We start from the raw sequence: 72089 nt of genomic DNA on the forward strand, positions 1-72089 counted from the left end.
GGATTAATAGTAGTAGATGCAGAATCGTTTCGGTATACTTGACACGGACGTGATGCCTATATTCATAATCATTGCCTTGGATATCTTCATAATTATTCGCTTTTCTATCAATTGCTCGACAGTAATTTGTTCCCCCACCGTATTATTTTCCTTTATGAGTGAAGCCTCTAGTCAAACCTATGGCGCCCGGGTCTATTTTCCATATTATACTTTCAAATCTATAAACCAAAAATACCAAAAATACTTTGCTGCAATTTATTTACTTTTGTTTCCACAATATTTTATATCTATCTCTATCAGATCTCTTCCTTGCAAATAACTCTGAAGGGATTGAGAACCCCTTTATATCATTTGGTGGAAGTGTTTGATTGTTTGTGTAGGTACTACAATTGGGGCCTTGCTTGTTCCTCCTACTGGATTGATACCTTGGTTCTCAACAAACTGAGGGAAATACTTATCTACTTTGATGCATCACCCTTTTCTCTTCAAGAGAAAACCAACGCAAGCTCAAGAGGTAGCACCTTTCTAGCCCAAAGACGACATGGTGAGTAACCCTAGCCTTAGACTCCGTCAACTCCCTTTCCCTAACACCTTGAATTGTACACGTTCAAACTTCCTAGGAAAATAGTCAAACCTAGACTATCATTATTAAAAGTAAGACATCACATGGAGAACTTTCTACACAAGGGAGTAGACCCAATCCAGTGATCCTCCCAAAATATAGTTCTTCGACCATTACCTACCTTTTGTCTTTAGAACTTACACAGAACATATTCTGAAACTTATAGAGAACATACCAACACCCACAATAATAAATTCGACCCATTGCATTCTTTGCGATATACCACCTCCGTAAAATAATATAAAACATTTTAGATTGCTACTTTAGTGGTCTAAAACATCTTATATTAGTTTACACATGAGCAAATCTTAACACATTTTTGACTTGGTCAAATGTAAAGAAGCATCGCTTAGGACAAACATATAAGTTTTGATAAATTTTGATGTAGAGTTAATGTTGTGTTTGACTTGGGACAAACATAGACATTCGACGTAACACATTTATAGACTTAAATGTTGTGTTTGAGAGAAAATGTTGTTTCTAGCATATTTGATGTAAAGCTAAATAAACCAGAAAGTCATATATTTTGTCATAACATTAATTTAAAATTGAAAACATTTTAAATACCGACCTACTATTGGCTAATCGAACCCATGCCTAGTTTTGTAGCATAGTTTTCTAAAACCACAATAATCTAAGCCACCGTTTCCCCAATGCTTGGGCAATGAATACTCCGGTTTCTAAAAACCATTGATTTAGGAAAAAATATCTACATATCACTTTTAAATATACTAAAAAACACAGTATTAGAGATCCTAAGGTTTATAAAACCAATGTATTTGCTTGTCTAGAAGAATCATTCGGATCTATTGACCAAACTATTATTGAAAAGAAAAAATGTTAACAAAGTCCCTAGGGTCGACCGCCTTCATTCTCCCGAACGGATCAATGGAGCACCGCCCCGTGTTGCTCCATCATCGAAGCCATCTTGTCATTGTTGATTGTGAATGGGAAGTCATCAAAGCTATTGCCCCACGAATGAATGTCATAGAAAGCGTTTCTACTAGACGAGTCAAGGATCCAGGAGCTAAACCTCCATTATTTCTCCTCAGACGAGCACATAAGTCCGCACCAACACAACAAAGATGAGGCTAGATGACCAAACAGTAAAGGGGAGCCACTATTATCGTCGTGCCAACAAATCACGTAGACCATAACCTCAACATCTAGAACAATATATAGGAAAATACGCATCGAGCCATCACTTCGTCGTAGATGGCACGTTCAGATGAGGAAGCGAGAGGGAACCTTATTCGCTGGACCACCATCACCAACACTCGTCGGTTGAAGGGTTGAAGCGATGAACAAAACTTACCTGAAACAAAATCAAGGAAATATAAAACTTCACTTAGTAGACCGAAAACTTTAGACACTTTTTACACCAATAGAATCAACGGAGGTGAAGGAAAACAACGACCTATCGATGAAGAAGAGGTCGCCTCTCCTAGACGGAGATGAACTATTATACCAAAAACATTTGTAATTGTTAATGTTAACCCGTTTTATTTATTAATGCAAGCACATCAAAGTATTTGAAACCATGATTTTTCTAGAAATCATAGTATTCATAGAAAACTCTAAAATTATCTTGCATCTAAACTATTTTGTTTTACATACGCATACGTGGATGCTCGTACATAAATTTTTTACTAGTACAAACACAGATGTTCATATATACGCACATACATTATGTTCAGTTTTGGTTTGTAACTTTTCCGTTGTCGAATCCAAATAGAGTTTAGTTTTGGTTCGTATTATTAGTGTTAAGAAAAGAAAATAAATTTGGTTTATATTATGCCCGTCCAAGGCCATGTTTGGAACCATAATAGATTATGATAATTTGAATTATGTAGATAGATTATATAATCTGGTTTATAAAAATAATCTAGGTGGGCATGCTTGGATGCGAGATTATATAAACTGTAATACAGGTTTTACATTGCATATTGAATTGTCTGCCCTCTGTTTTTTTTAAAAGAGGAGGGTGACGGTGGTAGAAATGTACTCCCTCTGTCCGAAAATAACTATCTCAAACTTAGTATAACTTTGTACTAGTACAAAGTTAAGACACGTACTCCCTCCATCCCAAAATTCTTGTCTTAGATTTGTCTAGAAAAGGATGTATCTAAATACTAAAACGTGACTAGATACATTTATATCTAGACAAATTTAAGACAATAATTTTGGGACGGAGGGAGTATTTTGGATGGAGAAAGTAATTATCTCCAACTTTACAAGGGTAATGCAAACCAACCCGTGGTTGGATGGTTAGGAGGACCGTGGTATCCCCTGTCCACCAGAGTTCAAGTCCCAGACTAGACATTGGTGCTTGCATTTTCCTGGATTTATTTCAGGTCTTTCGACGATGTGCTTTCAGTGGGAGGAGACATTCCCGTCGACAACGAAGGCGTCAGTGGCGACTTCGTCAATCTCAAGATGATGTGACGGTTTAGTCTATCGAAGATGCTCATAGGGATAGGGTGTGTGTGTGTGCGCGTTCATACGGGTGAGTATGCGCTCGTGTATGTGAGCGACTTCGATTGTACTCTGCTCACAAAAAAACTTTACAAGGGTAATGGGTCATTAGCAATCCATAATTTGATTTTAGCTGGGGTAAAGTAGATTGTGAGTTTTTAATAATTTGTCCATCTAGTTTTTTTATAATCTACACCATAATCTATTTTATTTGGAAATAAAAGAAATTATAAAAACTGAATTATATAATTTGAATAGTTCCAAACAGGGTAGAAACCAGATTTTTTTCAAAAATACGACGTTTTTTTTACCAAATTTGAAAACCATATGCCGCAATGAAAACAAAAATAAAAAATAATACCTCGTCAGCCTCTGGTTGGCCGAAGGGGGGCCTGTCGGCCGACGGGAGGCCGAAGAGGGCCGGTCGGCCCACGGGTGGCCTAAGAGCTGCTGTCGACTCACGTGGCTGGCCGAAGAGGGCCCGTCGGCCTCCACGAGGCCGACCGAGCCCTTCTTCCTCCTCACTTGTTGGCTCCTCTTCTCTCTTTTGTTTTTCTTCACTAATTTTGCTCCCCCTCCGATCTCCTCCATCCTCCACCCATTTTCCTATTGAATTTGCTAAAACAATAGATCATACCCATCTCCACCGGCCTACCTACTCATTTTGTGCGATGGTGGTGGGGTGGTGGAGGTGTGGATGGTGAGGAGGTGGTGTGGTGGAGAGGAAGAAGAAGGTGGAGAGGAGTGAAAAAGGGGACACTCGTGGTGGAGGTGGTGGTGGTGGTGGTGGAGGTGTGGGTAAAGGTGGTGGTCGTTCGTCGTTCGTTAGTTCGTTGTTCTTCACACGCTTCAAGGGTAAAGTTCAACAATCGTTCTCGTATGCTCCGGTAGATTTGGATATATTTAGGTGACTCGGTTAAGTAGTTTAAATATTTTTAGGTTTGGTTTTGGATATATTTAGGTTTGTTAATTAAGTAGTATAAATATTTAGGTTTGTCAATTAATCTGCCATGGTCTCTTGGAACGAGGGATCAAGCTCTTCTTGGGATGATGATAGTTTGACCAGCCAGGTACGTTAATTTTGGGATTCCAGCATTTACGGTTAATAGCTTTAGGGTTCTTCATTTCGGGATTTCATAACAGTTCGGTGTCTTCTGTTTTTTAGCTTCCTAGGACTACCCCAAGCTATGAATAGAGTGTCATTGCTCATGAACTATCTTCTCATTGTCCGCATCTAGAGCCTTGCCTCAAGCAAGTTGCATTTCAATCTACTGACACTGACCGGCGTATTCTTGCTTGTGCAAAGGAGAAGGTATGTTGCACTGTAATTAGTTAATCGTAGTTAGTTTCTGCTCCACTCAATTTCATGTATGTTAATCACTGAAATTGTTTTGAATTTTAGGCAAAAGAAAAGTGCAGCTATCTGGAGTGGATAGACCCTGAGTGGTCAGTTGCTATGCAGTTTTGCATACGTCAATTATGGAGCATGCATGACAAAGAAAACGAGGACAAAATCAGAGAAAATCTGAAGCTGGGTGAAGAAAATTTTAAAATAATTGGAGAAAAGAGGAAGATGGAGGAAGAGTTTAGTTTTTTCAAACTTGATTTTGCAAAAATGGTGGCTGACAAGGAGGAGGCTATTAATCAGCTTGGCAGTGATAGGTTGGCTATCAGTGATCTGAAAGAGGAGATTGAGAAGAAAAATTTGGCAGACCATGCTTTCACCAATCTACATCAGGTACTTAGGGCGAAGGTAGAGAAGGAGAGGGACCAGCTTGTGCTAGATGGAGACCAAATGAAGGAAGAGAAGAAAAAGTTGGAGTACATCATTTATGATATGATGAAACAGAACCATGGCTATAAGGATAAGGTCAAGAAGTTGAAGGAGATCTGTGATGAATTTTAAGTATGTAATGGTTGAATTTGTATTAAACTATCTAGTAGTAGAACTATCCAGTATGTAATGGTTGAATTTGTATTGAACTAACCAGTAGTAGAACTATCCAGTATGTAATGGTTGAATTTGTATTGAACTAACCAGTAGTAGAACTATCCAGTATGTAATGATTGAATTTGTATTGAACTATCCAATAATAGAATTTGTATTGAATTATGCAGCAGAATTATCCAGTAGTATTAGTAATTATGTTTTTTTAACTAAGCTCATGTTCGAAAATTGTTCTAAAATTTGCATATTACAAATAAAAACATAGTCCGACATAGTACACATTAAAACATAGTACATACATATTACAAATTAAAACGTATTCCGACATAGTACACATTAAAACATAGTGCAGACATATTACAAATTAAAACATAGGCCGACACATTATGTATCTTCTGAGTTATTTATTCCTTGTCCACCCCTTCGGCCTCGACTGCCACGTCCACCACGACTTCCACGACCACCTCTTGCTACTGTTGTCGTAGTCGTCGATGTGGAAGCACCTTCTTTTTTTGGTCGGGGCAATATTTCATCCTATGTCCATAAGCCGCGCAGAGCAAACATTGTCTAGTTGCTCCACCAGCTTCAGATTGACCCAAATCATCTCAGATGCGCTTTACCTTACGCCTGCCCCTGCTAGTTCGCCGAAGTCCAGGATCCGGGGTGTATACTCTCTCAGCATCGTTTGCCTTGTTGAAATTGCCGATGACTCTAAACACTGTCATCTCACCTGTCCAGACATTGAGTACTGCCTCTATTGAATAGTACGGAGACACGAAGGAGATAGCGTCTAACTCAATCTGGCCATAGGCAGCCAACACATGTGAGAAGGCAGGTGCAACAACTGCGGTTTGTTGCACGTACACTCACAAGTTGGATAAAATTATGTTCCAATTTTAACCCCATGCGTCTTCACCTCATTTGCATAATCAAAACCACTAGTAGGAAGCTGAACCTCATACCTCCTTTCCTTATTACATATGAGTGTGACAGTGTGCTTTTTTGCTTTCTTTATCTTCTCAGTCATGTACTCCATGACACGGCTACAATAAGGTGTGTTCTGATTAACTGCAACATGCTTCTTTTCTAACTCTTGCCTTTCTCTGAAATATCTCAAAGTCTCATGGAATACACCCTCCACAATAGCTGTTAGTGGCAATGCTCTATTCCCTCTGAGTACAAAGTTATACACCTCTGCAAGATTGGTTGTCATGTGTCCATACCTGGCTCCATGAGTGTCATGCAGCAAAGACCAATTCACTGGAGGCTCTTTATCTATCCATTCAGAAAAATTCTTTATTGCCCTACCCTTCTTTCTCTTCGTATTAGGAGGGTCAATTGCTGGCAAGTCACAAAGACCTGCTGTCTCCTCTAGCTTCGCGATGAGTGTTGTTAATTTAACCTAGTATTTTTTCATTTTCTTCCTAGCAAGGACTTGCTTCTTAGTAAACTCATCTAGTTTTGACCAAATAAATTCGTATTTGCGCTGCTGGTTCTGCTTGCATAACTTTTTGAATAAGTTCATCAACCGTTTGTTCTTGAACCGAGAGAAAACTTTTGCACCCAGATGGTGCATGCACCACCGGCTTTGCAAGTCCTTCCAAGGTGTTGGCTCGTCAGCCGTTGGATTACTTAGTGTCTTCACGACCTTTAATATACCAGGATGTCTGTCATGTATGACACCCACGTTTGGTCGGTCCTTCACGATCGCAATTTTAACTTGCCGTAAGAACCATACCCAGCTTAGAAAGTTCTCACCCTCCACAAATAAAATGGCTAGTGGCATGATTTGGTTGTTACGGTCCACACCAATAGCAGTCAGGATTTGCCCTTTGTACTGACCAGTCACGAATGTATCATCCACAAACATCACATGAGGATAATGCCAAAAAGTTTTGATGCACAAAACGAAAGAGAAGAATACTCGTTTCAATACCTTGTAATCTGGTATAATCTCCAACCTCGTGTGTTGTATGTTAACATAAGTGCCGGGATTCCTCTCCTTCAGTATGTCAAGGAGACGGACAACATTATCATATGAGTCGAAGAACGTCCCAAACCTTTCCTCCATAGCATTCTACTTAGCCCTCCAAGCCTTCCCATATGGAATGTCATAATTCCATCTGACCTTCACTGGTTTCTGGATATGTTTTGCTTCCATATCTTTCTTCTCAACTATCTCAGTATACATGAGTTGCGCTATGAGAGTTGAACTCGGGTTTGGATGACGAACCAACAGGTTTTTCCTCACACAATTATGTGGGACCACATTGTTGACAACCGAGTAGATGTTATACTTCGACACGTGCCCGTGCACCTTCGCAGGAAAACCTGCTTCAACACACTTCACAGTATATTTTGTTGAAGTCGATATGTGTCTCCGGAAAATCCTCTGCGTAGACATAGCTCACTTTATTACCGTATACTTCAATTTTTTCTTTGTGTCAAACATAACCCGATCTGGAGTTGGTTCAGGTTATATTGCCATGGAGTCTCATGGCCATCGTTGACAGTAATGCCGGCGGATATGTCGTGATCCCATGCAGAAGGAATCGGTACCTCCACTTCATCCTCGGAATTTTTAAAATCCAGATCCTCCGCAAACCCATCCTCGTCCTCTTCCTCCATCACCCTCTGCATTTCATCGCCTTCCTCATCCCCATCAGCAACACCAGAGCCAACTAATACTATCGACTGAATACTCTGCCCAGTATCATGACCACTAACATTGTGTGGCACATAATCTGACTCTTTATCGGCTTGGCTAGCATCCACATCCGGTGGCTGTGACCCAGATACATAAATCTCGTTACCCACTTGACTACCCTGGCATGGTTCATACCCCACGTTGACTTGTACGAATTTCTCCGCCTTCGCCACTGGTTGCACTAGAGCATATGGGTGGATTCTTCGGTCTTTGGAACGACTTAACAGGGACAACCAATGCTGGCTTCTATCTATCGGCATCAACTCCCACTTGACATTTTTACAAGATTTAGTCCACAATGCATGAATACTGACGGAACAGACTTCAGGATCCAGCCCAAAACTAGTAGTCAACCAATGCTTCAATTGCCTAATGTCCACTCTGTCCGGGTCTGAAAGTGTCATGACCCTTTTTTAAACTCGCTAAGATCAACCCCCAACTCATTATATCGAACATTACGAAGGCCGTAATAAACAGTCAAATTTATGGATTCAGGCATTTTCACTTACCAGACATTGTCATCTTGTCATTATTCGCAACGAACAAATTTATATAAAACAAACCTACAGTTAAAAATCGGTATACCCTCAACGACTTCTTCTTCCTCTTCCCCTTCTTCTTCCTCTCCACCTTCTTCTTCCTCTCCACCACACCACCTCTCACCATCCATACCTTCACCACCCCACCATGGTTCCTCCAACGAACAAAAAACTACCTACCCCATGGCATAAAATGAGACCGTAGGTAGGCCGGTGGAGATGGATATATTCTATTGTTTTACCGGATAAAATAGGAAAATGGGTGGAGGATGGAGGAGATCGGAGGGGGGGGGGGGCAAACGAGGAAAGAAAAACAAGAGAGAGAAGAGGAGACAACAAGTGAGGGGGAAGAAGGGCTCTGCTGGCCTTATCAGGGGCTCTTCGGCCTTCTCGAGGCCGACGGGCCATCTTCGGCCAGCCACCGTGGGCCGACAACAGCTCTTCGGCCACTCGTGGGCCGACCGGCCCACTTCGGCCTCCCGCTGGCCGACAGGCCCCCCTTCGGCCAACCAGAGGCCGACGGAGTATTATTTTTGATTTTTTCTATTTCGACATATGATTTTCGAATCTGGTAAAAAAAATCGTCGTATTTTTGAAAAATAATAATCCAGAAACCAGAAGCTGCACATCACGGTCGCACCGGATCACGGTTAGCGACCATAATAAAAACCAGGACACCGCGGACGGAGAGCGTCAAGTCCCCCCCGCTCCCCTCATCTTGGGAAGAAAGCAAAGCAAAGCAGAGCCGAGCCGCGCCGCCGAGGAGGATATGGCCGAGGCCGACGACGCGGCCGCCGCCCGCCGGCGCACCGTGATCACGGAGTACCGCAACAAGCTCCTCAACGCCCGCGAGCTGGAGACGAGGGTCCGCACAGGTAACGCGGCGCGTCCTCCCCTCCTCCTCCCATCTCATGTGCTGTGGATCCTACTTGTTCGATCTACGGGGTTCAGACTAGCTGGCCCGTCCCGGGGGATCCGTGGGTGCTGACCTCTTCTGGAGGAGAGGATCTGGTTTTCCGTGGCGTTAGGAGGGTTGTGGGCTAGGGTTTTTGGTTTGGCCAATTTGGGATCAGGAGTCGCGTGCCTCAGTCTGTCTCGAGCACGGCTTGGGCTGTTGGTTCTCGACGATGGAGGTTAGTGGGTTGGTTGCTGATGGCCTGAGCGAGTGGTTATTAGGTTCGCAGGGCGCCGCCTTTGATTTAGGTGAGATTTGGTTGATTTTGCAAGATGCGAACAAGAGGAATTTGGGATGAAGTGTTATTCTCGTTGAGCAGTAGATTAGGATGAGACGGGTGTTCGGTTCCTAGACAGGTTTGCTCCACCATTTGCGTTTTCTTTAGGATGTGAATTCGGTAATTTGCCGTGATTGCTAAAGATGAATGTCATACTGTAGTAATATCTAGCTAGTCATTTGACTTAATTTGTGGTTGTGATGTAATTCATTATCTGGCTAAGCAGTTAATCACATTTTTTTTCCGTCGTGGCGAGGCAAAACAACTGTGCATTAGTTATTAGTTCTAGTGATTGAGATGATGGGAATCACTCTTCTTTGCATAAATAAAGCCCTAATTCTGTGCTGTTAAGGTGTCAAGGAGCTCAGATTTGGTGCACATGTTTCGTTTCTTTTGATAATTTGGGACCAGACTATTGACTATTGAGAATGCTATTGACGCTATTAGATTTATGTTTTAAGTATCATCCAGGGACATGTAGCCAAGTTTATTTCCGTGCTCTTTTCCGTGCTCTTTTTTCTAGTCTATCCTTCACATCTTGAATTGTGTTGCTGGTGATATGGTGATGATAAACATAAGCTTCCATGGATTCGTCCTTCCCTGGTTTATAGTCCATCAGTGGACAGCCTTTCACTTTTTCTTGTGGTTATGCTTGGTCTTATATGCGTCTGCCTTATATGATATGGTTTTGATGCAACATTGTTTGAGTGTGAGGCTCAGAGCCCTTACAAATTAAAGGTGTGATAGATTAAATAGCTTTGGTATTGTTATATTTGTACTAATATTTGCAAACTTGTAATTTGAGAAAATGATGGCTAAACACATGTGTTGGAGATGTTGCCAGTTTCCAACCGCAAGTAAAAGAAAAGAAACGAGTAACGTTCTATAGCTCATGCTATGCGTGTGTAATTTACCTCCTAGAACCTGGATTTAATCCCTCTCAATTGGAATGCCTGGGATCGATAAACCTGACCTGACATTTCGATACGCAAATTATGTACTCCATCTGGCACATGTGTAATCTTTTGTTTCACTTGTTCAATGTTTGCTGCAACATTTTTTTAATAAAGATTTTGTTTAACTATGGACAGCAGTACTCATGGTTTTATTAGATAGCTTTTGTTTGATATATCTACTTATTTGCATGCAGGCAGGGAAAACCTAAAAAAGGCAAAGAAAGATTATGATAAAACTGAAGATGATTTGAAGTCCTTGCAGAGTGTGGGCCAAATCATTGGTGAAGTACTTCGGCCATTGGACAGTGAAAGATGTATGTTGAAAAGACTTTTTTGTTGGTTTTAGAACAGATTTATCTCTTTACAAACAATGATAATATGCATTCTGTTTTTGGCCATTAGTTTCATTATTACATTGCTTGTTTTTCTCCATAACTTGTTGTAAATTTGTTTGCTCATGGCAGTAAACCTTTTCTTCTCAATTCAGCAACAATCTACTTACTTTTAGCAAAGCAACTGAAACTTGTTTTTGTTGTAGTTATCGTCAAAGCCAGTAGTGGGCCACGTTATGTGGTCGGCTGCAGAAGCAAAGTTGACAAAGAAAAGCTGACAGCTGCAACACGAGTTGTCCTTGACATGACAACTTTAACAATAATGCGCACTCTACCACGTGAGGTATGTGATTGTTGATTTTTCGTTCATGGTTTAGTTCAGTACAGTTTTGAAATTCTGTTTATAGCGTGAGGGATTTATTTGGTAACCTCAGATGAAAAAAACACTTAAGATTGTACTAATTTCCTTTGCTTAGGTTGACCCCGTGGTCTATAACATGCTACACGAAGACCCCGGCAATGTCAGTTACTCAGCTGTAGGTGGACTGTCAGATCAAATAAGGGAGCTGCGGGAGTCCATCGAGTTGCCTCTTATGAATCCAGAATTGTTTCTTCGCGTTGGGATTAAACCACCAAAGGTACTTTGAAGAAAAGATATGTTGTGAAATACCATATTATGCAGTTAGCTTAGACAAATACTGATACAATTATCACTATCCTGAGATGTACTAACTGCTACTTTACTCATTCAAGGGTGTTCTGCTCTATGGCCCACCTGGAACGGGAAAGACATTGCTTGCTAGAGCCATCGCTAGCAACATCGATGCTAACTTTTTAAAGGCCTGTTTTTCTTTTCTTTAATTCTGTTACTTATTAGCAACCTTTTATCTGGTTATCATTATTGTACTATGTTGAACTAATGTTTCTGCTAATGCAGATTGTTTCAAGTGCTATCATTGACAAATATATTGGTGAAAGTGCCCGTCTTATAAGAGAAATGTTTAACTATGCACGTGAGCATCAAGTAAGTCTCATTATGTTTTGTTTCTTCGTACTTAATATCCCGTCTATTATTTGAAAGCTGTTAAAATAATAATTATGTAAGCTATTACATTTATTCCCTCATTGCCAAATATATTCTGCTCCAGTTGTTAGAATAGGTTTGTGTGTGAATTAGCTGTAGAAAGTCCATTCATTAGGAGAGCAAAAAGTTCTAGCAGTCTGCAATACAGAGGACCCCAACTCTAGGTTTACTCTGCCAGAAAAATCCATGGAAAAGGTCACACATTTTAAGTTGCTACTATGCAATGCATTTAAGTTATATGTTTGTTTCTCTTGAAGATAATAGTATATTCTGTTTTGTACTAATACTGCTCATTAACATCCTTTTTGCTGATCCTTTTGTTTAGCCATGTATTATTTTCATGGATGAAATTGATGCCATTGGTGGCCGAAGATTCAGCGAGGGCACTAGTGCAGATCGTGAAATACAACGGACATTGATGGAGCTCCTAAATCAGTTGGATGGATTCGATGAGCTTGGAAAGGTACCCAGTTTTTCTGTTTTCTGGCAGCTATGGTGAAACATATGTTTATTGAATAAGAGTAGGTATTGTGAAGTGCTACAATTCTCACTTTCTATAGCTGAACGGTTTGCTGATCAATTGAATGCTGAATTCTTAATGTGCACTGCACTCTAGTTACATGGTCAATCTATCTTTAGTTGCCTTATGAGCTACCTGCCTTTCCTACATTGTAAAGTTAATGTTATCGAGTAGTTGATTTGGTCAGTGTTATTCTTGGAGAAGGGATTTTTTTGTGTAGAAATCTGAGAAATATATTTATTAGAAAAAAGAACTCGAAAGTTGAAGATATGCTGGTTGTCCCTGATTGATTGTCTTATTATGATGGTGTGTACGTATGTTACGAGTTGCTGAATGTCTGTCCTGTTTTTGTGAATCATGTGTGCCACTGCTTTTACAGGTGAAGATGATCATGGCGACGAACCGTCCTGATGTCTTGGATCCTGCGCTCCTTCGTCCTGGACGCCTAGACAGAAAGATAGAGATTCCGCTACCGAATGAGCAATCCAGGACGGAGGTCCTGAAAATCCATGCGGCTGGTATCGCTAAGCATGGTGAAATTGATTACGAGGCTGTGGTTAAGCTTGCCGAGGTGAGTTACTCTTATAGTTCACCTATATATCTACCACCTTATGATGCTGGTGTTTCTGAAGAAGCCTTAACTCATGTTCCAGGGCTTCAATGGTGCCGATCTTCGCAATGTCTGCACTGAGGCTGGCATGGCTGCCATTCGAGCAGAGCGTGACTACGTCATCCACGAAGACTTCATGAAGGTGGGGTGTCGTCTGCTCTTCCTTTCTATTACATGTTTTCCTAACGCAATGGAGTCTGGTACTCACTATGTGTGGCAAAATGGTTGCAGGCGGTGCGGAAATTGAATGACGCCAAGAAGCTCGAGTCCAGCGCGCACTACAGTGCCGACTTTGGTAAGGACTAAGACGAGGGTAGGAGACTGTCAGGCGACGCACTGTCTGTTTTCTTGTACCATGGTGGAGTTTGTCATCCCGACCCGGAAGATATCGAACATGATGTGTTTCTACCTTTTATATGTTGTGGGATGACTACTGCCTTTGCCGCGCAAGTTGATGTAAGCGAAAGTCCGAAACTGGCTGGCTTGCGAGCGATCTCTTGTTAGATTTACATTGTTTGTTTCTCCAAGTTACTGTGCCTTTTTTGAGATGAAGTTACTGTGCCTTGATCGGAATGAAAAAATGTGGTAAAACTTGTGATTTCTTGTGTCTCTCCTGGTTACTCTACCGTGGAATCAAGGAATGTGCGATTAGGAACATTTGCTGCGTGTGCTTCTCCCTGTTTCCTCGTGTGGAGGGAATCAAGAAATGTGCAGTGCTACCTGGCTCTGTTACGGACGTATCCCCTTTCCTGCTGAAAACGGAGCTGATTCACGTGGTTTCACGTGTGTTATTTCTGGCAACAAAATTATGGAGCATTTAGGACAAAATTACCCTCGATTAGGGTGCTTGTCCATTTTCCGCTCCTCTATTTTAGGCGAGCCTTCGTTTTCTACCCACGCTAAATTGGTTGGGTAAACGATATTTTTACACGGAGGAAAAGGAAACATTGAAGCCACGTATTGGGCCGAACCGCCGCTCCTTCCTCCCCCGCCGTTCTCTCCGATCCGACGGCCAGCACCAATCTCGAAGCCCACGTGAGCGCCCAAAACCAAAAACCAAAATTAGCGAGCGCCCGGGCGGACGCGGGGAAACCACCCACCCCCCTCCCCACCCCCGTTTCGGCGCACGCAAGGAAGGAAGGAACCAAACGGACATGGCGACCCGAAAACTCTGACCCCTTTCCTCCCTCGATTCCTCGGCGAATTGCCACCGCAAAATATTTGGAAAGACCGACCGATCGATCGATCGATCGTGCATCCCCGCTTGCATTTTGATTTGGTTTGGTTTGATGGTCGCCGCCGCGATCCGCGCATGACGAAGCTCAAGAGCTTGGCGTCGACGGTGGGGAAGGAGGAGCGCGCGGGGAGCGCTCGGCAGATTGCCGCCGCGCCGCCGCCGCCGCCGATGAAGCTGCTGGTGCGCGTCGTCGAGGCGCGCGGCCTGCTGGCGGTGCACCTCAACGGCTCCAGCGACCCCTTCGTCAAGCTGCAGCTCGGCAAGCGCCGCGCCAAGACGGCCGTCATCAAGAAGACCCTCGCCCCCGTCTGGGACGAGGAGTTCAGCTTCCTCGTCGGCGACGCCGCCGAGGACCTCTCCGTCTCCGTGCTCAACGAGGACAAGTACTTCACCAACGACCTCCTCGGCAAGGTCAAGGTGCCCCTCTCCAAGGTCATGGAGACCGAGGACCTCTCCCTCGGCACCGCCTGGTACCAGCTCCAGCCCAAGAGCAAGAAGTCCAAGAAGAAAGAACGCGGTATCGTATTATCGCCCCGCCCCACATTCATCCCCTCCACGTTTTTTCGTTTTCCTCTCCTCTGGTTTTGTTTTGGATTTGTATCTTGGCACCATTTAATTCGAATTCCTTCCATGTGCAGGGGAAATTTGCCTGCGCATATCCTTATCTACACGCGCGCACGTGTCCGAAGAATCGCACAATCTGCCGCATCCCACTTCGGATGGCATAGCATCCAGTTCGGACAGGTCAATTGGGTACAAAGATGCACCTTTGTCAACCAGCAATAGCTACATTGACATGTCAGCCCTTGCCAGCTTGGACCCATCATCGCAGGGCAGTATGGAACGATCGGGGGATGGTGCTGTGGACCAACCGCCCCGGACCAGCATTGACCATGCGGTCACTGAACCTGGAACGACTGTCGGTAATGATGCGATGGCGAACACGTCGTCGGTGGTAGAGGTCTTGTCTCGCTATTTCTTTGGGAAACCTGTTGATACTGCTGCGCCTTCCCTCGTTGCCTCTGACGCCGAGTCGGTGGTGGAGCAGTCCGAAGAGCCAAAAGTTTGCTCTGAAGGCTGTGAAAATCCTGCGAATGTCACGGCATCCGAGTCAAACCTTGATGAGCTACTGAAAATCATGGAGTCCAAAGACCAAGGCTGTGAAATGCCAGCAAAGTTGGCTAACGGTGTTCTAGTTGACGAATCTTATGTTATTGCACCAGCCGGACTGAATTCCCTCTTGTTTTCTCCAAATTCAGATTTCTGGCCAGCAGTAGCAGAGCTTCAAGGAACAAGTGGATTTCAGATTGAACCATGGAAGATCGATAGCAATGATGGTTGTTTGCGAAGAACATTAAGTTACATAAAAGCCGCTAGTAAGCTGGTTAAAGCTTGCAAAGCCACAGAAGAGCAGAAATACTTAAAGGCAGCTGGGAATTCTTTCGCTGTTTTTTCTATTGTTAGCACACCTGATGTTCCTTGTGGCACTTGTTTCAAGATAGAGATATTGTACTGTATAACGCCAGGTCCCCAGTTATCATCTGAAGAGCAAACAGCACATCTTACTGTAAGTTGGCGGATCAACTTTGTTCAGAGCACAATGATAAAAGGAATGATTGAGAATGGTGCGAAACAAGGCATGTCGGAAGGTTATGCGCAATTTTCTGAAGTACTGTCCCAAAGGTTTAAAGTAGCTGAGCTTGATGATGCCAATTCAAACAAAGCAAAGATTTTAGCCTCACTACATACACATAAAGAACCAAGCTGGAGGTTGATTGTCCGCTTCCTTGGGAACTTCACATTCATATTCTCTGTTATCATAGGGCTATATGTTATAGCACACCTTCATTTATCAAGGCCCAAAGCGTTGAATGGGCTTGAATATTTCGGCATTGACCTTCCAGATTCAATTGGAGAGGTTGTGGTTTGTGCTGTGTTGATTCTTCAGGGTCAGACTATCCTTAAAGTAATAAAACGCTTCTTAAATGCATGGAAACAAAGAGGTAGATATCTCAGTCACTATGTTATCATCTACTCCAAAACTGTCGCACATGAATCTTTATATTCTTGATTAGTTTTATGTTCTCTTTCTGTTGTATCTAGTAAGTAATACACGTGCATTGCAAGCGCGAGCTTAGATAATCAAAGTACGATCAAAGATTGACATGCTGAATTGTAATAGGTAAATGAAAATTTGGAGGCACATGCATGAAGTATAAGATGCATATTTAATTCTCTTAGTCCATTCCATAAAAGAATAAATCAAATTATTATAGGTACAAAATACTTGAAAACTGCATGGTATATACTCCCTCCGTTCCTAAATATAAGTCTTTCTAAGAGTTTCACTAATGGACTACATACGGATGTATATAGACATATTTTAGGGTATATAGATTCACTCATTTTGCTCTGTATGTAGACACCTATTGAAATATCTTAAAAGACTTATATTTAGGTACGGAGGGAGTACTACACAAAACTCGGTAAAATATATCAAGCACATTTTGTCTAGGAAATATCTCTTTTAAGTACATCATTAGAATTTGTGTACCTAGTGCTGCATCACAAAGATAAATGTGGTTTATGGATGCACGTAGATAGCCTTGAACACAAAGAAACATAATCACAAAAGTAAAAATCAATGACAATTCCGTTAGAAAAAGAACTTAGGAGGGTGTAAGTATAGAAGAGTCTAGAATAAAGTAGAAGTGCGTTTCATGATTTCTGCATAATATAGATATGCTCTAAGAGTGAAAGCCTTATTCTAAAAGAGATGAGGTGAATTGTCTTCTACCGCAACCAATGGACATTTCACTCTACACATATATTCTGATATTGTAGTGCTACTTGATTTGCTTTTAATTTCAGTAAAAATTGAGCAGTATTAGCCTTTTCTTCTTCCTGTATTAGGTAGTGATCATGGAGTCAAAGCTCATGGAGATGGCTGGTTACTGACTGTTGCACTTATTGAGGGCACTGGTATAATATCTGCTGGTTCATCTCAATTATTTGATCTATATGCTGTTTTTACCTGCAACACGAAGAGGAAAACAAGCTCAATTAAGTTCCACACTTCTGATCCAAAATGGAACGGTTAGTTTCTTTCCTCTTCGTCTTGCTTTGTCCTCAGCTGGGAAGAGCAGCCGATCCTTTGTGCTACAGTATTGCATGAACTGACCTTTGCATATGCATAGTGTAGCTGACCCATTTGATGCTTGAATTTCTAGAGATATTCGAATTTGATGCAATGGATGATCCACCATCAAGGATGGAGGTAGCTATTCATGATTCTAATCAATTGGATGAAGCTCCCATTTGTCATGCTGAATTGAACTTTCTGAAGAGCAATTTGTCAGATTTAACTGACATATGGGTTCCTCTTGATGGGAAGTGTGATCCAGCAAGCAACCCCAAGCTACACTTGAGAATATTTTTGAACAACTCGAGAGGAACTGAAGTTGTTCTGAATTACTTGTCAAAGATGGGGAATGAAGTCGGTAAGAAGGTAAGGACCTAACTTTTTGTATGATTTTTTTTCATCATATTCTATTTCTGAAATTACATATATGACATAATATGTAGATAAATTTGCGGTCAGCACAAACAAATTTAGCATTCCGAAAGCTCTTTAACCTCCCTCCTGAAGAGTTCCTCATCGATGATTTCACCTGTCATCTAAAACGGAAGATGCCACTTCAGGTATTTACTTTTCTGTTTGTTTAATTATTTGTCAAAGATGCTATTATTTAATTGTATCAAAGAAGATCTGTACATGTATGTACCATACTACCAAGAAGAATCACCGCTATAGTTTTGCATCCGTTTGTGACTCACTTGACATTGGCCAATATTTTGTATTTTCTCTATTTTGTTCTGTCAATATTTACAGAGAACTGGCTCTTTTACAGGGACGCATATTTTTTTCACCAAGAATAATTGGATTCTACTCTAATATATTTGGTCACAAGACCAAGTTTTTCTTTCTGTGGGACGACGTTGATGATATTCAGGTTATCCCTCCTACACTGTCAATTGGCAGTCCATCCTTGATGGTCATCCTTAGAAAGGATAGAGGGTCAGAAGCAAAAAATGGTGCCAAGGCAACAGATCATCATGGAAGACTCAAGTTCCATTTTCAGTCCTTTGTTTCGTTCAATGATGCTCACAGGTACCTTTCATTTGCTTCTTTTTGAGGTCCAGTGAGACATCTAGGTCAACTATATCTTTTATTCTTGAGAACTTCAGGTCAAAATTTGAAAATAAAATAAATTAACTTCAGATCTTATTTTGTGAAGTTCAAGGATAACATGTTCACGGGTAAGCTGGCCTGATGTGGCTGTGGTTTGCAGGCTACAAGCCGAAAGCTGATTTGGCCTGCAATGACGAAAACTGTAAATGGATACATTTAAGCATAATTCCCATTATAACATAGGACACCTTTTCACATTTTAGTCTTTTGGGACAATTTGAACCCAATGTTTAAGATTAGAGCGACAAGGTCCGTGACTAGTCTACCGATCGTAACTTGGGTGTCCACTGGGCACCTCAACTCGATTGTTTGGCACAGCCGAGTGACTGGTTAACTAGTCGCTAACTAATCTTGGCTATTCTAGCCCCTTGAATCAAGCAAGTCAAAATTGACCCACTGTCACCTTAAAAGAAAAAGAATCTGCCCAAGGCTACGACAGAACTCTTCTATCCATGTGGTGCAGCCCAAGCTGGAGCTGTTGAGCAGTATGATCCATCCACAGATTCTAAGAGGAAGCCAACTAAGTTCAAAGACCCAATTTTATGACAGTGGTTGTTTGGTAGTACCATATTTGTAGAAGCTAGCGAATGACTTGGTAGTCGACTAGTTATGACTAGGCTAACAGTGGGTATCTTGGCGACTCGACTTGACTCGTCGACATTTTGTCCTTGTTTGAACCTAAGTATGTTGGGCTTATCTCATACCTAGCAGTTAATTAAACTGACCTATACGGGGATTTTGCCTATTATTATAAAATTAAAAGAAGAGTTTGTGTTGCGATCTGTATAGGGGCCTTGACCACCAACAGCCAGGCCTGATAACACAAAGATTTAGATGCTAGGCCCGGCAGCAGCTCACCAACTGCTGGCTTCATCTATGATTTGTGCCACGATGTGCCTTTATTGTTGGAGATTATACCATTCGTCTCTTTCCGAATCCCCAAACCACCAAGATGAGGGCATGAAACTGGTATTTTTTAGGAACCGCACAATACTTTGTATTCAGGTTCTTCTACACACGCACAACCTCATGGTATACAAATGAGAAAAATCAAGTAACAATATTTCTATTTTCTACTGATTATACTTCTGCATTGAATTCTTGCTATCCCATCACTTACTAAGCTATTCTGTTAGTTTACATATGAATATATCACACCATGAAATCTTTATCTGACAGAATAATCATGGGGATTTGGAAAATGCGGTCACCGGGTCAAGAACAGAAGGGAGAGGTAATTGAGGAGTCTGAACCAAAAGAACTCCTGGCAGAAGAGTGCGGATCCTTATTTACCCACGAAGATGTCAAAATGTCCGAAATATTCTCGTCAGTCCTTTCTGTGGACGTGAGTGTCACTTTTATTTTCGCATGAGCTTGTCACAATTCGTTTTCACACTAAAATTTGTGCTGGGATTCCTTACACATATCTAAATTTTCAGGTTGAGTCCTTGATGGAGATGTTTTCAGGTGGTCAGTTGGAACACAAAGTGATGCAAAAGACTGGCTGTCTGGACTACTCGTCAACAGAATGGGAACATGTAAACAGAAATATATACAAGCGGCAAATCAGCTACAAGTTTGATAAAGCATTATCTCGATATGGAGGAGAAGCAAGTACCACTCAGCAGAAGTATGCCCTAGTGAACCAAGAAGGCTGGACCATTGAAGAGTTGATGACCCTCCAAGGTGTTCTACTTGGAGACTACTTTAATGTAAGACCCCCCCCCCCCTTCCCACATTTATTCTTAAACTATCTGGTGCCTATTTTAACCATTATCAAGAGTTTGTGACCATTCCGAATAGTTGATAACGTTCACTCTGAACTAAAACATAAGAATTGAAGTGGTATTACTGTATACTTGTTTTGTCAATCTTTTTTGCTGAACTGGTACATAGAATAATGTTGATCACCATGGTTCTTAACTTGCAGCTCCAGCTAAAGTATCATATGGCGAACATACCGTCAAAACCAAACACCTGCAGCGTGCAGGTTTTGTTGGGGATTGCCTGGTTGAAAAGCACCAAGCAACAAAAGAAGATCACAAAAAATATCATGTCCAACACCTCAAATAGATTGAAGGAGCTCTTTTCTGAAGTCGTAAAGGATCTTACGTCCAGAAACGGTATCCTTTTCAATGCAGCTATTGATCCTTAGTGTTTGTTACTATGATGATTCTAGTATCACGTAAATGTATAGCAGAGCTCACATCAAACCAATGCCCGGAAAGTAAGTTTATATGATGCATTTCATTGCTACTGTTGTCAAATAAATTATTACAACGGAGTGGGAACTAAATGCAATGAATCTGGTATAATTTTTTATGGCACTGTCAGAAAGCAAACTGTTTTTATTACTCTATGAATCACCGCTCTTTGTTTTGCCTCGGGCAAGAATGACACTGATTTTTCTGTGTGCGGCAAATTTGCAGGTGGAAGCTAACCTCTGTACAGTGTAACAGTAGATTACTGATCCCATCAAAATGTGTTTGAAGAGCCCAAGCAGAGAGGGAAATCGGCGTGATTTGTTGCTGTCTGCTTGTGGTAAGATATGCTTTAGCTGTTGCCAACAGTTTGCAGTTCTTACAGAGACGGCAAAGCCTGAAAGTGAACTGTGTGAATTGATTGTTTAAGAAGCAGTTCGTTAAAAAAAACATTTCTGATACGGCCTTACCCATTTACCTTTATAGGAAGACAAGTAGAGTTGTATATGCACAGCTGACCTGTATGTATAATACAAGTGATATAGTGAACGAGCTAATTTTGACTCATAGAGAGGTCTTGTCGGAGTCGTGTGATGTACTGTAAAACAATCAAGAAAATGTGTAATATATCATACATGCATTATTTTATTGTTCAATTTGCCATACTCTTATACATTGTTCCTTTTTTAGGACCTTCCATGCTTGCTATATACTCCCTCCGTCTCAAAATAAGTGTCTTAAGCTTAGTACAAATTTGTACTAGAGCTTATACAAAGTTGAGACAGTTATTTTGGGACGGAGGGAGTAACAAACATAATGTATATAGGCAGGTTCTGAATGCTTTGTTATCCCCCTCGTGCATGCACTCTTTTATGCCGCAACTCAAATTTGTATGCATTAACATTTATCTCTTTTTAAGTTGGAATTGTTGTTGCTTTATTCAAAGGTTCTCAGTCATGTCCAAGATGAGTACTCCCTCTGTTCCTAATATAAGTCTTTTAAGAGATTACATTACAGACTACATGTAGAGGAAAATAAGTGAATCTGCACTCTAAAATATGTCTATATATATTTGTATGTAGTCTGTAGTGAAATCTCTTAAGACTTATATTTAGAAACTGAGGGAGTACATCAGAAATACAACATGAAGGTACAGGCGAGCCGCCACACCACGCCCACTGGATCACCCCCGTGCCCACATGCATGCCCTGCTTGCTGACAGTGACCAGCTAACAGGCACGGCGGTGCTCCCAGCGAAAACTTGCCGAGCTCTTGTGATTTGGTGATGACGTTTGTGGACGTCATCTCACCTCCTTAAAGGAGTCTACCAAACAAAGTCTACGTACGCCGAAACTTTTTGACGATTTTTTATGGACAAAATAAGGACCTGGCCGCTTCGGAAGGATACCGGAGTCCCTACGGGGTGGTGCCAAGCCAACATGGCGCGATCGGGGGGGGGGGGGGGGGGGGTGGGGGTGGGGGTGGCCACACCCTGATGGCTTGGGACCACCTCCCTCGGCCTCTGGCCCTCCTCCCTGTCCTATAAATTCACATATTCTCGAAAACCCCTGGGATCCATCCGAAATTCTTTTTCCGCTGTCGCAAGTCTCTTTTCTGCCGTGTGCCCATCTGGAGCCCTGTTCCGGTGCCCTGTCAGAGGGAAAATTGATCATGGAGGGCTTCTACATCAACCTTGCTGCTCCCCATGGTGATGTGTGAGTAGTTCACCGTAGACCTATGTGTCTTTATTTAGTACCTAGATGGTTATCTCTCTCTATGTTCTTCGTTGCCATGTAATCACTTTGTGCGGTGCGCTTGTTGGGATCCGATGACTTGCGAGTTTGGGTTTAGATTACTCATGAATAATATTTGAGTCTTCTCTATATTCTTATATGCATGATTGTGATAGCTTTGTAATTCTCTCCAATCTATTTATTTGGTTTGGCCAACTAGATTGATCTAGCTTCACTGGGAGAGGTGCATTGTAGTGGGTTCAATCTTGCAGCGCTCAATCGCAGTGACAGAAAGGGACATGACACGTATTGTATTGCTGCCACTAAGGATAAAACGATGGGGTTTATTCATATTAATTGGATTTACTTTGTCTACATCATGTCATCATCCTTCAAGCATTACTCTGTTTTTACTTAATACTCTAGATGCAGGCTGAAAGCGGTCGATGGATGGAGTAATAGTAGTAGAAGTAGGCAGGAGCCGGTCTACTTGTTTACGAATGAGATGCCTATATGTAATGATCATTGACATGAATAAATATTGCATAACTATGCGTTTTTCTATCAATTGCTCAACGGTAATTTGTTTACCCATTGTATGCTTTCTACGAGAGAGAAGCCTCTAGCGAAAACTATGGCCCCCGAGTCTATTCATAAAATATTTACAAAACCAAAAATACCTCACTGCCTTTTATTATTTGTATTTACTTTATATATTTAATATTATTCAACTATCTATCTATGACTACTTATCGCTTGCAAGTAACAAGTTCAAGGGGATTGACAACCCTCTTGCCCGTGTTAGGTGCAAGTGTGTGTTATTTTGTGTGTAGGTGATGAAGACGGGAAATTGTGTGGTCCTTCTATTGGTTCGGTAACCTTGGTTCTCACTGAGGAAAATACTTATCTATATTGTGTTGCATCATCCATCCTCTTCGAGGAAACACCCAATGTAGATCACAAATATCACGAAGGATTTCCGGCGCCGTTCCCACAGGGTATCACCAATTTTCTATCAAGTACCTACTCACAAATTATCATTCACTTGTTCTACTTTTTATTTCCTGTTATATTTTGCTTTCTACAAAAATCAAAAATACATTTTTTTATCTTTCCTAGTTTACTTTTTTGCTTGCTATACTTGCTAGTTTATTTGCTTCGCTTGTTACTTTGGTGGCTTGGTCACCATGTCTCATGACAACACTAAGTTGTGTGACTTCTCGAATACTAATAACAATGATTTTATTAGCACTCCTATACCACCTGCCACTAATGCGAGTTTTATGATATTAATGCTGCATTGCCAAATCTTGTGATGAAAGAACAATTTTCTGGAAGTCCTAATGAGGATTCGGCCGCTCATCTTAATACTTTTGTTGAAATATGTGTTACGCAAAAGAAAAAGGATATGGATAATGATATGGTAAAATTAAAATTATTTCCTTTTTCACTACGAGATAAAGCTAAAGCTTGGTTTTCATCTTTACCACGTAATGGTACTGGAACATGGGATAAATGTAAAGATGCTTTCATTACCAAGTACTTTCCTCCTGCTAAGATAATCTACCTTAGAAATAAAATTATGAATTTTAAACAACATGGGCAATAGCATGTTGCACAAGGTTGGTAGAGGATGAAATTGATGATTAAAAATTACCCTACTCATGGTTTGAACTTAGAAATGATTATACAAAACTTCTATGCGGGACTAAACTTTGTGTCTAGAAATACTCTAGATTCTGCTGGAGGTGGTACCTTCATGGAGGTGACATTAGGAGAGGCTACCAAACTTGTGAAAACATCATGATAAACTATTCTCAATGGTATAACGAAAGAGCTCCAACTGGTAAGAAGGTAATTTCTGTTGAAGAAATCGCTACTTTGAGTGAGAAAATGGATGATCTTATGAATATGGTTGCTTCAAAATAAAGGACTTGGAAAAAAGCTGGTCCGTGAAAATAATTCCTTTCGCAATCTATTTCATATTTGGTCCTATTTGAAAGTTTAAATGAATTCAAAATCCCCTTACCCAAAATTCAAAATCTTGAGAGGAGCAATATGACACTCCAAAATCCAAGGGCCATTTGAAATTATATTTGAACTTATGAAACTCACAAGACTATTTTGAAAATGTTTTATATTATGTTTCAAAAACAATTTTTGAAGTGGTTTTCATATTTATTTTTCTCCAAAAATAAAATACATGGAAAATAGGGTAAAATGATTCCCTTCAGTATAAATATGGAGAGAAATTAATTTGAATCCATTTTATTATTTTCAAAATGTTTTCTTTGCATTTTACTTAAACGAGCAACACTGTTTGAATTTTTTTGATTTTGTGAGATTTTTGTTTGCCCTTGAAAATATGTTCATCTCGTAGGAAATCTTTTTCTGCAAATTTTGATATATAATATGTCTATATAAAAGTATTATAGATTTTTCTTTTATTTAGGATTTCTTTCATGTTCTATTTAAAAGGAAACAAATCGTCTTTTATTAGGAAACTGCGTGGGCCCATTAGCAAGATCCGGCCCGTATCTTCTTCTTCTTCCTCCCACGAGCTCCTCTTTCCTTCCTGCCGTTTGTGGAACCTTCCTTCGCCGAGAAGCGGGATCCGAGCCGATGTGCCGATTCCTTCCATCCCAGCCCCTCCCGAGCCCCTATATAAACTCCCCTCCTCCCCCTCTCTCCGTTCCCCATGAGACCCGCCCGAAGCCATCGCCGCAGCGCTCGCCTCAGCTCGTCGGAGTTTAGGCCGGAGCTGAAGCTTCCCAAGCTCCCGTTGCCTCATCCCGTCGCCCCCACACCCCTCCGACATCACCTCGACGCGCCGGAGCCCCTCCGCCACCGCCACCGCCACCGCCTGAAGCCCTCCGTCGCCTCGGCCAGCCACCGGAGCCACCTCCCTGTCGTCTTCTCCAACTCCGGCGACTATCTCCGGTGAGTTTCAGAAATCCCGTAACAGTTTTTTCTCGAGAAAAAGAGCAAACTTAGAAAATTCATATCTATTAGTATACATTCCAAATCCAGTGATTCTTTTTGCTACCGGTTGAAAAAAATCCCATCTATCCCGTGGATCCAACAATTTTTTTTTTGAATTTTTAAATTTTGAATTTAAACAGATTTGGTTTAAACCTTGTTTTGTGAATATCGGGAGTTTAAAAATAGCTTTTGAGTTGATTCTTTTTTGCTTCTGATCACTAGTGATATTATTTATCAGTAGGCTTAATTTAAGAATTTTTTGGATATTTTAAATTGGGGTTTTAAGCAAAATAGATTATGTTTTAGCTCTTTTTAGCTCTCTTGCTATTACTTTTGTATTAATCGTTCTTAATTTGTTTTCTTTTGTAATTGTGACAAGTTATATTTTGTTTTATGATATTTACGAGTAACTTTTCAACAACACCAAAATTTTATTTTATTTATTCTTATTTGTTTGCATGAAATCAATTCTAGTTCTATAATAACTTGCAAATTGATTTCATTGCTAGTTTGATTTCCTATTTGAAAATTACTTTCAAAATAATATTGTTTTGTAAATTTTACTTCTGTTATTTTAGTTGTTTTATATTTTTATGTTCTGTTATTTTACTATTTTAGTGTTTTATTTTCTGTTAAGTTTAATTAGAACAAAAAGTATTTAGGAATTGTTGTAGTAGAAGGATCCAAAATTTTCTTTGAAGTTTCTTTTGGATTCTCGTTTGATTTGATTTATTGGATAAATTCTATTTGTTGTTGTGGTATTGATTGCTAGGATGATTGCTTATATGAATACTATGTTTGATTATATAGATTTCATCGGAGAGTGACGAATAGTTCTATCCAGTTATTTCCTATGAGCGATATCTATCTTCAACAACCTTACCACGCAAGTTCACTTTGATCATAATTTACCTATGGTTTTATTGCATTAGATCAACCTTCTTCACCCATTGCATGCAAGTAGGTACTTGGAAATTTTGGTTCTTGATGTAGTATCATGTGCTAGGTACTCATAAACTCTTGGTACTTGTCCGAGACGTTAATTTGCTATGCTCCTAGTAGACGGGGTCTGGTTGAGTGTTTACCATGAGTGTTGTGAGAACTTAATAATCAAGACGTGAAGACTTCAAGACTTTCAAGACCTCATGATGCAATATAGATCTGGGTGAAAGACGGTTTTGATGGGCTGCCTGGGGAAACCAGTGGATGACCCGAGATGCATGGGGAAGCACCATGACATCTTACGAAAAGCTTCACCCAGGCACAAAGAGATGGATGGATAATTCAAGACCCGAGGCTTACCTGCACAGCCACAAGTCATTATGGGCTCTAGCTTGGTTGGACATTGTGGTGACTCTGGACGGGCGGTGCTATGAGATGTAGAAGAACGGTAGGATTGGATGGGCACCGACAGTGGCTCAGAGGAACCCTTTGGAAGACCATGTTTTGATCATCCGGTTCTCAGACATCCTGAAGTACGAGAACTCCAACGGAGGCGATCAAATCTTGTGGGGAATGTGTGCAAAACTCTGTAGAGCACTCAAACCTAATCGATTAGCCGTGTCCACGGTCATGGACAACTTGAGCCAAAGGAACTGAAACTATTAGGAATTCTCACCTTATTGATGTGGGTAATATTGATAACTTGGGTATGAGAAATGGTTGGTGGAACCTTCTCATTAACAACCAACAACATAGTAAATTTTGCTTTTACCTCTCTCTTGTTGTAGGAAAAATTTGCTTTACGCAAAACTTTAACTACAACCCCACTTGCCATATATGCATATAGTACAGCTGATATTTTCACCCTCTCTTTTGTGACTTGTCCGCACATTCAATATGCTGACCTACACGGCTACAACGTCTTATGTTGCAGATACTTTCTACGATGAGTAAGAGTACGATTCAGGGTTACGGTTTGCACTGAACCTGCCGTTGGTGTTCATTGGGACTCCACTCCCTTGGTTGTTTCCGCTGAGATTTTGAGGTATATATATATATATATATATATCAAATTTTAAGTTATTTACATGTGATTGCACTTTGATATATACATTGATGTAATGTGTGTGCCAGCATACTGATCCAGGGATGACACAGATACACAGAGGCTTGACTCGTTATGAGTCGGGTCGCTACACAAACATTACGTGCATGATTTGGCTCGCGAGTGGTCTGTGAACCACTCATCCACCAACGTCTCCCAACAATACATATTATCCGCACACCATCTTGGGGGCACCTAAGTTAGTAAAGAGAAATTTGAGCGTTGTCGTGGGTATAAGCCTGACAGTAGATGTGTAGGGTACGAAAAGGATGGGCAGAGCCTTAGCTACGGCGAGGTTGTATGAGTTCAGGCCCCTCTGCGGTGGAGGTAATAGCCCTACGTCTCAGTGCTCTGGGAGCTTGTTGTCGAGTGGAAATATGGAATACCATGAGTTGCTAACCCTCGCACTAGTGGAGGAGGGTGGCTTATATAGAGTGGGCCGCCCTCCACAACGGTTCGGTGCACAGGGGTGGAGTAGTGGCGAATAAATGCCTACGTTACAGGTAACGTACACCTTAAATGCTAATAAAGGCGTGTGGAAACGTATGACCATTTCCCCCCAGGGGGGTTACGATGCACAGAGTGGAATCCAGTCGGTTAGTTTGATACGCTCCGAATGCTCGTCTCCGACTGGATGATTGAAGATCTGTCACCGACTGGATGACGGGAACATCTTAGTTCAGTCGGAACTGACTAAGGGCCTTGTCCCTTATGAAGGGTAGTCCTTGGGTAGGACCTACAGGGCAGGCCTATGACCCTACCCTAGGACCATGACCCCATCATTAGTCCCCGAATGGATTGGGGTTGGAACGATGAAGCGATGCTTGAAGTTTGGATCCGACTGGTACGGATGTGACTTTGGCGTTGCTTGTCTCGATCCATTTTATCTTTTCTGATCAACGATCCGAGTGGAAGTATTTGTGAAACAAACTGTCGGAAACCGAGTGCTTCCGCGGTATCTTCTGACGTGACCGGTCAACTGACAGCGGCGGATTTTCCGGGATCCTCAAACTTTGGTTACCGCGCGCTCAGCGGGGATGACGCCATCGCGCTCGAGTAGCGCCCGACGCCTCGATTCTCGCGCCTTCAACCTCTCCACTAATATCGCCGCGGTTGGTCGGGGGATAAGGTTTCGGGGCCACCTGCCAGCGACCCAGTCGGAACCTTACTTAAATCTCAGCGGCGAGGGTTTTTCGTTACGCTCGCCGAATCTCTTGCCTTCGCTTGCTCCGTCCTTCTCGCCACCTCCAGCGCACCTACACTCCTTCCTCCTCCTTCCTCCCCGCGGATTCGCAGCTTCCGCCATGACCAAGGGTCAGACCAGCAAGATGGAGGCGAGGAAGAAGAAGGGGAAGGCGGCGGCTCCTGCTCAGCGGCGGCAGCGACCGCTGCCGGCGGGGTGGATTCAAGGCGACTTCCTCCCCTCCACGGTGACGGAGGGGGATCTGCTGCAGCTGGTGGAGCACGAGATGATCGTGCACAAATCTTGGAGGCTGCCGGCGGAGAACGAGGTCGAGCCGGCGCCCCGGGAGGGGGAGCGCGTCGTGCTGCTCAGCCATGTCTATCGAGGTTTCTCCTTGCCCCCGCACCCTTTCTTCAAGGGCATTATGAATCACTTCGGGGCACAGCTTCACCACTTTCCCCCGAACGCTATTGCCCATCTCTCTGCTTTCATAGTTCTGTGCGAGTGCTTCATTGGCTGTCCTCCCCATTGGGGGCTGTTCAAGCACATATTCTCTGCTAGATCTCAAACCATCAAACGACTCAGCCAGTCAGACGATAAGACACATCTTCTCCAGCTCTGTGGAGGCTTAGGTTTCCAGAAAAAGAGTCGGAGTAGTTATCCTGCCCTTCAGCTGAGCGAGTCGGTCAGGAACTGGCAGTCGACGTGGTTCTACTGCCAGGACGTTGCCTGCCCGAATGCCACGACGGGGCTGCCTTCATTTAGCTTAGATCGGCCCGCTCCGCCTAAGCAGCTTGCGCTCACGAAGGCGGAGAAGAACGACATCCAGCCTCTGGTCGACGCACTCGTAGATGTCGTCAGAAGGGGGGGTCACCGGAATAGACTTGCTAGAGGTCTTCCTCGGTCGGCGCATCCAACCCCTGCAGGCTCACGACCACGCCATGTGGCATTATGCGGGGCCCGAAGATTCCACTCGGACCATCGTTGTGGGCGTGACTGAGGAGAAGGTGACCTCGTGGGTGCTCCAGATCACAGGCGCCTGCGAGAACCCCAGAGGATCCCGGCGAGTGAGGCCTTTCTGCGCGGATAATCCTCCTCTGAATCAGGTGAGTACCATTTGTCGAGTGCGCATAACTGTCTTAGTCTTATTGCTTGCTTGAATCTCTGTGTGACGTCTGATGTCGCCGACTGGATTTTATGCAGAAGTGAACCAACTGGTTTTCTCCTGTCTCGAACGGGAACCCGGCCGAGGAGGAGGAGGAAGGCAGCCAGGAAGGCAGCGTGGAGAGCACCGAGTATGTCTCCGACAGCGGGGAAACAGAGGAAGAGACTAGTGAGGAAGAGGAGGAAGATGAAGAGCAGGACTCGCCACCCCTGTAGCTAGAGCATCGGACCAAGCGCCGACATGAACCTGCAGTTCCCTCGGTCCCTCCGGCATCCTCGAGTGCTCCGCCCACTGCTCCCGTGGTCCCGAGTGCTCGGAGCACCAAGAGGGCTAGGGATGTTGCTGCTGAGCCTGCGGGTCAGTCTTCCAAGGCGGCCAAGCCGAGTGGGTCTAAACCTCGGAAGGCTTTGCCGTGGATGAGGGTTACTGTTCCCGTCACCTCCACGTAAGTGCATTAATCTTCTAATTTCTTCTGATATCCGATTGGACTCCCGTTTATTGGTCGAATGGATTTCACTCGACAGAGTTGCTACCTCCGCCACCTCTCCGGCACGTCAGGAGGATGACCCCATGGACACAGATAACGTCGTCTCGTCCCAGCCAGGTGCGTTGTAGTGACTCCGAGAGTTTTATATTATCACGCCGCGAATTCTATCTTAGGTCTTGCCTCTTTCTTTTTCTGAGATCCCGCGCCGTTCGGTCTATCAGGGGCGATTTGCGTGGACGAGGGTGACCAGGGGAGACCTGAGCAAGCCGCGGAGCCTGTTCTTGAGGCTGCCCCGCCAGTCACTGCTCTCGCCGCAGACGTGCTGCCGACTGAGGCGATGCCACCGACTGAAACGGCGCCGATGGCTGATGAACCGACTGGAGCGGGTCTTGGGATGCCCCAGGAACTTCCAACGATGCCAGGCTCGTCAAATGTCGAGTTCAACATCCAGCGTCTCCCGGAGGAGCAGGTGGGAGCGGCCAAGGGGGCCATGGTGCAGGCGGAGCTGATGGCGGGGGAAGCCAAGAAGGCATACGACTCCATCGCATCCCTGTACCAACGGAGCTTGGAGCTGCGGGATGATATCCGAGTAAGTGGGCTAGTAAGTATTTACTTTTCTCTTGTAACCCCGTGGGTGTTCTCGGATACCGTATGACGTTTGCAATGGGTTCACTCTGAGTGAACCCAGTGGGTGTAGTCCCCGAGACTTCTGTCGAGTGCTTGCACCGGCAGTTGTCTTTATACATAATAATATGGTCGACTGCGAACCGTTGTGGCAGTCGGGGTGCACTTACTGTAAGAGTCTCCGAGAGTAACTTTACTCAGGTCAGGTAGTATTAGCCTCGTAGGCGTAGGTGGTAACATGTATCTCAATAGGGCGGGCCTGCTTGAGTTGAATGCCAGTGGGGTCACTCTCAGTGAACCCACTGGGTGTAGTCCCCGAGACCGCTGTCGACTGCTTGCGTCGGCAGGGGTCTGAAGAACTTAGACTTGTATTGTTGAATTGTCTGATTGTCTCTTGGTGCTGGCTGGCAGAAAACTTGTGAAATGGGGATAGCATATGAGACTCTCAGGGCGGAGAAGAATCAGTTTGCTGGTGAGCTTGATGCGGCGCTGCTTGCAATGGCTGGTATGAAGGAGGTTCTGGCGGAACGAGAGAAGTCATTGGAGCAGGCTCGTGAAGCAAACAAAGTGCTGACTGAGGAAGTTGAGAAGATGGGGAAACAGAGGACTGCTCTGATGGGACAAATGGACGTGCTGAACAAACGGTGCATAGCTCAGGAGAAATACGTCAGCGACTGGGCTCGGCAGATGATGACGCGTCTGGCTGGTAAGTCATGCTTTTTCCGAGTGCGTGTGGTATGTGCGTCACACTCGGCGCTTATTGTTTGCTTGTTCCGTTGTTGCAGATTTTTGCATTGACGCTGAAGCTGAAGCAGCTGACGTGGAGCGGTCGATTCGCGAGAACGTTCCACTCGGAGAGGACGCCAATCGAGACCTGCTCCGAGCGCACATCCGCGTGGGCAAAGTTGGCCCTTTCATCGGTCGACTGAGAGAAGTCGTCGGCCGAATCGACAAGGAGCTTTGGCCTGAAGATGAGTCGCGGCAGGAGATGGAAAACTTGATGACTCGACTGGAGGAGATCCCGAACCGAGTGCAGTCATGGAAGAAATCTGCGGCTCGTTGTGGTGCAGATGTTGCTCTGTCCCTGGTCCGAGTTCATTGCAAGGAGGTGCGCGAGGAGAAGCTGAAAGCATTGAAGGTCGCCAACATGAAGAAACTTTGATTCGAAGACTTCATGGAAACCTTCCTTGAGAGTGCCACCCGCATCCCTGACGGTATCGATCTGGACACGTTCGTAGAGCCCTCCAGTCCTGGCGCTAATCCCGATGACGCGTAAGAAAACTTTATCCTCGGGATGCCGAGTGTTGATTTGTAAGAAACTTTGGCCACTGCTGTTGGCCGTCACATTCTTGAATCGGTGCGGGTAAGGTTGATCCGCACCGAGTGAACTATCTTTGTTTGAACTTTTGAATCTGAATCAAATCGTTTGCTCTTGTGTTGCAATTTTGCCTCGAGTTTTTGTTTGGCGTTTCTTGGTGAAGCCAATGGCAAACTTGCGTAGCATGTACGTGTCCGTTGTCTTGACATCTGCATGAACCTCTGTGAGGGTCTTGCGGGGTCTCCGAGTGGATCTATAGGGTACACTCGAGGGCAATATAGTACTTAGGCGATTCATGATCGTAGCTAAGTCATCGAGTGCGTCGGACAGGCCTCACTCGAAGCGAGTTGGTACTCTTGTAATTGTCAATGGTCTTGACATCCACATGAGCCTCAATGTGGGTCCGGTGAGTGTCCGAGTGGATCTGAAGGACATACTCGAAGGTTTTAAAAATACTTGGGCGATACGGGATCGCAGCTATGTTGTCGATGCGACTATGAGGTCACACTCGGTGCGATTTGTTAGTCATGTAGTAGTCAGTTGTTTTGACATCCACATGAGCCTCAATGAGGGTCTATTACTCATGTATTTAGGCGATTATGGATCGCAACTAAGCCCCGAGTGCACGCTCGGAGAAAGTTGATACTTAGGCGACTCTTGATCGCATCTAAGTCCCCGAGTGCGACGTTAAGTGCACACTCGAAGAAAGTTAATACTTAGGCGATTCTTGATCGCAGCTAAGTCCCCGAGTGCGACGTTTAGTGCACACTCGGAGAAAGTTAATACTTAGGCGATTCTTGATCGCAGCTAAGTCCCCGAGTGCGACGTTAAGTGCACACTCGAAGAAAGTTAATACTTAGGCGATTCTTGATCGCAGCTAAGTCCCCGAGTGCGACGTTTAGTGTACACTCGGAGAAAGTTAATACTTAGGCGATTTTTGATCGCAGCTAAGTCCCCGAGTGCGACGTTAAGTGCACACTCGAAGAAAGTTAGTACTTAGGCAATTCTTGATCGCAGCTAAGTCCCCGAGTGCGACGTTAAGTGCACACTTGAAGAAAGTTAATACTTAGGCGATTCTTGATCGCAGCTAAGTCCCCGAGTGCGACGTTTAGTGCACACTCGGAGAAAGTTAATACTTAGGCGATTCTTGATCGCAGCTAAGTCCCCGAGTGCGACGTTAAGTGCACACTCGAAGAAAGTTAATACTTAGGCGATTCTTGATCGCAGCTAAGTCCCCGAGTGCGACGTTTAGTGCACACTCGGAGAAAGTTAATACTTAGGCGATTCTTGATCGCAGCTAAGTCCCCGAGTGCGACGTTAAGTGCACACTCGAAGAAAGTTAGTACTTAGGGGATTCTTGATCGCAGCTAAGTCCCCGAGTGCGACGTTTAGTGCACACTCGGAGAAAGTTAGTACTTAGGCGATTCTTGATCGCAGCTAAGTCCCCGAGTGCGACGTTTAGTGCACACTCGGAGAAAGTTAATACTTAGGCGATTCTTGATCGCAGCTAAGTCCCCGAGTGCGACGTTGATTGGACACTCGGAGAAATTTAGAACTTAGGCGATTCTGGATCGCAGCTAAGTTTTTTTTTGAGACCGGAGTCTGCGACCGCGGACGAATTTTGAATCTTCAAAAGCTCACTCTGCTTTATATTATTTCATCAATACTTGTTCTTTACATTGCTTCAGTCGACAGTCACGTGTAGAAGCGCTTCAGGAGATCTCCGTTCCATGCTCGCGGCTCGTCTATCTCCGTGTCGATGTTGTAGAGTCTGTATGCTCCGTTGTTCAACACTTTGGAGATGATGAAGGGTCCTTCCCAGGCAGGAGCCAACTTGTGGGGTCTTTGCTGATCCACTCGGAGCACCAGGTCGCCTGCTTGGAACGTGCGACTCCTGACGTGGCGTGCATGAAAGCGCCGCAGATCTTGTTGATAAATGGTTGAGCGAGTCAGTGCCATCTCGCGCTCCTCCTCTAGAAGATCCACTCCATCTTGCCTTGCTTGTTCTGCTTCAGCTTCGGAGTAGAGTTCGACTCGTGCAGCATTGTGAAGCAAGTCACTCGGAAGGACCGCTTCTGCTCCATAAACGAGGAAGAACGGTGATCGCCCTGTAGATCTGTTCGGGGTTGTGCGGAGACCCCAAAGCACTGAAGGTAACTCGGTGACCCATGCGCCAGCGGCATGTCCCACCTCTCGCAGGAGTCGGGGCTTCAAACCTTGCAGAATAAGTCCATTCATCCGCTCTGCTTGTCCATTGGATTGAGGATGTGCTACGGAAGCAAAATCCACTCGGATACCTTGGCTTGCACAAAAACCTTTGAATCTGTCCGAGTCGAAATTTGTTCCGTTGTCCGTGATTATGTTGTGAGGCACACCGAATCTGGAGATGATGTCCCTGACAAACTTGATGGCTGTTAGGGCGTCGAGCTTCTTGATGGGCTTGGCTTCAATCCATTTTGTGAACTTGTCGACTGCCACCAACAGATGTGTGTATCCTCCTTGGTCTGTCCTGAATGGACCGACCGTATCTAATCCCCATACCGCGAACGGCCATACAAGAGGGATTGTCTTCAATGCAGATGTCGGCTTGTGGGACTTGTTGGAGTAGAACTGACAACCCTCACATCGGTCGACCATATCTTTAGCCATCTCGTTTGCCTGCAGCCAGAAGAAACCATCCCTGAATGCCTTGGCGACGATTGCTCTCGAAGAGGCGTGATGACCGCAGGTTCCCGAGTGAATATCTTCCAGGATTAGCTGCCCCTCCTCTGGGGAGATGCATCGTTGAAGAACGCCTGACACGCTTTCCTTGTACAATTGGCCGCCAATGACAGTGAATGACTTCGACCTACGGACTATCTGCCTGGCCTGGACTTCGTCTTCTGGTAGTTCCTGCCTCAGGATATATGCAATGATCGGCACAGTCCAATCGGGGATGACAGCAAGAATCTCCATGACCAGATCAACCACAGCAGGTACATCGACTTCAGTCGGATCTGTTGAACTCTTTGGTTGTACTGGTTCCTCCGTGAAAGGATCTTCTTTGACTGAGGGAAGGTGAAGGTGCTCGAGGCAGACGTCACTCGGGACTGGTCTCCGAGTGGATCCGAGTTTTGCCAACTCATCAGCTGCTTGGTTCTTCAGTCTCGGAACATGATGAAGTTCTAGACCTTCAAACTTCTTCTCAAGCTTCCTCACTGCATTGCAATATGTGGTCATGGTGGGGTTCCTGACGTCCCACTCTTTCATCACTTGATTGACCACCAAATCCGAATCGCCATAGACCATCAGGCGACGGACGTCGAGTGAGATGGCCATGCGCAATCCGTAGAGGAGAGCTTCATACTCTGCCTCGTTGTTGGAGGAATCGAAGTGTATCTGTAGCGCGTACTTGAGTTTGTCGCCCTTTGGCGATATGATCACAACGCCAGCGCCGGAGCCATTCAACATCTTGGACCCATCGAAGAACATTGTCCAATGGGCCGAGTAGATGTGGGTCGGTTGCTGTTGTTCTACCCATTCTGCTATGAAGTCAGCCAGAGCTTGAGACTTAATAGCTTTCTTGGCCTCGAACTTGATATCGCAGTACAACATCTCCATTGCCCACTTCGCCACTCGGCCTGACGCGTCTCGACTGTGGAGAATTTCCGACAACGGAGCATCAGAAACGATAGACACCGAGTGGTCTTGGAAATAATGGGCCACCTTCTTCGCAGTCATGTAAATCCCGTAGATAAGTTTTTGATAGTGGGGATACCTCTTCTTGGAAGGAGTCAGGACCTCGGAGACGTAGTACACTGGCCGCTGAACTTTGTATGCTTTGCCTTGTTCTTCTCGTTCGACTGTAAGAACACTACTGACGACTTGATTTGTAGCCGCGATATACAGAAGAAGGGGCTCTTTACTGAGCGGAGGAGTAAGAACCGGCTGGGTGGAAAGTAGGACTTTGAGGTCGTCGAATAGGACTTGGGCTTCGTCTGTCCACTCGAAAGTATCTAATTTCTTCATGAGTCGGTACAGAGGAAGTGCTTTCTCGCCGAGTCGACTGATGAACCTGCTCAAAGCCGCTAGGCAACCTGTGAGCCGTTGAACATCGTGTATTCTGACCGGCCTCTCCATTCGGACGATGGTCCCGATCTTTTCGGGGTTGACATCGATCCCTCGTTCGGAAACGAAGAAACCGAGTAACTTTCCGCTGGGAACGCCGAATGAACATTTGGCGGGGTTGAGCTTGATATCGTACCTACGAAGGTTGGCGAATGTTTCTGCCAAGTCAGTCAGCAGGTCGGAACCTTTGCGTGACTTGACTACGATATCATCCATATATGCCTCCACATTCCGACCGATCTGGTTGAGAAGGCATTTTTGGATCATGCGCATAAAGGTAGCTCCTGCATTCTTCAAACCAAATGGCATAGTGATGTAGCAGAAGCACCCGAATGGGGTGATGAAGGTTGTCTTTAATTCATCGAGGCCATACAGACGGATCTGATGATAGCCCGAGTAGGCATCAAGAAATGACAAACACTCGCAACCCGTAGTCGAAACGACAATTTGATCTATGCAGGGGAGCGGAAAATGGTCTTTCGGGCAGACCTTATTGAGATGCTTGAAGTCGATGTACATTCGGAGCGACTTGTCCTTCTTGGGCACCATGACAACATTGGCAAGCCACTCGGAGTGGTGAACCTCGCGAATGATGTTGGCTGCCAGCAGCTTGGCCACCTCCTCCCCAATTGCCTTCCTCTTGTGCGCGGCAGACCGGCGCAGGCGCTCTCGGACGGGCCGAGTGACGGGGTCCACATGCAGTCGGTGCTCAGCCAACTCCCTGGGTACACCTGGCATGTCAGAGGGTTTCCATGCGAAGATGTCGCAGTTCTCACGGAGGAATTGGGTGAGCTCGGCTTCCTATTTAGGATCGAGGGTGGTGGAGATGTTCGTCGGGGCAGCAGTGTCGTCCGTCGGGTGAATGCTGACCTTCTTCGTCTCTCCCGCCGACTGGAATGCAGACTCTGAAGCTGGCTTCTTTGAGCGCATCAGGTCGGCGGGGTCGATTGTTTTCTTGTACTCGTTGAGCTCGAGGACGGCCATCTGCTGGTCGGCGATTCTTGATCCCTGCTACAGACACTCTTCGGCTCGCTGTCGATTGCCCGTGATGGTGATCACGCCTTTCGGGCCTGGCATCTTCAGCTTCAAGTATACGTAACATGGTCGGGCCATGAAACGCGCATACGCTGGGCGGCCCAGAATTGTGTGGTAAGCGCTCTGGAAGTCCACCACTTCGAACGTCAGCTTTTCCTTGTGGAAGTTCTTGTCGGAGCCGAAAACGACGTCCAACGCGATCTGGCCGAGTGACTTGGCCTTCCGTCCAGGGACGACTCCATGGAACTGCATGCTGCTCTCGCTGAGTTTGGACATCGGAATGCCCATCCCCTTGAGTGTGTCGGCGTACATGATGTTCAAGCCACTGCCGCCGTCCATGAGGACTTTGCGCAGTCGGACTCCTTCCACCACCGAGTCGACGACCAGAGCCTGTCTCCCCGGGGTGGGTACGTGTGCTGGATGACCCGACTGGTCAAAGGTGATCGCAGTCTGAGACCATTTGAGGAACTTGGGATTGGTAGGCGTGGCCATGTTCACCTCCCTGTTCACCAGCTTCAGTCGACTCTTGCTCTCAACGTCAGCAAAAATCATGAGTGTTGCATTGACTTGGGGGAACGGATCCTCCTTATCCTCCTCATCCTGTTCGTTGTCTTTTTCACTCGGTTGCCCTTCGCCGAACCCCTGGATCAGGAGGCGACACTGTCGAGTGGTATGTTTCGGATATATGGGGTTGCCTTCTTCGTCCATCTTCGTATGAACCGGGCAAGGCTGGTCCAGGATGGGATTATTGAACTGCTTCTTCTTGGGGGTAAACTGCGCCTTCCCTTTGCCCTTGAACTTGGCATTGGTCACGGCTGTAGCTTCTGCCTGCGGAGTGGACGGAGCTTTCTGCTTCTGCTTCCGAGTGTTACTCCCGTCTCCATCACCGACTGTCTTGTGCTTGCCGCTTCGGATGCGGTCCTCTTCTTCGCCATTTGCATAGCGAGCTGCTATCTCCATCATCTTGCTCATGGAGATGTCACCTGTTCGGCCGAACTTTAGGTACAGATCTCTGTACCGCACGCCTGCCTTGAAGGCGCAAACTGCTTGATGCTCGGTGACGTTCTCCACCGTGTGGTAGAGAGTTGTCCAACGCTGAATGAAGTCACGCAGGGGCTCGTTCTGCTTCTGGACGCAATGCTGGAGCTCCACGAGGCCTGCGGGGCGCTTGCACGTCCCTTCGAAGGTCTTGATAAACACTCGGGCCAAATCTGCCCAACTGTAGATGCTTGAGGGGGCCAACTGATTCAGCCACGCTCGCGCCGAGCCGTCGAGCATCAGAGGGAGGTGCTTCATGGCGACATGGTCGTCCCCTCCTCCGATCTGGACTGCCACTCGGTAGTCATCCAGCCACGTTTCTGGCTTGGACTCTCCTGTAAACTTGCTGATTCCCGTCGCCAATCGGAAGTTGGGCGGGATGTCAGCCGAACGGATGGCTCGACTGAAACACTCGGGACCAGACACGATGGTCCTGCTTCCACTCGGACGGTCCATATCGTAACCATCGCGGTGGGCTCGGCCCCTGTCGACCCTTTGCTGGGCGATACACCCTCTTGCGTCGGGCCTTGGGTCGTAAGTGTCGCCGACTGAACGCCGATCATCATGATGTCGGGGCCCGTAGGGCCCACCCCGCGGAGGGGTGCGTGAACGGCGGCGATCTTCGTGATTTATGGAACGGCTGCCACCCCTGTGCCGTTGATGGGAACCAGGGCTGCGAACCGACCGATGCGTATTCGCATGAACAGAACTATTATGGATCCGGTTGTGCGACTGGGAGACTGCCGAATTCTGCTGCTGCGCCGTGTGCAACAGAGCTCGGATCTGCTCGATTCCTCTATCGGCCTCCGAATCAGTCGGCTGGAGGGAATCGGCTATCTTGGCAGCCGCAGCCAAGTTGAGGAGGGGCGTGCGGAACAACTCCACGTTGCTCCGCCGAGTGTGCCGACTGGCAGAACGGCGAGGCGGACGACGTGCGCCGGACGTTTCGCCGATCTCGTGCTCGTTTCGGCCAGCTTGACGGGGATCTTCATGGGAGTTGGCCATGTGTACTTCTGCTGCAGGCCCGCGACCCGCGTACTCGGAAGGAAACTCAGTCGGAACCGAGCCCGAGCGCTGGGACAGCGGGGCAACCACAACAGACTCTAGAACCGCCACTTGTGAAGATGCGTTCTGGCGCGCCTGGGCGTGTTGCACCCAACGCTGAAGTCGCGAACGGCGGGATCGCTTGCTGCGGCGCGTGACGGCGGTGTAGGCCGACACCGGAGCCGACTGCTGGAGAAGAAGAATGCCGCGGGCGCCGGCACGGAAGTGCGTAGCCCCACGACGGGGAAGCGCCTCGACGTCGAGAGGAGCATCCCGAAGCCACGCCGAATCGTCGACGATGAAGGAGAGAGCGCCGAAGAAGATCTGGTGACCCATGCTCGAATCTCCACCAGACGACATGATGAAAGAAAGTAGTCGCAAACTCGCCGGAAGTCGCTTAGACGCCTGCCCCACGGTGGGCACCAACTGTCGTGGGTATAAGCCTGACAGTAGATGTGTAGGGTACGAAAAGGATGGGCAGAGCCTTAGCTACGGTGAGGTTGTATGAGTTCAGGCCCCTCTGCGGTGGAGGTAATAGCCCTACATCTCAGTGCTCTGGGAGCTTGTTGTCGAGTGGAAATATGGAATACCATGAGTTGCTAACCCTCGCACCAGTGGAGGAGGGTGGCTTATATAGAGTGCGCCGCCCTCCACAACGGTTCGGTGCACAGGGGTGGAGTAGTGGCGAATAAATGCCTACATTACAGGTAACGTACGCCTTAAATGCTAATAAAGGCGCGTGGAAACGTATGACCGTTTCCCCCCAGGGGGGTTACGATGCATAGAGTGGAATCCAGTCGGTTAGTTTGATACGCACCGAATGCTCATCTCCGACTGGATGATTGAAGATCTATCACCGACTGGATGACGGGAACATCTTAGTTCAGTCGGAACTGACTAAGGGCCTTGTCCCTTATGAAGGGTAGTCCTTGGGTAGGACCTACAGGGCAGGCCTATGACCCTACCCTAGACCATGACCCCATCAAGCGCTACACCTACGGATCAAATCAACTAAACTAAGTACAAGGCCTTAAGAATAGGTAATTACCTTCATGTACTACTCCTTCTCCAGAAACTTTTCACGGCACGAGGTCTTGTCCTTCTTAATACCATGCGTGGCGTAGTAGTCTCGAACAGCTGCGGCCGAGCCTCGTGCCGTAAGTTCTGTAATAGGCGCTTGCACTCGGTAATAATAACCTGTAAGTGCATCTAGTTCCCTTAGTGATTTTGGTGGTTTGAAGACTTATAGGTTAAGAGACTAATGTGTTTGTAAGTGTAAACATGCTCTATAAGTCACTGAGGAGTTTGACTTATACGATGAATATCGACCCCTAAAAATGCATGTCTTCGGCTGAAGACTTTGGTCTTACCTTGAAGAATTTGATCGCGAAGAAATTGCGGTGAAATTGATATTCCTCATGAAGATATTGAAGATGAGGAATTCGGTGGTTCCTGAAGAAAAACTGTCTGAAGACTTTGAAGCGTGAAGATTTACTCTTTTTGTTTCATTTTCTTTACTCTTGAGTCATAGGAACACCGTACTAATAAAGGGGGTCGAAGTAATACAACGAAATGAATTTCCTCATGATGCTCAACCCAAGCCTAAACCTACCAAACCCTCAAACTGAGGAATATGAGAGACATGAGGACTTTCACAGTTGAAAGTTTCGACCGTTGCCGCGACACACGCTACCTCACTGATCTTATCCATCCAACGTTCACATTATTTAAGGGCATTTATGTCAAATCATGTCAGGATGCTCCCAGGCTATAAATAGCCGCCCCCACAACCACTAGTTGGTTGGCTGCTCCGAGAGAAACTGACATTTGTCATTTAGAGCAACCCAAATTCCTCATAGTCTTCGAGAGTAAATCATCAAGTGAGGAAATACCCCAAACACCAAACCACAAACCAAAAACCAAGTGATTGAGCATCACTGAAGAATTTTTTCTTGTGTGGAACTGAAGCCTTTTACGTTTGAGGATCGTGCATCCTCGAGACGGTTAGGCGTGATGGTCTAGAGCATCCAGCAGTCAATTGTGGATCGCCGGGTGACCGAGTTTGTGAGGGTTTGGAAGTCTGCCCTGAAGACTTACTACGAGTGTTGGGCGAGGACTGTGTGTCCTTACCTCAAGGAGAATACGGTAGGGACTTTGTGTCCTGGGACTGTGTGTCCTTTGGTTTCAATACCAAGCCGCTCCAAACCAGACGTACGACTGTCAGAACAGTTGGAACTGGGTCATCAACATCTGTCTTCATCGTGATACGAGTTCTATTTCTTCAACTCTTTCATTTCCTCAAAATTGTATGATGAAGACTTTCATCTGTGCTATTTGAAGAATTTGTCTGAAGACTTTCTCTGAATTTCCTCAACCTCAAATTCTTCACACGAGCTAATCTTCACCCGCGATTCTTAATACGTGCTCACTCTGCAAACCGATTCTCACAATCTTCACTTAGTAATCCGTTGTAGTAGTTTTTGCACATCTGATCCTGCGGTATTTCCGCTGCACTTAATTTATCATTGAGGAATTTCCTCACAAGGAATTTCCTGAGCGATGAAATTCTAAAAATCACCTTCCCCCCTCTAGTTGATATAATGCGCTTTCAATTGGTATCAGAGCAAGGTACTCCCTTGTTCTATGTGATTTTGGTTTAACCACCTGGAGTTTTAGTTATGTCGACTGCAGGTATGATCAAGGTTACTACAGGATGTCCTACCTTCGAAGGAAAGGACTTTCCTTACTAGAAGACCAAGATGCAGATGCATCTTTAGGCTATTGACAATGATCTCTGGTACATTGTGGAACATGGTATTCCCTCCATCACTGCTACTATCTCTATCGCTGATGTGAAGAAATTCAAGAAACTTAATTCTCAAGCGAAGAATATCATTTGTGGCCATCTCAGCAAAGGTCAGTATGGCAGAGTGAGTGCTTTGGGCACAACTAAGCTTATCTGGGATAGGTTGTTGATAACCCACAAGTATAGGGGATCGCAATAGTTTTCGAGGGTAGAGTATTCAACCCAAATTTGTTGATTCGACATAAGGGGAAGCCAAAGAATATTCTCGAGTATTAGCAGTTGAGTTGTCAATTCAACCACACCTGAAAGACTTAGTATCAGCAGCAAAGTATCAGTAGCAAGGTGGTGTGATAGCAACAATAGCAACAGTAACAGTAGCAGCAGTGACAGCAGTAGTGACAGAGTAACAGTAGCAGCAGTAGCGACAGAGTAACAGTAGCAGTAGTGACAGCAGTAGCGACAGAGTAACAGTAGCAGCAGTGACAACAGTAGCAACAAAGTAACATAGCAAGCACTAGTAGGAAAAACTCGTAGGCATTGGATCGATGATGGATAATTATGCCGGATGTTATTCATCATGCAACACTTATAACACGGAGAGATATGTAACTAGCTCCAGTTCGTCAATGTAATGTAGGCATGTATTCCGTATGTAGTCATACGTGCTTAGGGAAAAGAACTTGCATGACATCTATTGTCCATCCCTCCCGTGGCAGCAGGGTCCTAATGGAAACTACGGGATATTAAGGTTCTCCTTTTAATAGAGAACCAGAATAAAGCATTAGCACTTAGTGAATACATGAACTCCTTATACTATGGTCATCTCTGGGAGTGGTTCCGGCTATTGTCACTCCGGGGTTGCCGGGTCATAACACATAGTAGGTGTCTACAACTTGCAAGATAGGATAAATAACACACATATATTGACGAGAACATAATAGGTTCAGATCTGAAATCATGGCACTCGGGCCCTAGTGACAAGCATTAAGCATGGCAAAGTAGTAGCAACATCAATCGCAGAACATAGTGGATACTAGGGATCAATCCCCGTCAAAACTAACTCGATTACATGATAGATCTCATCCAACCCATCACCGTCCAGCAAGCCTACATTGAGGTTACTCACGAACGGTGAAGAGCATCATGGAATTGGCGATGAAGGAAGGTTGGTGATAACGATGGCGACGATCTCCCCTCTCCGGGGCCCAGAACGGACTCCAGATCTGCCCTCCAGAGGAAGAAGAGGTGGTGGCGGCGCCTCCGTATCGTAAAACGCGATGAACTCTTCTCCTTGATTTTTTTCCGGATGAAAGGGACTAAATAGAGCTGGAGTTGGAGGCGGTGGAGCTCTGAGGGCCCCACAAGCTTGCTAGGCGCGGCCAGGGGGGCCCTCGCCTGGTGGGCTTGTGGGCTCCTTGCTCCACCCCTCCGGTTGATTCTTGCACAAATATTTTTTATATATTCCACAGAAAATCCTCGTAAATTTCCAGGTCATTCCGAGAATTTTTATTTCTGCGCAAAAACAACACCATGGCAATTCTGCTCAAAACATCGTTAGTCCGGGTTAGTTCCATTCAAATCATGCAAATTAGAGTCCAAAACAAGGGCAAAAGAGTTTGGAAAAGTAGATACGACGGAGACGTATCAACTCCCCAAGCTTAAAGCCTTTCTTGTCCTCAAGCAATTCAATTGACAAACTGAAAGAGACAAAATAAAAAACTTTTACGAACTCTGTTTGATCTTGTTGTTGCAATTATGTCTAACTCATATCCACAATTTCAGCAAGATCATAAGCAAACCACATAAGCAATGACATCTAGGTCTCAAGAGGAACTCATATCAATGGCATAATCAACTAGCGAGCAATAATAATAAGTTTCAAATGTCAATCACTTCAATCAAAACAATCACGAAGCAATACGAACAGATGGTATCTCGCTAGCTCTTTCTGAGACCGCAAAACATAAATGCAGAGCACCTTCAAAGACCAAGGGCTGACTGAACATTGTAATTCATGGCAAAGAAGATCCAGTCACATTCATACTCAATATCAATTAAAAGCAAAGCATAGAAATGACGGAGGTGCTCTCTAATTGTTGCTTTTATAAGAAGAGGATGACTCAACAGAAACATAAATAGACAAGCCCTTCGCAGAGTGAAGCATTGATTTGCAGAGGTGCCATAGCTCAAGCTTTTAAAACATAGATAATAATTTTGGGTGGCATGCTTTCAATGTCGACACAATGACCAAGAGTTTTAACCATCTTCCATGCTACACATACTATAGGCGGTTCCCAAACAGAAAAGTAAAGTTTTGACTCCCCCACCACTGATCAATCACACTCCACGACTAGCCGAATACTCGGGTGCCGTCCATACCAACAACAATCTAGGGGGAGTTTTGTTTGCAATTATCTTTTTGATTTGAGCATGGAACTGGGCATTCCAATTACCGGCCCCTTTCTCATGAGTGATAGTGAATAAACACATATCGAGGATAACACACCTAGCATGGAAGATACTGATCGCCCCTTGTCACCACATGAGCGGTTCAGGCATGCAAAACAGATTATTTCTTGAAAGTTTAGAGAGTGGCACATACAAATTTACTTGGAACGATAGGTAGATACGCATATAGGTAGGTATGGTGGACTCATATGGAGCAACTTTGGGTTTATGGAAGTGGATGCACAAGCAGTATTCCCACTTAGTACAAGTGAAGGCTAGCAAAAGACTTGGGAGCGACCAACTAGAGAGCGACAACAATCATCAAAATGCATTGAGATTAACCAACATTGAGTGCAAGCATGAGTAGGACATAAATCACCATGAACATGAATATCATAGAGGCTATGTTGATTTGTTTCAACTACATGCGTAAACATGCGCCAAGTCAAGCCACTTGAATCATTCAAAGGAGGATACCATCCTAGCATACTACATAATAGTCATCTCAAAATTCATGTTGGCATCCAAGACAAACCATTATAAGCTCCTAGCTAATTAAGATTGACATCAGAAACTATGATCTCTAAGTTGTCATTGCAAACATCTTTTTCTCACAACAAAGCTGAATCAGGAACGATGAGCTAGTCATATTTACAAAGACAAAATAGATCGAGCTCATACCAGCTTTTCCACGCTCAGTCACTTCATCGTATATCGTCATTATTGCCTTTCACTTGCACGACCGAATGATGTGAACAACAATAAGAGTGCTCGTGCATTGGACTAAGCTGGAATCTGCAAGCAAACACAAAGGAGAAGACAAAGTAATATGGCTCTGTGAGAGATAAACAAATATGCATGCGAGATCCACTAAACATTGTAACCATGGTATTCTACCTTGACCCAAAGAAAAAGAAAACTATTTACACGGGAAAGCTCCCAACAAGCAAAAGAAGAAAAAGAAATCTTTTTGGGTTATTTCAAACTAGACAAACACGCGAGAAGAAAGCGAGAAAAAGAAATATACTAGCATGGGTGATACAGTGGCAAAGTGTGAACACCGACTAACAAAGTGAAAGCGTAAGCAAGAATATAAGGTCGGTGAGAAACAAGTACTCCTCCAAGCTTAGGCTTTTGGCCTAAGTTGGTGTACTCCCATGGATGGTCTGGGCGATACCCAAAATCATAATGGGGGTTGTACGGGAGCGCTGCAGCTACCGCCTGAATAGCTGCCTCACGGAGGCGAGCAGCCTTTGCCTCCCTCTCATACTCCTATGGCTCTCCTCTGGTTATGTAATATCTCCGTTTTACCTGAAAGTCAAAGAAGGCAGGAGCAGAAAGGGTAATATGGAAAACACACTGTCGGTTAAATATTAACCGGTATAGGAGGGATTCATTACCCCTCTCAAGGAACTGATAGCGTGTCATAGCGGCACGATCAAGGAAAGCTGTATGGAGCGGGGGATCTCCTTCACGGATGGGTACTCCAAGAAACTTTGCTATGCGAGTGGCATAGATCCCACCAAAGAAATCCCCTTCATTAGCATTATTGTTCAGCCTCCTTGCTATTATGGCTCCCATGTTGAAACTTCTATCACCCGTTACTGCGCTCTTAAGGATACTAAGGTCAGGTGCGCAGAGGTGACAATGCTCAATCTTGCCATTAATGCATCTACCTATGAAGAGGGCAAAGTAATGCAAGGCAGGAAAATGAATGCTCCCCATGGTAGCCTGCATAATATCTCTAGTTTCTCCAACAGTTATACTAGAGAACAACTCTCTAACCGAAGATTTAGGAGGATCATTGAGACTACCCCAAACAGGTATCTTGCAAATTCTATTGAAATCCTCTAAATCCATTGTATACGATTTGTCATAGAGATCAAACAGTACGGATGTGTCACGGCCAGCTAAAAATTTGAATCTACAAACAAAAGAGGAAGTGAGAGTAGTATACTGTTCACATTTATCAGAGATGAATTCTTTGAGCCCGACGTTGTGAACAAGTGTATCAAACTCGTCTTTGAAACCTGCATCAATCATGAATTCATCAGAAGGCCATTCACATGGTTGTACGTGCGCGTTCCTCGGTTGGTAAGGATCGGGTTCTCAAATCGCGAGATGGGGACCCCTCTTGTTGAGGAACCACCATGATAGTTTCTCCTGAACATCTTCCTTTTCTGAAATTTTCAGTAACTCAAAGGAAAAGTGAACAAGGCTTAATGAAACTCGTAGCAACTACTCCTTCAAGTGTCTAGAGGCCATATCACACATCAAAACTACTTGGGACCAACTAAAATTAGCATGCAAAGCTCAAGAACAGGGTCACCAAGGGAGTAAAAATACGCGACGTATAAGGCACTAGAGAAAAAACTAATTGGACCAATGGAGAAGTCACATACCAAGGAGCAATTTCCCCAAAACAGTTTGGTGAATGGGGCTTTGCACAAGGAGATCGAAAATCGCAGCAAGAAGAGCAAGAACACGGGTTTGAGCTGTGAAATAATTTTTTATGGAGGTAGGAGAAGGAGATGGGAGCTGGAATAAGTGGAGGGGGACACGTGGGCCCCACAAGCCTGGTAGGCGCGACCAGGGGGTGCCCGCGCCTCCAGGGCTTGTGGCCCACTGGTGCATCCCCCTGACTAGCTCTTCGTCTCACAATTTTTCAAAAATTCTAGAAAAAATCATACTTGATTTTCACGGCATTCGGAGAACTTTTATTTTTGGGACACTTTTCTACGAGACGCAATAAGCAGAAAACAGGGAAAACTAAAGCTAAATCTATCATTTGTCTTCTAAGCAACCGAAGGTGAAAGCTTGGAACAGAGGGTTGTGACTCCTCGATTCATCCATCCCATGGTCATCGAAAGAAATCCGTCAATGAGGTTGATCAAGTCTCCTTGACAAACTTTTTTGAATCGCATAAAAAAGAATGGAGAATTTTCGAATAGTCACCAGGTTACCTCAATGGGGATAAGCATATCCCCAACAAGCAAATCATACTTCATCTTAATAGTAGGTATAGGGCATTCAAAGCTCCCAATAAGAATCGAAGTTTTTTCAATAGCATTGATGCAATGTACTCGATATTGTTTCTTCGGAAAGTGCACCGTATGCTCATTACCGTTGACATGGAAAGTGACATTGCCTTTGTTGCAATCAATAACAGCCCCTGTAGTGTTTAAAAAGGGTCTTCCAAGGATGACCGCCATGGCATCATCCTCGGGAATATCCAGAATAACAAAGTCTGTTAAGATAGTAACGTTAGCAACCACAACAGGAACATCCTCGCAAATGCCGATAGGGAAAGCAGTTGATTTGTCGGCCATTTGCAGAGAGATTTCACTGGGTGTCAACTTATCCAGTTCAAGTCTACGATAAAGAGAGAAAGGCATAACACTAACACCGGCTCCAAGGTCGCATAAAGCAGTTCTAACGTAGTTGGCTTTAATGGAGCATGGTATAGTGGGCACTCCGGGATCACCTAGTTTCTTAGGAGTTCCACCTTTGAAGGTATATTTAGCGAGCATGGTGGAAATCTCAACCTCAGGTATCCTCCTCTTATTAGTCACAATACCCTTCATGTACTTAGCATACAGAGACATTTTGAGCATATCTGTCAAACGCATTTGTAGAAAGACATGTCTAATCATTTCAACAAAGCGCTCAAAATCCTCATCATCCCTTTTCTTGGATGGTTTGGGAGGAAAGGGCATGGGTTTCTGAACCCATGGTTCCCTTTCTTGACCATGCTTCCTAGCAATGAAGTCGTTCTTATCGTATCTCTTATTCTTAGGCAGTGGGTTATCAAGATCAATAGGTTCAATCTCCACACCCTTATCATTGCTAGGTTGAGCATCATCATGAACATCACCATCGATATTATCATTAGGCTCATGTTCATCACCATAACTGTGTTTCGGCATTGGAAACAGAGATATCATTTGGATTGTCGGGTGTAACAGCAACACGGTTGCTAGCGTGCAAGTTCCTATCATCTTTCTTCTTCTTTCTAGGATGACTAGGTGCCTCGGTGCTAACTCCTAAGGATACAAAGGTTCCTGGGTCATTCTACCGCCTCTAGTGACGACTCTAACAGAATTGTCATTCAACTCATTGAGCAAGTCATTCTGAGTCTTAAGTACTTGTTTTACCTGAGTAGTAACCATAGAGGCATGTTTACTCAAGAGCTTAAGATCATTGATGTTTCTGTCCACACAAGCACTTAAATGACTAAGCATATGAGCATTCTGTTCCAATTGTCTGCTAACATAATCATTGAAACTTTGTTGTTTGGCAACAAAGTTATCAAATCCATCCAGGCATAAGCTAGCATGTTTATCAAAAGGAATATCACTCTCATCGAATCTACGAAGAGAATTTACCTCTACTACCTGTATCGGGTTATCGAGACCATGGATTTCTTTGATAGGTGGTAGATTTTTGACATCTTCAGATTTAATGCCTTTCTCTTTCATAGATTTCTTAGCTTCTTGCATATCTTCAGGACTGAGGAATATGATACCTCTTTTCTTTGGAGTTGGCTTAGGAGGTGGTTCGGGAATAGTCCAAGCATTCTCATTGCACAAGATATTATTCAATAGGATCTTATATTGTTCTACGATCCGTTCCCTAAAAACACAACCGACACAACTATCTAGGTGGTCCTTAGAAGCATCGGTTAGTCCATTATAGAAGATATCAAGTATTTCATTCTTTTCAAGAGGGTGATGAGGCAAAGCATTCAGTAGGTGGACGAGCCTCCCCCAAGCTTGTGGGAGACTCTCTTCTTCAACTTGCGCAAAGTTGTATATTTCCTGCAAGGCAGCTTGCTTCTTATGGACAGGGAAATATTTCTCAGAGAAGTAGTAGATCATATCCTAGGGGCTACGCACACAACCAGGAGAAAGAGAAGTGAACCAAGTCTTAGTATCATCCTTTAGCGAGAAAGGAAACAACTTAAGGATATAGTAGTGGCGGATCTTTTCCTCACTCGTGAATAGGGTGGCTATATCGTGCAGTTTGGTAAGATGTGCTACAACCATTTCAGACACATAATCGTGAAAAGGATCAGATTCGACCAGAGTGATTAACTCAGGTTCGACAGAGAATTCATAATCCTTATCGGTCACAAAGATAGGCGAAGTAGCAAACTTCAGGTCATATTTCATCCTAGCGTTCAAAGATTTTTCTTTCCACTTGCGGAGTAAATTCTCAACATCATAGCTATCCTTATTAGTCACAATACCCTTCATGTACAAGCAAGAAAGTCCTCAACTATCTCTTCCTCCATAACATAACCCTCAGGCATTTCAGACAATTCATATCTAGGAGAGCTAGTTCTAACAGGTGAAATAGCACGTTCTACTTCAATAATCTCAGCAGTTTCAGAAGTATCATCACATCTAGCAGCAACTCTAGCAATTTGTGCATCAAGGAATGCACCTAGTGGCAAAGGAGTATCAAGTAAAGCATCATCACAAGCATCATGGATAGCAGAAGTAGCATCATCAAGCACAAGCGACATATCAAAATTTCTAGCAGGAGGTGGTGTCACAAACTTACTCATAGCTGAAGGTGAATCAAGTGCGGAGCTAGACGGCAGTTCCTTACCTGTCCTCGTAGTTGAGGGAAAGAATTTAGTTTTTGGATCTCTCGGATTCCTCATAGTGATCAGCAGACATAAATCCCAAGTGACTCAAAGAATATAGCTATACCTCCCCAGCAACGGCGCCAGAAAATAGTCTTGATAACCCACAAGTATAGGGGATCGCAACCGTTTTCGAGGGTAGAGTATTCAACCCAAATTTGTTGATTCGACACAAGGGGAAGCCAAAGAATATTCTCGAGTATTAGCAGTTGAGTTGTCAATTCAACCACACCGGAAAGATTTAATATCTGCAGCAAAGTATCAGTAGCAAGGTGGTGTGATAGCAACAGTAACAATAGCAACAGTGACAACAATAGTGACAGAGTAACAGTAGTAGCAGTGACATCAGTAGCGACAGAGTAACAGTAGCAACAGTGACAGCAGTAGCGACAGAGTAACAGTAGCAATAGAGTAACGTAGCAAGGACCAATAGGAAAAACTCGTAGGCATTGGATCGGTGATGGACAATTATGCTGGATGTTATTCATCATGCAACAGTTATAACACAGAGAGATATGTAACTAGCTCCAGTTCGTCAATGTAATGTAGGCATGTATTCCGTATGTAGTCATACGTGCTTAGGGAAAAGAACTTGCATGACATCTATTGTCCATCCCTCCCGTGGCAGCGGGGTCCTAATGGAAACTACGGGATATTAAGGTTCTCCTTTTAATAGAGAACCGGAACAAAGCATTAGCAGTTAGTGAATACATGAACTCCTCATACTATGGTCATCTCCGGGAGTGGTTCCGGCTATTGTCACTCCGGGGTTGCCGGGTCATAACACATAGTAGGTGACTACAACTCGCAAGATAGGATCAAGAACACACATATATTGACGAGAACATAATAGGTTCAGATCTGAAATCATGGCACTCGGGCCCTAGTGACAAGCATTAAGCATGGCAAAGGAGTAGTAACATCAATCTCAAAAACATAGTGGATACTAGGGATCAATCCCCGTCAAAACTAACTCGATTACATGATAGATCTCATCCAACCCATCACCATCCACCAGGCCTATGATGAGATTACTCATGAACGGTGAAGAGCATCATGGAATTGGCGATGAAGGAAGGTTGGTGATGACGATGGCGACGATCTACCCTCTCCGGAGCCGAGGACGGACTCCAGATCTTCCCTCCAGAGGAAGAACAGGTGGTGGCGGCGCCTCCGTATCGTAAAACGCGATGAACTCTTCTCCTTGATTTTTTTCCGGACGAAAGGGACTAAATAGAGCTGGAGTTGGAGGCGCTGGAGCTCTGAGGGCCCCACAAGCCTGCTACGCCCGGCTAGGGGGGGCCCGCGCCTGGTGGGCTCGTCTTCTCCGCGCTCCACCCCTCCGGTTGATTCTTACGCCAGTATTTTTTATATATCCCACAAAAAATCCTCATAAATTTCCAGGTCATTCTGAGAACTTTTATTTCTGTGCAAAAACAACACCATGGCAATTCTGCTGAAAACAGCGTTAGTCCGGGTTAGTTCCATTCAAATCATGCAAATTAGAGTCCAAAACAAGGGCAAAAGAGTTTGGAAAAGTAGATATGACGGAGACGTATCAGCTGTCCAAAGTCAATGAAGGAATTTCAACTCAGCGTGACTCTCGTGTTGATGTTCTTCGCAATCTCTTCAATCGCTTCAAGAGGGTTGAAAATGGAAGCTGCCAAGATACCTCTTATCGCCTCACTAACATCTCAAATGAACTGCAAGCACTGGGAGCTCGAGACATCACTGACCATGAAGTTGTGAAGAAACTTCTAAGATCTGTTGATCCATCATTTGATACACTGGTTCTGATGATCCAAGAAAGAGGAGACTATAAGATGCTTGATCCAGCTGATATACTTGAAAGACTCAATACTCATGAATTCCAACAGTAAGAAAAGAGAGATCTATATGGACCAAGATACTCAAGACCTCGTGCGCTAAAGGCTAAAGCAATTTCCTCATCTAAAGAAGAAGACTCAGATTGCAGCATTGGTGACAGTGAAGAACTTGGGCAGGAGCTTGCAATGCTCATGAGGAAATTCCAGAAGTTTACAAGGCATGGCCAGTTTGGCAAATCTTCAAGAAGAGATGTGAGGAAATCAGAATCTTCATCTGAGGATTACAAGAAAAGAACTTGCCACAAATGCAAGAAATCTGGTCACTATATTGCTGATTGTCCTCGCTGGGTGAAGGAATCAAAGAAGAAGAAATACAAGGATGAAAGTTCTGATGACTCGAAGAAAAACAAGAAATCTTCAAAATCCTCATCCTCAAAGTCCTCATCGCACAAAAAGACTAGTTTCAGAAAGGCTCGGGCACTCATTGGCAAGGAAATGGATTCTGAGGAAGAATCTGAGGAATGTGATGAAGAGGAAGGTTCTGAAGAAGACTCAGAGTCTGGGGTGGAAAGTCTTCACTGGCTACCACATTCGTCAACAAGTCAATCTTCAACCTTGAAGAAAATGACAACGCTATCTACACTGATGACTATGCTGATGACTTCGCTCCAACCTATTGCTTCATGTCAAAAGGTTCAAAGGTATCGAATGACACTTCCTCCTCTGATGCAAGTGACTGTGAACTTGATGATTATAAAAACCCAGTTACAGTAAACTTGCCAACATTGCAACTAAACAACAAAGTGCCATTGAAAAGCTTCAAAAACTGCTAGACAGAAGCGATGATATGTTGAATGATGAAACGAATCATACTCAAATACTCATTGAAGATGTGAAAAGTCTTCAGTCTAGATTTGATAGTCTTCAAGATCGTTATGGCACACTCTTGGCTGATCATGAGAAACTTTCCTATGAATTTCTTCAAAGGAAACTTGATCTTGAGAAGTTGAAGATGTCTCATGATGATCTTCGAATGGAAAACGATTCATTGCTTGCTCAACAGATCAGTGCCGCTCAGGTTGAATTCACTCCACCATGTCTCAAATGCATCGAGCGTGAAACTGCCAATTCTTCACTAGAATCATCTAATGCTTCTACCGCAACAAATTCTTCAACTGCTCCTGTGGTATCAAATTCCTCACTTGAGGAAACCATAAATGCTACTCAAGAAAATGCAGGCCTGAAAGAATTGTATGTGACATGCATATACAACAGTCTCCAAGGGTATCAAACCCTTTGCGATGTTCTCAAAAAGCAGATCTTGAACAGGAACCCGAGGAAAGAAGGAATTGCCTTCGAGAGGAAATTGAATGCTGATGGATCATACTGGAAACCTGAGCAGTATCCCAAAACCTCATGGGTTGCTGCTAAAGGTCCTCCCGTCGATCCATCCTCTCTAATAGGATTTGCATGTGAATTATCCTGTTCCTCAGATGATTCAATTGACTCCAACTATAAACTGTTCAAAAATTAATCTGGTGAAGTATTTGCTCGATGTGTTGGAATTAACTGCAGGAATGGACCACCCCTGAGGAAAATCTGGGTCCCCAAAAGTTGCTTGGAAAATCTTTAGGTGAATGTCCTCATGACACCACCAGTGAAGAATCTGAACCCCAGATCAAATTCGTCAGGTGGACCAAAGTCTTCAAGAGGATCAAAATCCTCAAATGGTCAACACTATACTCTTACTCTTGCTAATGCTTCTGATATGCACGGAAATTACAAGGGATATGAATATGAGCATTATTCCTCGAATCATTATGTTCATAAATCCTCAAACAACTTCTCTGCCTATTCATTTGAGTACTCTAATCCCCCTACTGTGAAACGAAGTGCATTAGCTTCAATGCCCCCTTTCTCATATGGTGCTCGCAGGATGATGAACTCTTTGCTTCCCCTTCACATGTGGGTGGTGAAGAAATTGAACTAATCACTTTTGCAGGTCAGGTGTCCAGATGAAAATCATCATCTGAAGAATTTGTTGGAGACCTGAGGAAAATGTTTGATTGGACGCAAGCTAAAATTGATGAAATTATAATATTTCATACGTCCTCAAAATTACTGTTTATGATGAAATTCCTATCTGATGAAATTAAAATCATATTCTTCACGTCTGAAGCACATGAGATGGTAAGTTGTACTAATTGCGTGGGTTATGACAGTGGTTGCACAAACCACATGACTGGTGATAAAAGCTTGCTGATGAATATGACACTGACTCCATCACCACTGAAGCAAATCACTTATGTTGACAAAGGTAAAAGCATGGTATTGGGACTTGGCAAAGTGGCTATTTACAAGGACATGCACATGGACAAAGTGATGCTTGTCGAATCCCTTGGGTTCAACCTCATGTCAGTCTCAATGCTTTGTGATCTTGATATGGTTGTTATCTTTGGAAAATATATATGTGTAGTCATCATGGAATCTGACAGATCCAAAGTCTTCAAAGGCTTTAGGAGAGGAGATTTGTACATTGTTGATTTTTCCATAGGTCCTCAACCAGCCACATGCTTACTAGAAAAAACCTCAGAAGGCTGGCTATGGCATCAGAGACTTGGTCATGTAGGCATGAGGAATTTGCACACGCTGGCGAAGAAGAAGCATGTCATCGGGATTGAATTAGTTAAATTCCTCAAGGACCACCTGTGCGGTGCTTGTGAGTATGAAAAAATGACCAGATCCAAACACCCCTCGAAGACTATCATGACTACTACTCGTCCGTTTGAATTGCTTCACATGGATCTATTTGGACCTACTCATTATGCCACTCTAACCAATGCAACATCCTTATATGGCTTTGTCATCGTTGATGACTATTCTCGATACATTTGGGTACATATCATACTGTATAAAACTGAAGTGCAGGAAATCTTGAAACAATTTTCCTCAAGGGCCTCGACGAACTTCGGCGTCAAGATCAAACACATCAGGAGTGATAATGGGACATAATTCAAAAACACTAGTCGTGATGATTATCTTGATGAACTTGGTATTACTCACGAATTATCTGCTCCTTATACTCCTCAACAGAATGGCGTCGTTGAAAGCAAGAACATGACTCTGGTTGAAATGGCACGGACCATGCTTGAAGAATATCAGACTCCTCGCCATTTCTAGTCTGAAGCAATCAACACTGCTTGCCACATCATCAACAGGGTATATCTTCACAAATTCCTCAAGAAAACCTCATATGAACTCCTCACTGACAAGAAACCCAATGTAAGTTATTTCAAAGTCTTTGGTGCAAAATGCTGGATTAGAGATCCTCACCATAGTTCAAAATTTGCACCTAAAGCACATGAGGGTTTTATGCTTGGTTACGGAAAGGACTCGCACACCTACAGAGTCTTCAACACCTATCACAACAAGGTTGTTGAAACTATAGATGTACGGTTCGATGAAACTAATGGCTCACAAAGACATCAATTGCCTCATGTGCCAGACAAATTATGTCATGAGGAAGCTATCAAGTTCAAAGCTACTGAAGACATCGTTCATACTGAGGAAATTGCTGAAGAAATCGTCCCCAACACTGATGAAATTCAAGAAGGTGCACCTGAGGAAATCGCTCCAGATCAAATTCCTCAGCCCAGACAAAATCCTCAACCAGCTCATCTAAGGATTGCAAATGAAGTAGAAATTGACAAAATCCTCGTTGACATCAATGCGCCAGGTCCTCGCACTCGCTGAAAAGCTTCACATTTAGTTAACTTTTGTGGGCATTCCTCTTTTGTGTCTATCACATAACCCTCAAAAGTTGCTGGAGCCTTCATGGAGCCTGAGTGAATTCAAGCCATGCAAGATGAACTTCTTCAATTCAAGCTAAATGACGTATGGGAACTCATTAAATGACCAGATCCTCGCAAGCACAATATCATCGGCACCAAGTGGATTTTCCAAAACAAGCAAGATGAGGATGGTCAAGTGGTGAGGAATAAGGCATGGCTTGTAGCCCAAGACTACACACAGGTTGAAGGAATTGATTTCGATGAAACTTTTGCACCTGTTGCTAGACTTGAAGCTATACTTGCTTATGATAATCATCATAACATTACTCTATATCAAATGGATATGAAAAATGCATTCCTCAATGGTAAGCTTGAGGAAGAAGTATATGTTGCTCAGCCCCCAGGTTTTGAGGATCCGAAGCATCCAGGCAAAGTCTTCAGACTAAAAAAGGCACTCTATGGCCTCAAGCAAGCCCCTCAGGCGTGGTATCATACATTGAAGGAATTCCTCATGAAGAAAGGCTTCAAACCTGGTTCACTCGATCTAATTCTTTTCACAAAATCTTATGACAATGAACTATTTGTGTGCCAAATGTATGTCGACGACATTATCTTTGGTTGTACTTACAAACGTTACAGTGATGAATTTTCTTACATGATGAGTGAAGAATATCAGATGTCTATGATGGGGGAGCTGGAATTCTTCTTAGGTCTTCAAATTCGTCAATAACGCAAAGGCATCTTCATATCACAGGAGAAATACCTCAAGGATGTTCTGATAAAATTCGACATGCATGAATGCAAAGGCGTCAAGACTCCTATGACCACCAACGACCACTTCTGCACTGACGAAAATGGTAAAGATTTCGATCAGCAGGTACATCACTCGATGATTGGCTCTTTGTTGTATCTGTGTGCATCTAGGCCAGATATAATGCTTAGTGTTTGCATGTGTGCTCGTTTTGAAGAAAAACCAAAGGAATCACACCATAAGGGTGTGAAGCATATTCTTTGATACTTAGTTCACACACCAACACTAGGATTATGGTACCCCAAGGGCTCAAATCTTCATCTCGTTGGATATTCTGATTCTGACTATGCTAGTAACCGTGTGGATCGCAAGTCAACATCTGGCACTTGCCATTTCCTCGGAAGATCATTAGTCTACTGGTCCTCAAAGAAGCAGAACTGTGTTTCTCTCTCCACTGCCGAAGCTGAGTACATTGATGCTGGATCCTGCTGTGCTCAACTGCTATGGATGAAGCAAACCCTCAGAGACTACGGCATCAACATGAAGAATGTGCCCGTCTACTGCGACAATGAGAGTGCAATCAAGATCGCCTACAACCCAGTACAACACTCGAAGACTAAGCACATCCAGATTCATCATCATTTTCTTCGGGACCATGTCCTTAAGGGCAATATCATCATCGATCATGTGAAGACTGACAATCAGCTAGCAGATATTTTCACTAAGCCCTTGGATGAGAGAAGGTTTTGCAAGTTGCGGTGTGAGCTAAATATCCTAGAGTCTTCAAATGTTTTGTGAAAACATGCACACATCCTAACACTTATGCAAAATTGATGACTTAGATGTGCAACACACGAAGAATCGTTTTTCTTCAATCAATGAAGAATATCACTCTTAGTGTGAAGATATTAATGAAGAATTTGGTTCTCAGGGCCCTACGACAATTGTACGCGGCGCCTAAAATCATCATTCTTATACGGTGGGTCATGCCACCACCCAACTTTGAAATTCATCAAGCTATTTTTCTTCAAAGTTGAAATTCATCAATCTGACACTTTGTCACAAAATCCTCAAGTTTTTCAAATTCTTCAAATTCTTCAAAACATTTGATGATTTTCATTTACACACACACACACACACACACACACACCCACACACACACACACACACCCACCCACCCACACACACACACACACACACACACACACACACACACACACACACATATATATATATATACTGAGATTTCAAAGTCCTCAACAACATTCACTTATAGCTCAGTCTTCAATTTGATATTTCATCTAAGTGAATGTGATCAGACCCGACTTCCCTCTATGCTAAGCTCAACCCAGTCTATTCATTTCTTCATATGCATTCTACTTGACACTTGTTCAAAATCCTCACCGTGTCATTGTCAGCTGAGGACTTTGCAACGAAATCCTCAAAGATTCAAAAATCATTTTTATAACGTTACACAGTAACTGGACCCACTTCTCACGATCGGATAACCACGATCTCCATCACTTCAGTCGTGGGCTCCACGTGTCATGCGGAGATGAATGGGCAAGGGCAGTTCGGTCCGAAAGTTTTGGCCGAACAATTTTTCACCTGAGCTATAAATAGGCCCCTACCCCCTCAGTCAAAACTCTTCGTCCTCTCGTCTTCTCCGCTCGAGCTCCACCCTAGCGCCACCACTAGCAATCTCGTCGCCGCTGAGGAAAAGCTTCGCTGCCTAGCCCTCGCCGTCTCCAGACTCACGCTGGGTGCGGAAAGTCATCTTCCGCCGCTGCCGTAGCTGACTTCAGTTGCCAAGTTATGGCGCTGAAGATCTGAACCGAGGAACTTCCCTCTTTTACTGCTCCAGTTCTTTGTGTTCTTCGCTCACGGTAATTAAAATCCTATTTTACTACCTCTGTTGATCTATTAATGCACTTTAGACTCGCGAAATCTGTTTTTCCTCACAGTGTATGTCAGCCATGCACACCCATTCCTCAAACACTTGATGAATTTCACTAAGCCACTAAAATTCTTCATGAGATTCCTCAATTGTGTAAATTCTCGAATCTGCACAACTCTGGAAGCCATGATCAGTATGCTTAGTCAAATTCCTCAACCCACTGGTCAAATTCCTCAACTACTATTTTTTTCAACAACAACAACAACAACAACCAAGCCTTTCAGTCCCAAACAAGTTGGGGTAGGCTAGAGTTGAAACCCATAAGATCTCGAAACCAAGTCATGGCTCTGGAACGTGGATAGCTAACTTCCACGCACCCCTGTCCATGGCTGAGTCTTTGTCGATATTCCAAACCTTCAGGTCTCTCTTAACGGACTCCTCCCATGCCAGGTTTGGTCTACCACGACCCCTCTTAACATTCTCAGCACACTTTATCCGTCCGCTATGCACCGGCGCTTCCGATGGCCTCCGTTGAATATGTCCAAACCATCTGAGACGATGCTAGACCAGCTTCTCTTCAATCGGTGGTACCCCATGTCTCTCTCGTATATCGTCATTCCATACCCGATCCTTTCTTGTGTGGCCACATATCCATCTCAACATGCGCATCTCTGCTACACCTAACTGTTGGATATGTCGTCTCTTGGTTGGCCAACACTCCGCGCCATACAACATCGCATGTCGGATAGCTATCCTATAAAACCTGCCTTTTAGCTTTTGTGGCACTCTCTTGTCACAGAGTACGCCAGAAGCTTGGCGCCACTTCATCCACCCAGCCTTGATTCGGTGGCCCACGTCTTCATGGATATCGCCATCCTTCTACAACATGGACCCCAAATATCGAAACGTGTCTCTCTCCGGCACCACCTGCCCACCAAGGCTAACCTCTCTATCCTCGTGCCTAGTAGCACTAAAACTGCACCTCATGTATTCAATTTTAGTTCTACTAAGCCTAAAACCTTTCGATTCTAGAGTCTGCCTCCATAACTCTAACTTTCTATTAACTACTATTTTTTTTTCAATTTCTTCAAATCTGAGAACGCATATGACCTCTCCAAATTCTTCGCACCTATAATTTGTTCATAGGTACAAAAATGTCACCTGATGAATCACTAGGTTCTCATCAACTTAACTCATTTGCAGCATTCCTCGAAGAAACTTTACCTATGTCATCAGAATCTTCAAGAGTTCATATTACTCAACAAAAGCCTCAGTTGAAGAAAATGGAGGATGACCTGAAGGAGAAGGGAGGAAAGAAGCTTGAACAGAACACAACTTTTGAAATACGTGAAGACATATATGCTGATTACTGCACTCCGGATGAAGAAATTCATGGTAAAGAAACCATGGCGAAGCGCAAGATCAGGCTTCATAAAATTGAACGTAGGTGGGCTAAGGAGTGGAAGGAGTACATATATGTTACTCCTAAGTATGCGAAGAAATTCACCCTCAAGCCACCTTGCAAGAGGCCTCCTCAGGGTGATCAACAAGCTGCTCATCCCTCAAGCTTTGAAACTATTGAGGGTTACCCAGATGAGAAGAGAAAATATCTGTCTAAGTTACAGAAGAAGGATGAAGCAGCATTGAAGAAATTCAATGTGGATTCTGAAGCTGCTTCCACTGCTGCCACTTCTTCAGTTGCTGAGTCCTCTCCTACAACAATTCCTCAGAAGAAGACTGTGCCGAAGAAGCCCAAAGCCTCAGTGCCAAAAGAGAAATTGCCTCAGAAGGTTGCAACGACAGCAAAATCATCAACATCACCACAGTCTTCACCCCTACAACAGAAGCAACTTGTTAACCATCAACCTGCTCAATCAAGTTCATCAGTGCCGTCTGCCACTAGCTCTGCTGCAAAGTCATCACCAACTTTATTGAAGACTAAAATGACTGCTGGAAGAGGAGTCAGGCCAAGTCCTAGCAAAGTCATCAATGTTCCTTCTGCATTAGAAGGGAGTGAAGAATTTGATGATGAAACACTCCAAGTAATCATCAGAAACAAACAGGAGTTGCACAATCCTCCGACAACTCCATTCCTCTAGCCATGGACCCGAAGGTTTTGCTGGATTTCACCGATGTCTGGTATGAAGATCCGAACACCCCTGTTGATGACTTAAAGCTTCCCCCTGGTGTCAGCCGTATGGTGGCCACTTTCATCAATGAGGAAAAGTGGAAAGAGCAGCAATCCAAGAAAGCAAAGGCTGCAAAACTTAAGAAGGAGAAATTCCTCAAGCAGAATCTCCTCAAGCTGACATGTGAAGCACTTGTATCAAATCAAGCTGAACTTAAAGCTCTAACAGACAAGTATACAAGTATTCACACTGATCGTCAAGGCGCCAAGGTGAATTTCATCAAGGCTACATTAGCTGCAGTTGATGAATACAACAAGAGAACAACCCCTCCAAAGCAGCAAACAACACCTCAGTCAAGCTACACTGTTCAGCTGCCCGAGGAAGATGAAACTGATGACCAGCTGCTGAGGAATTTCCTCAAGATATTCCAGTTGAAGAAAATGCCGCAGCTGACGAAACTGCCAGGCCTGATAATGCAACAGTGCCTGATGAAACTGTTCCTTCACCACAACCCTCAAAGGTAAAGAAAGTTATTCCGTCTGCATCACACGCGAAGAAGACTAAAGTGGCTGAGAAAGAAACCAAAAAGAGGAAAGCTTCAATAGCCTCAGAAACCTCAGAGGCCAAACCCATGAAGGTCACTCAGTCAGAGTTTTCATCAGCCCTAGTGGATGCTACTCCTCTGAATGTAGCACCATCATACTTGATCGTTCCCTTCGGAGTCGAATATGTCATTCCTGAGGATGATGCTGAAGATGATAAAATCATGGATGAGGAAATACAGATAGATATGACATTCCTCAGTCCACCACTCCTCCAAAGACCACCGAAGAACAAGTGGGTGATGATGAAACTGGGTGCAACACTCTAGTAATTCATGATGATTTCTGGGAAGAAACTCATCCTCCCTCACCAAGGTCAACCCAAATTCCTTTGACTCCTGCTGCAACTGAAATCCTCACAGGTTCTGATGGGAAAAGCATTCGTGAGGAATCTGCTCAAGAATTAGTTGCATCAGTTGAAGACAATGCATCGACGAATACTGCAACTGCCTCCTCCAACACGCAAATTCCTCAAGCTGAGGAAATCCTCCAACTGAGGAAAATGCTCGAATTGAAAAAAATGCTACTGCGCCCAACACTGAAACCACTATTATTGTGGTAAACAAAGAAACAACAATGATTGTGGCTACTCCTCAAGAAGAGCAGCACAATCTTCAACCGCAGCAGAATCAACCCTTTTCAAAAAGGCCAAAGTTTCAGAAAGAGGCATTCTATGAAGAACGCATGTACTTCACTGGTGAAAATCCATATGATAAACTTCGCATCAGGCACATGAAGTTTTGGACAAGAAATCAGCTTAACTATTATGCTTCAGTGCTCTATGGAAGAAACAACATATTTAGCATACCCATATTCCTCACTGTGATATGGAGGACATACCTTGCTTTGCTCCAGTCCTAAACGTTCTTCACGAAGCTGGATTACCGCCTTTCTGCACTGACATCGGAGATTGGAACACCGACATCATTCTTCAATTCTACGCCACACTGCACATCTCTGGCGACCCAAAGGATGTCAATACTTGGGTTTTGGATTGGATGACTCAACACACGCACTACAAAGCGCCTGCAACTGAATTGCTTCGAGCTCTTCCAATCTCAATTCCCTCAGAAGATGTAGTTCTGATGCATGATGAACATGAACTGCCCAACGGGCTGATGGAAGTCCTCATGAAGCCTTTGTCCAAGGACCAACCTCCAAGGACTCGATTTCTGGTACAAGACTTGAAGTATGAACCAAGAACAATCTACAGAATCCTGTCTTATGCCATTGCTCCTATCAAAGGGCATGATGATGAAGAAGATGTGGTAGGCATCATGAAGAATATCCTGTTCAATGTCATCCATGGCATACCGATGAACCTTCATGATTTCTTCTTGAGGACTTTGGCTGACAATGCCCTGTCGCCATTTGAATTGAAGATTTATGCACCGTGGATTATGAGATTCATCAGAAACAGGTCAGGCATCAACGACCAAGCTGATTTTCAAAATCACCTCGGATATCTGCCGCCAATCAAAGTCATCAAGAAATCATTTGATCCTATTGAAGGCAAAGGAAAATCTGTAATTGATGAAGGAAATCGGCCCCTTGATGGCCAATTTCGCAAGGCAGATTCATATTCTTCATACGATGACACTGCTACTCAAGACCCTCCAAGCCCAACTGCTCCCAGAGTGATGAATAACAGAGAGCTACTCCTCAGTCTTCATCAAAAGGTCGATTGCAATCACAAGTGGGTTAAACGTCAGTTCAGTGCCATTGTGAAAACCCTCAACGAAACTCAGAATGCAGTGAAGAAAAATCACTATTATCTTCATGAGGTGTTTGATCGAACCTGGGCCACCTTGGCTCACCTGAAGACTCAACAGGAACTTGAGGAATTGGAGTTTACTCAAGACTTCGACTGGTCGTGGCCTCCAAAGAAGAAATTCAAGCCAATTCTTGTTCCTGACTTGGAGGACAGTTCATTTTCTTCATTTGGCACTACAGAATCAGATGAAGAACCAGAAGACACTGCGACTGGTCCAAGGAAGAAGCTTGTCTCCAAGAATCCTCACGCCTCTACATCAACCAATAAGTGAATTACTTCAAAGGGTGTTAGTCCTCAATTTTGTCCCTTTTCGTCACTTGATGACAAAGGGGGAGAAATCTAAGAGTTAGTCTTCAAGCGGGATCTATTTTGGGGTTTATAAACTTTATTAAGTTACAAACTCTTGGTTCTTCTGAAGTATTTGATGTAATAAGTTGTAACTTAAGCCCGATGGTGCTCTAGCCCTTTTGAACATTTTTCTTCGCATGCTTATTCCTCAAAGTTTATTAATGCAAGCATGCTGAAATTCGTCACACACCATTTTTCATCATGCATTTTCAAATTCCTCATTTTATATGTCAAATGTATGCATGATTTACAAGATACGAGGGGAGATTTCCATGATATAAATCATCAATGTGCATCTGCTGTGCAAAGCAATTCCTCAAAATATGCACATCTTAAGGAGGAGTCTCTCGGTATCTTGATTTCAGATTCCTCAAACTCAGTACTTACACTTCATATTTTTATCCCCGTTGAAAACTTAACCTAATTGTCATCAACCACCAAAAAGGGGGAGATCGTAAGTGCATCTAGTTCCCTTAGTGATTTTGGTGGTTTGAAGACTTATAGGTTAAGAGACTAATGTGTTTGTAAGCGTACACATGCTCTATAAGTCGCTGAGGAGTTTGAGTTATACGATGAATATCGACCCCTAAAAATGTATGTCTTCGGCTGAAGACTTTGGTCTTACCTTGAAGAATTTGATTGCGAAGAAATTGCAATGAATTTGATATTCCTCATGAAGATATTGAAGATGAGGAATTTGGTGGTTCCTGAAGAAAAACTGTCCGAAGACTTTGAAGCGTGAAGATTTACTCTTTTTGTTTCATTTTCTTTACACTTGAGTCATGGGAGCACCGTAGTGTTAAAGGGGTCGAAGTAATACAACAGAAAGAATTTCCTCATGATGCTAACCCCAAGCCTAAACCTACAAAAGCCTCAAAGTGAGGAATATGAGAGACATGAGGACTTTCACAGTTGAAAGTTCCAACCGTTGCCACGACACGCGCCACCTCACTGATCTTATCCATCCAACGGTCACATTATTTAAGGGCATTTATGTCAAATCATGTCGGGATGCTCCCAAGATATAAATAGCCCCCCCATAACCACTAGTTGGTTGGCTGCTCCGAGAGAAACTGACACTTGTCATTTAGAGCAACCCAAATTCCTCAGAGTCTTCGAGAGTAAATCATCAAGTGAGGAAATACCGCAAACACCAAACCACAAAGCAAAAACCAAGTGATTGAGCATCACTGAAGAATTTGTTCCTGTGTGGAACTGAAGACTTTTACCTTTGAGGACTGTGCATCCTCCAGACGGTTAGGCGTCATGGTCTAGAACATCCATCAATCAATTTTGGATCACCGGGTGACCGAGTTTTTGAGGGTTTGGAAGTCGTCGGTGAAGACTTACCATGAGTGTTGGGCGAGGACTGTGTGTCCTTAGCTCTAGGAGAATATGGTAGGGACTTTGTGTCCTGGGACTGTGTGTCCTTTGGTTTTAATACCAAGCCTCTCCAAACCAGATGTACGACTGTCACAACAGTTGGAACTGGGTCATCAACAACTGTCTTCATCGTGATACGGGTTCTATTTTTTCAACTCCTTCATTTCCTGAAAATTGTATGTTGAAGACCTTCATTTGTGCTGTTTGAAGAATTTGTCTAAAGAATTTCTTTGAATTTCCTCAACCTCAACTTCTTCACTCGAGCTAATCTTCACCCGCATTCTTTATACCTGCTCACTGTGGAAACCGATTCTCACAATCTTTACTTAGTAATCTGTTGTAGTAGTTTTTGCACATCTGATCCTGCGCTATTGTCGCTGCAATTATTTCATCATTGAGGAATTTCCTCAGAAGGAATTTCCTGAGCGATGAAATTCTAAAAATCGCCTATTCACCCCCCTCTAGTCGATATAACGCGCTTTCATAACCTTTGCCGCGGCCTCCTCATATCCCTCCTCACACGCGTAGAAGGTCTGCAATTAAACGAGACAACACTGATTAGTACAATAACTAGATATTATTAATTTTTAATTGTGTAAAGGAGAAATTATCCAAAAGCTTCTTATCAACATCTCGGCCCTCATGTCGCACAGGACACCATCGATCATCTCCTCCGGCAGGGCCGGGGCAACCAAGTGGTGCTCCCAGCTCAATCCTAGCTGTGGAAGCTAACCCTCACCAGGCAACGCGGCAAACCCCGGGAAATTTTGCCGGCAAAGCACACCAAGGACGGTGTTGGGCTTGCGAAGTCCATTGGCGTGTCACCAACCCCTGCAGTATGAGAACACCATTGCATTACTTATTTGAAGAAATGTGAAGGCAAAAGGTACAAAAAGAGTAAATGCACTTACTTCTCCCCATCAGGCGTAATCACCAGCCTCTGCTCATAGGTCACCGACACGGGCAGGAGCTGTGTACCACCATGCTGGTACACGGTGACCCCCTCAACCACCTCGCCCTCACTATTAGTCGACTGATCCCCTCCACTATGAGCATGGCCACTCGGATCCCCGCCACCATCGGCATGGCCACTTGGATCCAGCCAGGTACCCCACCCGGACGTCTCTTGGGACGTAGCCCGATCCCCGTCCTAGACCAGAGTCTCTTGGACCGAAGTTTCATGGGCCAAAGCCTCTAGGACTGGAGTCTCGTAGGCCGAAGGCCCGTCGACCCAAGGCTCGTTGTCCGGAGTCCCCGTAGCCTCTAGCTCTGACGAGTCCACCGTAGCATTCCTGTGCTCGGGTGAATGAGCTGGGGGTGGCAGCGAGGATGGCATACAATGTTCCTTCCTCTCCCGCAGCATGGTCCTTTACCTCTCTTCTTCCCTCCCCGACCTCCTCTCTCGGTAGGCAACGACGTCGATGCAGAAGTGCCAGCCGGTGTCCCCATACTGTCTATCAACGCTCTCTGGAGAGATAGGTGTCGGTGTCAAAACCGACAGATCTTGGGTAGGGGGTCCCGAACCGTGGACCTTGGATTGATGGGTTGTAGGAAGGGGGAGACAACGGTTTACCCAGGTTTGGGCCCTTCTATGGAGGTAATACCCTACGTCGTGCTTCATTGTATTGATGAAGGTGATTACAGAGTAGATCTACCTTGAGATCGTATACGCTAAACCCTAGATGATTCAGCCTCCTTTACATGGACCGAGGTCTCTGGTTTATATAGACACCAGGGACCCTAGAGTTTACAAGTTACTGACTATTAGTCGGGGATAGATGAGCCGACCTAGTCCTTCTAAACTTGGAGTATACGCCAGTCCTCAGAGCCTTCCTTGTTGCGTACGAAGTCGTCAACTATTCGAACTCTGATGATTTGGTCCATGGGATGGTGCCCCGAGGACCCCTTAATCCAGGACTCCCTCAGTAGCCCCCGAACTAGCCTTCAACATCGGTGTGTTCAGTCTTCGGCTGCCCCACATATCGGTAGTAATCAGCTTACAAGGTGAGTTCTACTCATGCTCGCCTTACTTTGATTGGATCGCTTCAGTAACTTGTATGTCTTCAAAACTGGCATCTTTTTTTAGCAAAGGTATTTAAAAGCCCATGTGTGAATAGTCCCTCAATTGGCAGGCTTTTCTGGTGAAAGGGTCTCGAACCGCGGCTCAGGGGCATGTTTCAAGGGGCACGTTCTCTCCAGGAGATTGTGCTTCCGCGTTTAGTGGGATATGAATAACTGCATAGGCTTACGTATGCCAAAACGACTCGATAATTTTTTTTGGGGGGGGGGGGGGTGGCGGAGCAACCGACACAGTAAGAGGGACCCTTGGTATTACAATCCCTTATAAAAAGGAGCAAAGATCCAAAAATCTTTACCACCCGCATCCTCAGCTTCTCTCCTGCCTCTTCCAAGCTCGAGCGCCCAGATCTAATCCACTTTCCGTTCTCCTTTCCCATCACCATCTTCGAGATCGCACCATGGCCGACTCTCAGGGAAAGTGGGAGGTGTCGACCGTCTCCGACGCTGACAACCGTGAGCTAAAGCATTCCGTATACCTTTCCCCCGACATTGCCCATCGTGTGGCGGAAGGAGGCCACGTGATCCGTAAACCAAGGCCGGGTGAGCGGGTAGTGTTTATTCCCCATTTCCTATGAGGCCTAGGCTTTCCCCTCCATCCTTTCGTCAGGGGCCTCATGTTCTACTATGGATTATATTTCCATGACCTTCCTCCCAACTCCATCATGCACATCACCTCCTTCATCATCATATGCGAAGCTTTCTTGCGGGTTCATCCACATTTCGGGCTCTAGCTCAAGACGTTCAACGTCAAGCCAAAGTCGGTGAACAGCCAGCACGCCGATTGTGGCGGGGTGGTGGTAAGAAAGCTTTGCAAAGTAGTATGACCAGAGGGAACCTTGATAGACACTATCAAGGGCTCGCAGATGGAGTGGTTCTACATTACCGAACCACGGGAGGTGAACTGGGCAGCGCCCGCCGATTTCAAGTCCGGCCCTCCGGTGAGACTAACCTCCTGGGTCTAGAAAGGCATAGACTGGGGTTTTCTAGGAATGTGAAGATGATGCAAAAACGCCTCAAACAGATGATGGAGGCAAACATCCAACTAACCGATGTGATCCAAGTCACTTTTTATCGGCACATCCTACCGTGCCAACATCGGGTCAATCCGATGTGGGTCTATAAGTCCGATGACCCCGAGGTCATAAAGGAGTTCTTACACACATCCCACGAGGACATATGGCGGGATTTGTTCAAGCCCCAACAAGCGTGGCCTGTTGAGGATGAAGATAGAGGTCTGGACGACAAAACAGCTCCATTCGAGGTATCTCCAAGTATTATTTCTGTCCCAAAGTTCTGATTTTCTTTTGGAGATCTCACCTCTCCCCAAATTGTTTCAACATGAGTGGTTGGCCAAGGCCAAACATATTGACGAACCAGCTCCTCGACATGAAGAGCCTAGGTCAGACTTGCTGAGCGTAATGTTGGTTCCGAGGCCGTATACGGCACCGGAGCCGAAGAAGAAGGAGACTCGTGAAGTACTCCATTCCGGGGGTCCCCCGGACATTAAGTCCGGGGACACGCGTGTTTCCTCTACCAAAGAGGTGGAGGACGTGGAAGAGGAGGAGGATATGGACTTCCCACAATCCAAGAAGAGAGCCGTGCAGGAGGAGTTGAAAGAAGCCCTGCCTCCTAGGGCCCCGAAGAGGCCTTGTAAAAGCAAGGTCATTCCTGTCGACAACTGTCTAAATTTCGATGACGAGATAGGGGAGTTCGAGATGGTTCCACGCCGAGTCCCCAGTGTCAAACCCCTGGCCCGAAGGTATGAAACCCGATGACTTTATTGAGTGATTTTGTACTGAGACCTAAATTAATTGGTCGACATGTATTTTTACTTATCACAGCCCCGTCCAAGATATGCCAACAAATCAGGTCTCAGAGGGAGATTCACTGCGAACCAAGATGGCGGAGAGCGGGAACGCGTCCCACACCTCCCTTCCCCAAGCCTCCGAGGAGGCCATGGAGGTGACCTCCCACCCAACCTCGCTTAATGCGGGGGGCGAGGAAGTGATGAACGAGGTGAATACCTCGGACGCTGAGGACCGCGAGGTCCCAGTTACCAAAGATGTGCCTACCGCCGTGAACGAGGAGGCTCTGACTGGGGCCAATTCCCCGGTCAACACTACCCAGGAGATCGGCCCTTCGGAAGGTTGAACGTAGAGTCAGAATTCGATCGAGCTCCCTCCAATGTCCTCAGAGCCACCCTTGTTGTCGCCCGTGTCAGTACGGGCTATAGTCGAGGGGTTAGCAATGATGGAGGAGATCCTAGCCAACTCCTCCATTGCTGATGAGCACCGCACCTTAATGGGTGTGGTTTTGCCGAGCATTCAGTCCGCTAACAGCGGACTGAATGAAGCCTTTACCAGCTTATTGACGTGTTTTAAGGTAAACCACCCATTTGTCAATACTGTTTTATATATTTGAAATGTACTTTTACTGGTATGAAAGCCCCCGAGCTAGGGGGGAGTTTGAAAAGCTAACTTCTGGCTCAAGGAAATACACAAGAAATTGTCCTAAGACTATGCTTAGAATACTTATTTTAAGAAACTTGACCAAGCGAGTTGAGCTCAATAGGCTAAAACCATGCCGACGGATTGTGCACTTTATAGGCCTCGTCATGGGCTGCCAATGCTAACGCATTGGAAATAGCCGAACTAAATCGGAAACTGCAAGTGTCGATGAGGAGCTTGACCACCTCAATGGTCGGTTTGACGAGAAGCAGGGTGAGTTTGTATAAGAGTACTCCGTTTTAGTTATATCCGACATAATGCCCTGGCCCTGCCGTCTTACCTTTGCCGTTTTATCCTTGATTAGCATCTCAAGACAAAGAGCTTGAAAAGCTCTGGGCCGAGGTGGGGAGGGCCAAACAAGAGGCCGTTTCCCATAAGGAGGCAATCGAACAGGCGGCTATCGAGCTGGACGCCCTTAAGCCCGTTAACAAGCAATATGAGGCTAGGGTGACCGAGGTCTAGCAAGAACTGGAGGAGGCGAGCTCGAAGTGCGAGGCCTTTGAGAAAAGAGCCACAGATCGGGCGGCCGAGCAGACCAAGCTATCCGCCGAGCTCCAATCGAAGCGGATAGAGCGGAGGTTCTATGAAGAAGAAGTGTTCCAGGTCAAGCTTATGGCAACCGGTATGCCATACTTACTGCAGTGTGCCTTTGGTGGGAACGGATTTTCCTTTCTTACGCGGATATGGAATTCCACAGGCGCCTTCACCAACCCCCCATAGAGTGCGGCAGATGCAGCCAAGTACTTCGCGGCTCACGACGGGGATGCCGAGCAACAGCTATTCTGGGCTCAATTTGAGACCCCTGAGGCTAACCCCAATCTGAGCTACCAAATGAAGCAGCTCCTGGAACTACACAAGATGGCCGAGCCGGCTATGAAGGATTAGTGTGTTCGGTTGTGGCTTACCGAGCCCTTGCCGAACAGCTACTTCGCCCTGGTCTGGAAGCTGATCGAAGTTGCACCTCGGATTGAAGCCCTACAACGCTCATCATGTATAGAGAGGGCTCGAATGGCCTTTGCGTGGACGATAATGCACTTCCCGGGGATGAGGCCGCTGAAGATGGCTACTGATCAGCCGCCTGCCGAAAAGGTGTACAAGCGCCCCGAGATGTACTTCACTTCCGCCATGGATGGTACTCGGGCGATCGAATCGCAATGCTCCAAGGATGTGCTATTAGAATAAATATGTGTTTGATGTAACCGAGAACAATCTGCTTTAAGCAATACATGTCCTAAGTTTAGTGTGCTTTATATTATTTTGATTCCTGTTGTGGCTGTTTTAATTTCAAAGTTGCCAGTCGTCGGCTTGAGCCCCCATGTAGATACTACTTGGGGTGTTCCATCGTTCGCACATAGCCCTTAGCCGATTTAGTTGGTGCGCAAAGGTGGTAGTGTAGGACGGAAACGAGGCAATCAGACTATTAGGCTTTATCGCATTCACTTAGCCTTAGGAATGTTATAATGCGGGGGCTAATGACAAGCCCCCAGCCCTTGTTGTAGTAATAAAAAAAACTAAGACCGGAATGACTACCGCGGGGTTTGTTTAATTGCAAACCCGTCCGCGTGAGACGGAATAGTCTCTATCGACTATGTAAATAATCTCAGATTCCATACCAGTTCTCGCTCATTATGACGGTCAATTTTCGGCTTTATCCACTGAGGTATTTCAAAACCAGGTAAGCTGGGAATACAATCGCACTAGTTCTCCCTTTTACCCTTTTAGCCAAACTAGCGGAATGTAAGGGGGTAAGCACAAGAGCAGGGCAATCCAACTGTAGACCCAAAACATAATTCAAAACCGATGCATATAATGCTAAATCCCAAGAAACAGAACACGTATATAAAAGAAAAAGTGAAGGTGTAGTGCTGGGACGGTCAATGTATCCCAACCCCCGGTCGCACTTTTTGAGCAATCATGAAAAGGACTTGTCCTATCAGTGCCACGCAGTAGAAAAACATGCATAAGAACAAGTACATTAAAAGAAAAACATTTGCGACAAATATCGGCGAGGAATTTTTATAATTCTCGGCACCAAGGTCGCTGTGTACAGGAATGTATTGAAATTAAGCAACGCCTCCCCTGCAGCCTTTTTGCTAGTGACTTGAAGTACACCTGGCTCCTGGCTGCATTATCTCTCCAAAAGATAAGGTGAGTTTTTTTCCTTGAGGGGTTATTGCAGATGGTAGATGGGCTTTCAATCGAGGAGCCATGAGAAGCTGCCGATGAAATAGAGCTTTACGCTTGGGAGGATCTTTACGGTATCCCCTATGTGTCCGGGAAGAAGTTGGCACCATAGTTTGGTCTAGCCGAGCATATGGTACTTGTTCGGAGGCTCCCACAACATCCCATGTTATTTGGAGAATGGAATTGTGTACACGAGGTACATACCTTGAAGGTGCTCAAGGCGTGCTGTGGGAGGGGTACCCCTCTATTGTCGGAGCCGAGGAACTCTTCGGGGGCATTACTGAGCTCAGGATCGCTTACCCGCCTGTCGCGGCTTGATCGGCTTGTGACTTGTCGTTTAGCCGTCGTGCTCGCCTTCGGCCGCTAAGGTTGCGGTGTGTTTTCGGTCCGGAGAGATAGTTATTATTGCCGTTGACGGTGATAACTCCTTGGGGTC

General features: G+C 44.7%; 2 protein-coding genes across 2 annotated transcripts; both read left to right on the forward strand.

Moving 5' to 3' along the window:
• The first annotated feature begins 8955 nt into the window (after positions 1-8955).
• On the forward strand, positions 8956-13623 carry LOC123407431 (26S proteasome regulatory subunit S10B homolog B). Its single transcript, XM_045100566.1, has 10 exons — positions 8956-9166; positions 10674-10793; positions 11018-11154; positions 11288-11449; positions 11565-11651; positions 11749-11835; positions 12221-12358; positions 12795-12986; positions 13069-13167; positions 13257-13623. The coding sequence occupies exons 1-10, from the start codon at positions 9061-9063 to the stop codon at positions 13329-13331; spliced, it is 1203 nt and encodes a 400-aa protein (XP_044956501.1). The 5' UTR covers positions 8956-9060; the 3' UTR covers positions 13332-13623.
• Positions 13624-14124: 501 nt separating this feature from the next.
• On the forward strand, positions 14125-21363 carry LOC123413096 (C2 and GRAM domain-containing protein At1g03370-like). Its single transcript, XM_045106040.1, has 10 exons — positions 14125-14779; positions 14901-16265; positions 17176-17358; positions 17493-17770; positions 17848-17964; positions 18174-18433; positions 19694-19859; positions 19954-20226; positions 20445-20637; positions 20944-21363. The coding sequence occupies exons 1-10, from the start codon at positions 14338-14340 to the stop codon at positions 20952-20954; spliced, it is 3288 nt and encodes a 1095-aa protein (XP_044961975.1). The 5' UTR covers positions 14125-14337; the 3' UTR covers positions 20955-21363.
• The last annotated feature ends 50726 nt before the right edge of the window (positions 21364-72089 follow it).

The sequence above is a fragment of the Hordeum vulgare genome, chromosome 7H (genome assembly GCF_904849725.1).
Source record: "Hordeum vulgare subsp. vulgare chromosome 7H, MorexV3_pseudomolecules_assembly, whole genome shotgun sequence".
NCBI classification, from domain to species: Eukaryota; Viridiplantae; Streptophyta; class Magnoliopsida; order Poales; family Poaceae; genus Hordeum; species Hordeum vulgare.

Bases quoted from the DNA above. Each gene is read 5' to 3' on its own strand.
- LOC123407431 (XM_045100566.1), top strand. From the start codon at position 9,061: ATGGCCGAGGCCGACGACGCGGCCGCCGCCCGCCGGCGCACCGTGATC. The intron at 11,836-12,220 runs GTAAGTCTCATT...CCTTTTGTTTAG, and splicing joins ACTATGCACGTGAGCATCAA to CCATGTATTATTTTCATGGA. The intron at 12,987-13,068 runs GTGAGTTACTCT...CTCATGTTCCAG, and splicing joins CTGTGGTTAAGCTTGCCGAG to GGCTTCAATGGTGCCGATCT.
- LOC123413096 (XM_045106040.1), top strand. From the start codon at position 14,338: ATGACGAAGCTCAAGAGCTTGGCGTCGACGGTGGGGAAGGAGGAGCGC. The intron at 16,266-17,175 runs GTAGATATCTCA...TTCCTGTATTAG, and splicing joins AAATGCATGGAAACAAAGAG to GTAGTGATCATGGAGTCAAA. The intron at 17,359-17,492 runs GTTAGTTTCTTT...TTGAATTTCTAG, and splicing joins TTCTGATCCAAAATGGAACG to AGATATTCGAATTTGATGCA.